Source organism: Tasmannia lanceolata, unplaced genomic scaffold (assembly GCF_043159265.1).
Source record: "Tasmannia lanceolata isolate RefF3 unplaced genomic scaffold, GAP_Taslan_0.1 ptg000003l, whole genome shotgun sequence".
Lineage (NCBI taxonomy): Eukaryota > Viridiplantae > Streptophyta > Magnoliopsida > Canellales > Winteraceae > Tasmannia > Tasmannia lanceolata.
In genome coordinates, this window is record NW_027518680.1 from 48,984,055 (window position 1) to 49,050,685 (window position 66,631).

The following is a 66,631-nucleotide window of genomic DNA, read 5'->3' on the forward strand; positions in this document are numbered from 1 at the left end:
CGCCTTTTAGGTGGCGTTATTAGAGAGTCTTTGATTCATTTGTCTTTCAGGTGTTGTTATTAAAGAGTTCTGACTCAATCTTTCTCTTTTAGAGAGTCTTTGACTCATTTATCCTTTAGTCGGTGTTTTTGGAGTCTTTGACTCGTGTTTCTATCTCTTAGAGAGTCTTTGACTCATTTATCCTTTAGTCGGTGTTTTTGGAGTCTTTGACTCGTGTTTCTATCTCTTAGAGAGTCTTTGACTCGTATATCCTTTAGTCGGTGTTTTTGGAGTCTTTGGCTCGTGTTTCCATCTTTTAGAGAGTCTTTGACTCGTATATCCTTTAGTTGTTGTCAGTGGAGTCTTTCACTCGTGTTTTCTCTCTTAGAGTGTCTTTGAATCGTGTTTCCGTTTCTTTTAGAGAGTCTTTGACTCATTCGTCCTTTGGTTGATTTTGCTGGAGAGTCTTTGACTCGCTCGTCCTTTAGATAGTGTTATTAGAGTCTTTGAACTAGTTGTCTTTATTGATCTTGTCGGGGAGTCTTTGACTCATTCGTCCTTTAGGTGATTTTATTAGAGAGTCTTTGACTCATTTGTCCTTTTAGGAGTGTTATTAGAGAATCTTTGATTCGTTTACCTTTGCTTTTGATAGTGTTATTTGTTTAGGGATTTCCCCTATTTGCCCTAAAGGTTTAGCCCTAGGGTTTTGCATTGTGTATTTCCCTTAAGTCTTTGACTCAAAGGGTGAAAACAATTAAAATCCAAAAAACATATTAAAGCATTTAAAAATCCCAAAACATTAAATATTTTAAAACTCAAAAACATTCGAAAAATCTTAAAAAAGCTTAAAGTGTTGAGTGTTTTAGAAGTATTAGTTAGGAGAGTTCGTTTCGAACTACGTTGGCTTGATCCTCTTCCGAGGTACGTAGTGCAGCTTGGGATTTACATCCCAAGTCCAGCCAAACTTTTTTGTAAATAAATGTTTTAAACCTTCTTCAAAAACCTTTAAAAATCTTGTTTTCAAAAGATCTTCCTCTAGAGTTAGGATTTTCCCTTAGATAGAGAGTTTTAGAGTTAGGGTTTTTCTTTGGATAGGTTGTTTGATTGTTTGTTTGCTGTGTGCTTGTTTTAGAGTTAGGGGTCTGTCCTAGAGTTATAGGAGTGCCTCCGTCCGGTCAGTCGGCGATCCACATCGCCGAGTGATGACTAGAGCAGGATACGCTAGTCCATCCTTGGTTTTCCTTAGGAAATACAGCCTAGTCACACATAGGTTGTAGGAATCACCTGCATTAGCCTAGGGCTAATCTGCATTTAGTTAGGGCATATAGGGTGTCCTAAAATCCACAATTCACTGAAATTTAAATAATCGTACGATAAACTTTAATAATTGGTCCGGTCTTTTAGATCGAGTTTAGGATAGAGGGCTAGGTGTCTTAGGCATCATAGCTTAGAATAGGCGCGAAGAACTACGTTGCCTTGATTCTCATGGAGGCGGGGATACGTAGGCTTCTTTGGATGAATACCAGACCATCCGAGGACTCGGGCTAATAATTTAGAGTCTTAGGATTTATTATGTTGTTATTATATGTTTTGATGTGTTTTCTTACTTTCTCGTACTGATCCTATATCTTTTGCTGTAGCTTGCATGTGTTTGCACATCAGAACTTAGACACCCATTAGGTTTGTCACTCATAACCTAGCTATGCTTAGGTGGCACATCTTTCATTTTATTTTATATGTGTTTATTATCTTTATCCTCAGGAAATGCATGCTTAGGTAGACGATTCTTGAGGATTGTTCCCATTTCAAATGATTTTTTTATCCAAACTTCTTTGGAGTTAATAATAAATGGCATAAGAGACCAAGTGCTTGCACTCGGACGAATCGGGGGTGCTCTCAGACCTTCCCCATTCGTAACCAGGCACGAACCCATATATATTTCTGGTTATCCATTGCACAGAGGATTTGATTTTAGGGTTCCATGGCATATCCATGGATGGCGACTCTGAGTTTATTTTAGGTATGTCTCGGTTTCGAACCTCGGTTCCGGATCGAGACATATCTCTTTCTTTTTATATCGCCACTCGTGCTATGCTATGAGGGTGGCATCCGTTTCGAGAGTTCCTTGGCAGAGCTCTCACACACGTGGATGATCCGGAGGGTGGTAGGGACCCGTTCCTTCGCAGCCTATCTCGGATCGGGGTCCACAGTAGCTGCTATCATGATATGAACCAGCCTTCGCCGAGCTTCCGAAGCTAGACAGTTGCGACAGTTAAAGTTTTAGTCGTTTACTATTTTATGTTGAGTCAGTCATCATGGTCAGTATAATTGTTGGGTCCTGTCTTACAGTTCAAGGTTAATGCCTAGCCCAGGCAAGTTGTCTTTTGCTTTTCTTTTTATTCAGAGTTGTGAATCCTGAGCATGTTCAGGATAGGTCGTCAGATGTAATAGCTTTTTCTTTAAATAAAATTTTAGTTCCAATGGTTCACTTGTGTCTATTTCTTAAGTGTGCTTCTGATCTTAAAATAAGACTCCCTCCTCAAATGAGGACAAAATTGACGAAACTCCACTTGAGTCATAGCAATTACTTGAACAAGAGGAGGAGCGCCAATCCCAGCCTTTCAAAGATGAAATTGAAGTGGTAAACATTTGCACTGAAACTTTGATTCAGTGAATGCCGATTAAAAGTACATTACCCTCTGAAGAGTGTAAAGAATTGATAAATTTATTTCAAGAATAAGAAGATTGTCTAGAAAAGCTACAACCGATACCAGGGGCAACACATAGATAGAAAGCTCAAGAGAATGAAGAAAGTGAGAGACATATGCTATACAAGGGGCATAGAGTGGAAACAACTTTCATATTTCCAATCAATGACCTTGGTTCTCAAATTCATAGCATGAAGCCAACAAATTCAAGATAAGAAGTTCAAGAGCAAGCAGGGAAAAGTGATCATCAGACATCAAGAGTTACAAATCCATAGATGGAGGATGTCAAAGAACAAGTTTCGCTCTATGAAAGTCGAAAGCACGTATTAGAATCTTGAAAGAAAAAGATCCATTATCTCTTACCTGGAAATGCCGTCAAACTTCGAAAAAAGAAAAAAAAAGAGAAAAAAATAATAAATAAATAATCAGTACCAGAAGGACTTTAGTAACCTAGATCGATTCCCAATCTGAACATCGGAAGGCCTCCTTCGGCCGAATAAATCCCAAAATCAAAAACCCAACGTCAAAAGAATACCGGTTTGCAAACCCTTTGAGCCTGAATGAAATTTTCTTGAAAACCCATCAAACTAGGGGCATTCCCCCGAACTACACGAGACTTGATCCCTACATTGGGGTACGTAAGCAGCTCGGTTAAACCGAGTTCGGTCAATTCAAAGGAAAAAGAAAAGAAATTCAATCCTTTCAGAAAAAGAAGAGATGGACAAGTTCCAAAAGAAGAAATCAATCATTTTAGAAAGAAAGAAGAAAAGAAAAATCAATTAACCTTCAAACAATTTATCTTCAAACTAGGGGCATCCGCCCTGAACTACACACGACCTGATTCCTACCTTGGGATATGTAGGCAACCTGTTCACAGGTTCGGTCGAAATCTTTGTTGAACCTTAAGCCATTCTTTGAAAAGCCCTATCCTACCTATAAAGTCTTTCCGGTGTTTAGAACTAATGAGCTAGGTCCCGAGACACAATAAGTAAAAAAAAAAATGATGATGAAGAAGAAAAGAACAGAGTTTGAAGATCTGCTAGACTGAAAACCTGAAAGGGCGGTCTAGACAAAAGTTAAGATCATTCCCCTGCTAAGTTGAAAACCCGAAAGGGCGGCTTAGGCAAAAGCTAAAGGGATAGCCTGCTGGATCAAAAACCTAGAAATGTGGTTTAGGCAAAAGTTAAGGCTAGCGCGGTCCGCCAAGTTAAAAACCCCAAAGAGGTGACTTGGTCACGGTAAGAGAATCATTATAAGAAGGCTACAGCCGGTATCAAGACTGAAGATCAACTGAAGTTCAAGCAAATTCAAGTGACATCCTCAAAACTGGGGGCATTGAAGCTAAGCAATCTTAGGAGTCGTAATTAAATCCTTGAGGCATTACTGTTTTAAGGAAGAAGTCCAGTGTTTACCAATTGAAAAAAACATTCCTTGAAAGGATAGACTTACCAATTAAAACGTTAACTAAGTCAGAAGCATTACTGTGTCTGTCAGTGTAGTTAGTCAATCTTTGTCATTCTATGTTCACTCCTTCAGAGATGCTCAATCCTTTGAGTAGTGCATTTTATCTAAGTTTTCTCTTTAGAAATAGTCAATCGTCGTTCTTATGTCCAAATGATGCAACGGTCTTGGTGAAGGAGGCCCGGCCTCGGCAGCTCCCTGCGATCGTATTAAAGAGCTCGGTAATCTAGTCAAGCAGCTTCATTTCAAAGAAGATCAGCTCAGAAAAATTCAGAAGTAGAAACATCAGAAAGCCCAGCTTCCGTAAAAGGCCGTACCCCAGGAAGGCACCTTAAGCTTGGAAGAGCCTCAGATGCAATGGTGGTTGAGCCAATTTCTCAAAAAGATGAACCATTAAAATTCAGAATCTCCTTCCAGTTAGTTAAATACTATCCTGGTCAAGAAATGTCTATCTAAATACCTGTCAAGAAGCAGATCCCGCTTTTCCATGATTATATCCAAGAGAGCCGTTCTTCTAGATTACCAATTTCAAGTATCTTGTTCAATGTTTCAGTCATCAAAATCCCCATAAGACAAGACCAGCAGTCTCTTTGAGAAAAATCTTGTTGAAGTTTCATAAAAGTGTTCCTAATCCATTCTTGTTAGTAATGGTTCTTCGTTCCTAAGGCTTGTCGTTTCATCATTCGTCAAGGTCTTAGTTTCCAATATCTTTATCGGGCACGATCTATAATATCCCCGATTTCATTGAGTGCAAAAAATCTAAAATTCATCAAATCCAATCTTACGTCCAATTCAAGTTCATGAAAAATCTCTAAATTCTTCGTTGTTGTAGTCATCAATCAGAGCTATCTCGTTTCTTTGAACCCGTTTGGGAGTGGTATCTCATTTTTTCGAGTCCATTTGGGAATGGTCTGTTATCTTCTACCCGCCCATTTGTGAGCGGTATCTCATTTTTCGAGTCCATTTGTGAATGGTCTCTTATCTTCTACCCGCCCGTTCGTGAACGGTATCTCATTTTCCGAGTCCATTTGTGAATGGTCTCTTATCTTCTACCCGACCGTTTGTGAACGGTATCTCCTTTTCCAAGTCCATTTGGGAATGATATACTATCTTCTTCTAACCCGTTTGTGAACGATATCTCATTCTACGAGTCCATTTGTGAATGGTCTCAGGTCCTCCTTGCGCCCGTTTGTGAACGGTGCCTCATTTCTCGAGTCCATTTGTGAATGGTTTCGTCTTCTCCTCGAACCCGTTTGTGAACGGTGTCTCATTCTCCGAGTCCATTTGTGAATGGTCTCGTGTTCCCCTTAAACCCGTTTGTGAACGGTGTCTCATTTTCTGAGTCCATTTGTGAATGGTCTCAGGTCCTCCTTGCGCCCGTTTGGGAACGGTGCCTCATTTTCTGAGTTCATTTGTGAATGGTCTCATGTCCTCCTTGAGCCCGTTTGTGAACGATGCCTCTTTTCTCGAGTCCATTTGTGAATGGTCTCGTCTTCTCCTTGAACCCGTTTGTGAACGGTGTCTCATTTTCTGAGTCCATTTGTGAATGGTCTCATGTTCTCTTTGAACCCGTTTGTGAACGGTGTCTCATTTTCTGAGTCCATTCGTGAATGGTCTCATGTCCTCCTTGAGCCCGCTTGTGAACGGTGCCTCATTTCTCAAAAATCAAAAATTCATCAAATCCAATCCCCGATTCAAAAAAATCCAATCCTACGTCAAATTCAAGTTCATGAAAAATCTCTAAATTCTTCGTTGTTGAATTCATCAATCAAAGCTATCTTGTTTCCTTGAGCCCGTTTGTGAACGGTGCCTCATTTCTCGAGTCCATTTGTGAATGGTCTCGTCTTCTCCTTGAGCCCGTTTGTGAACGGTGCCTCATTTCTCTAGTCCATTTGTGAATGGTCTTGTTCTCCTTGAGCCCGTTTGTGAACGGTGCCTCATTTCTCGAGTCCATTTGTGAATGGTCTCGTCTTCTCATTGAACCCGTTTGTGAACGGTGTCTCATTTTCTGAGTCCATTTGTGAATGGTCTCATGTCCTCCTTAAGCCCGTTTGTGAACGGTGCCTCATTTCTCGAGTCCATTTGTGAATGGTCTCATCTTCTCCTTGAACCCGTTTGTGAACGGTGTCTCATTTTCTGAGTCCATTTGTGAATGGTCTCATGTCCTCCTTAAGCCCGTTTGTGAACAGTGCCTCATTTCTCGAGTCCATTTGTGAATGGTCTCGTCTTCTCCTTGAACCCGTTTGTGAACGGTGTCTCATTTTCTGAGTCCATTTGTGAATGGTCTCATGTCCTCCTTGAGCCCGTTTGTGAACGGTGCCTCATTTCTCGAGTCCATTTGTGAATGGTCTCGTCTTCTCCTTAAACCCGTTTGTGAACGGTGTCTCATTTTCTGAGTCCATTTGTGAATGGTCTCCTATCCTCCTTGAGGCCGTTTGTGAACAGTGCCTCATTTTCTAAGTACATTTGGGAATATCTCTTATCTTCCTTGAACCGTTTGTGAACGGTGTCTCATTTTCTTCTAAAAACCGTTTGAGAACGATCTTTGTTCCTTCTCTTCAGAATCCATTCGAAAATGATATCTCATTCTCTCGTTGCCTGTTTGTGAACGGCGCCGCATCATAATCATTTTTGTTCTGGATTGCAAGATTTGTACACCCCGGGTAAATCTGATTCTCCATGTTTCTAAACTGCCATCTCATGGTGTTTAGAGTAAAAGATGTTTGATATATGTTCAAATTCTAGGATTTTATCTAGGGTCTTGCATTATAGTAGGTTGCATTGTGTCTATGGAGTCCTTTGTCGATTAAAGCTACGCAAAATGGCTCTGTCACTTTTACTTTGGTATTCGATGACTACGTCATCTCTACCAAAGAGGGGCATCTGTAGACACCCTTATTTTGCTACACTTTAACCAACAATAACCTAATATATTGATCCGTGGAATTTCATTGGTAAAGTATGCATCCACAAATTTTCTGAAAACCGAAATGATAAAGAGATGTACCTGGTGAGATGATTAGATCCGAAAAATTGAAAAATACCCTGATTGGTGAATTTAGTGTGTTAAATCCATGTGAGAGCCCCTCTATCATGGATTTATATGTTTTAGGTCATTAATATCTCGATCTGACTTTACGGATCATCAATCGGGACAAAATAAGTTAGGGTCACTTCACAGCCCGGGACCTGATTCCATTCGGAGACCCGATTTCCGTAAATCGTTAGATCAAGGGCAGATCTTAACCTGGGTGTCTTTCCTTACTAAGAAATTGTGATCATTTAGTCAAAATAGGATCGATCAAGGTTAATCTCAAATTCAGATTAAACATTGTGTCACTTAATTGAGCAAAAACCCAGTGAAAAATCACGGATCAATGTGGGTGAACGAGAGCCGTCGAAATAATTTAACCAAATTATCAACAACAGTGCTTTCAGTACTTTAATTGTTGTCAAAATTCATATTTCAAAGGTTAGGATCATTCATCAAAAATTGATTAAGTTGGTTGGATCAATCGAATCGTCAATTTGATCAACGGTTGGAAAAACGATTCGCTGTTAAAAACCGACGGCTCGCATTGGTCAAAAATTCTGAAAATAATATTTCTATGGCAACATTTGGCTTAAATGAAAGAGGAAAAATCAACGATTTTAATGGTGAAAGAATTATCGAAATCGGACTTCAAAATCTCCTGAAAACCGCGTTTTTCGATTTTTACATTTAAAATATTTGAAAAATCTTTTACAAGATTCTAGGAGATTTGGAGGCATCATCTCATCCATTCTTTCGATCGAAATTGACCTCAACCACCCAATCTTATTCCATATCATTGCAAAGATTTCAGGATATTTGGAGACCCGATCTCGCCCGTTCTTTCGATCACATGGAGATTGCAGTTAATCGCAACCATCCAAATCGTTGCCATTCTCTACAAAGGCAACCAAATTGGACATTTCCCTTGCCTTGAAATTTGCTTCCAAAAGCTACAAAGATTCCAAGGACAAATGGCATCATCTTGGACCTTGAATTGTTCCTAAATCTTTAGTACTTGATCCTGGCCGCATAAGTGCCTGCCATTTTTAACATAGCCATGGCTTAAATGGAAGATGCCAAAGAAGAGGGAGAATATTCTAGAAAAATCCGATCTTGGCCATTCTTTCCCCTTCCTATTTCCATCACTCAATCTCCACCCTACACCTCTAGGCCCTAAAGATGGCAACCTGGCACATCCCTCACCTATAAATACACATGCTCTCCTCTTTCAAAAAAAAAAAAGAGGAAGAAGACTCAAAGAAAACTACTAGAGAAATCCTCCATATCCCCGCCTTCAAATCTTGTCCTATTCAAAGGATACCCAAAATCTCCATCACAGGTAGGTGCACTATTCTCAGATTTTTCCAGGATTATTTGATATTTTTTTATGTATTTTTGCACGATTTTTAGCATTTAATTGAATTTAATTCAATATTATATGTGTGTGCTCAAAATCACGATCTACATGAGTGTTTCAATTCCGATTCGTCCCAAAATTTAATACACTGATCTATTTAAATAGACTAAAATAACCATCGGATTGGATCGGACATTGAATCAAAGGATTTCGAAAATTTGAGTGATGAGTGGAATTTTATTTAAAATAATGGCTGAGAAATTACAAAATTCGAAAAAATAGCCATCTCAGGATGATCTATTTTTTGGAATTTTAAATTTTTCTTGTGTTCATCATATCAGAACAAGATTAAAGGATGTTTTCTGGAGTCGTAATTTCCTCGAAAATCATGTTTTAAAAATGGAAAACTCTTCAAAAATATCTTTTTGACGAAGAAAATAAAATATATACTAAATGGATTCCAAACTTAATGAAATTTCCTGGGAAAATAATATGGTACTGATACATTCTACCATGAATTTTTAAGAATTTTTGGATTCTGTTTGATATATTATTTAATGCTTTCTTTGAAAATTATCAGATTTTATGAGAATTTTTACTGACATCAGATCACCATTAAAATTCACAAAAGTTTTACAGTAGTCTTATATTTCATATTTCTTGTTTTTGTAAAATTTTTAATTTATTTGGATCTTGTTTGATGTAGTGTTAATTCATAATCTGGTCTGAAAATTGAAAAATCCGAAATTGATAGTAAATAGTTTCTAAAATTTATGAAAATCTCACAGCATGCTATTTTTACTTATATCTTACTACTGTAGAAATTTCAATGAATTTAGATTTCTATTTCTAGTAGTTTTTGTGTTATTTTTGCAATCTGGTCTTGTTATTGTTAAATCAAAATTAAATATGAGCTGAATGTAAAAATATGCAAAAATCTTCCAATAAGCTACATCCCATCATGTCTTGCTGCTGTAGAAGTTTCAATTCATTTCAAATTCATTTGCAATAATTTCACTTGTAAAATCACTCATATGGTTTAAAATTGATAAAATCCATTGAAAATTCGAAATTAATTAAAAATCATCATAAAGTTTCTAAAGAACCTTGAATTTTTGTCACATATCAATTCCTAAATCCATTGAAACAAAAATTTTAGGATCTTTAGATTTCCCTGGAAAAATGGCCAGTGCATCAATAATCGTATCCCTATTGCACTCGATCTTTGACAATTTGAACATTTAAGCTATAGCATGTTGTTGGCTCCGAGGTTACTGTCCACGAAAATCCTGAGATATGCCAGGCAATAAGATGCTATAGCTTAAGTATTAAATTGCACAAGGAAAGAGCGCACGATTCCCTTCCTTGGATGTTATTCTAGGCCGAAATTGGTGAACCCTAGAGCCATTGGTAATCCTTAAATGTCCAGAAACTGAAAATCCTTGAAATCTGAAATTAACTAACTTCAAGAGCTTAAATCGATTTGTCTCGTGTCTTTCAGAACCATTAGATTATGGTTTCCGATATAAGAACCATTAGAGCCCAATTTAGGAACACTGGTGTCGTGTCTTGTCCTAAGTTTTAGGGAGTCTTAGGTTTTAGGGAGTCCTAGAGTTAGGAGTCCAGCCTCATCACGGACGCTTGCTATGGATAGCAACCGTGCCCTAGGTCTAGTTACACTAGTCACCCAATCTTTCCCTAGGACAAGCCTAGTAAACTAGGATGTAGGCAAACCTGCATTAGTCTAAGGAACAACTTGCATTTAGATAAGAATCATATAACATCTTAGATGAAATCCTAGGATAATAAAATCCTCAACTTGAATTAAATAACTCCTCTTAAAACTGTTGAAACAATCAAATCAGTCTAGATCGGTGTCTTAAGTGAGTTAGGCATAAGTAGCTTAGCTTAGGTGCACCGAACTACGTCGACTCTGATCCCAGTGAGGCTTGGGTACGTAGGCAGCTTGGATGTCTGATGGCATACCAACCGCGAGTCGGCTCCACAACAAATTGTGGGGTTTTGTATATTAATTTTCTTGTAAATGCTTAATTAAATCACTTAGGACTTTCCATGAAATTAGAATCTTAGGAGAACTTGCACCTAGATTGAATTCAAACAAATTAAGGAATCAAGATACACATTTAGGATCCATAATGAAATTAGATCATAGGATACATGTCACATAGATAGCACATTAACTAAGAGTTGAATGAGCCATTTAAAATAAATTTAAAAGAGTTAGCTTTTGGAATTGAAGACCGATTATCGGGCAGGAATGGTGCATGTGGTGGATAACTCCCCATACCTTCCATTCTTGTAACCAGGTAGCGAGTCTAGATTTCTGGTTAATTATGGGTCCTAGATCCCACATCTCGGTGGCGACTCTGTCAGTCTCTTTTGTGTGGAATTCGGATTGCCTTAGTGATCCCAAGTTCACATAAAAGACGAATTAAAATCAATACTAAAAGAGCACACGCCAATCGTGTGAGTACGAGAGACCAAGGGAGATCGTGGCGGCTCGCGCCCCACCCCTCTCGCGGGATTGGGTCCCACAGTTATCTATCAAATATTGCTGCTCAATTGACCAGCAGTGATGTAGCTCTGAACAATTTATTAAAATTTTGTATTCATTCCTTTTTAAACAATGATGTTAATGAAGGTAAGTAGGGAGTTTTGTCCGTGCAAGAAATTTGTGGTTAGAGATATGTTTGTTTCAGGGATTGTCTTCAGTTGATAGCTCATCACAGTTGCTTCAACTCAGAATAAAGATTTTTTAGAATTGGAGCTAAATGTAGTTCTTTTTCATGTAATATAATAGGTTATAAGAGCCATCAGAGCTTTTAAAAGAACCTGGAAGCAATGAAGATGCCCTATTAGTCAACACTATATGGGGATTCTTTTCCATTTCTTTGGGCAGAGAACTGATTTATTATTCATTTTCATTTGGCATTCTCTTATTTCCTTGTTAATATGTTAGTGTAGGCTGTTTGTGGTTGTACACCCACTTGACATTTTTGTTTGCTCACTTTTATTGAAAGATGACAATTTTCATTGATACTAGGATTACATTGGGACCAGGAGTCCCATCCTGTATTACAAAGTATCTGAAAGGCTGGTCAGGGCATACCCTCGACCAGAAAACTTAAAAGCAGAAATGAAATACAATACCCATAGCATGTTTTTCTCCATTATACCAAGAACGAAAGAATACCAGGTGCGACCCAGAGAATTTCCATGGTACATCCTCTTACACCACGCCTTCCTTTACTCATAATCTCTCCACCACAAAATACCAAAATTTCATCAACCGTATTGAGATACTCCTCCCGAGGCTAAATATAGCAAAGCGGAAAAATCGTGACAAAGAGACAATTCAAGGCGAAAGACCATGGCCTCTCCAGCCTTAATTGGTTATAATATAGCCCAACCGGATGCAAACCCACTGCCCAGATCATACTAAAATTTCCTTGTTAATTTTGAAATTAAATATCAGCAACTAGAAATCCTAATGGAACTTATACTCTATCCTAAAATTCACCTACCTTTCCTTTGATACCACGACCAAGCAATCGATTTCAAGTCACAACCTTTCTCAAGGGATTACAATCTACCTATGACTCAGCATCTAAGGTAGTCTTCACGACACCAGCCAATGCTCCTAGAACTCCAGAAATTCGAACACACAAAGATTTGGAGAAAGTTTTGCTGGAGAGGGATACAAAAACTGAAACTAAACTAAAGAGAGTAAAACGCCTAGACCAAAACAAAGCGGAGAACCCATTACTTACCAAGGTCCCCCTCTCCAGGCTTCTTTGCAGCCTCCTTCTCTTTTTTTTCCTTCCAAATCTCTTGTAGCAATTGCTAGAAACATATCTTTTGTGGCCCCCAAATTTTCTTCATATCCGATCCTGAACACATCCCCAATTGACAGCAAATCATCAAATTCTTCCAAAAAGTACCCCCGATCCTAAGATTTTCCTGAATTATCTTCCGTCATTTCTCCTTTTGCGGATCCACATCCGAACCCAAGCGCTCCCAAACTAGTGTGGGAGCCGGTTTTTTTCCGCCCTGATCGCTCATCTTGCGAGGCACGAGATCACCACGTCGGGTGTTCTTTTTGAAAGAGTACGAGTGTTTGTTTGTCTGTGTTTCTTGTGAACTTAGGATCGGGTCCGAATTTCACAAGAAAGAGAACTTCAGAGTCGCCACCTAGGTTAGGGCCTAAGAACCGTCTTTGCTTTTCTGATGAAACGTGGATAAAGATTCAACTTTCATTTAAAGAGCAGTAACTGCAGTTGTACTCTAGGTCGGGTTCCTAGAACCCATAATTTTGCTCTGTTTGTTAAGGCTTGGTCCTTCCAGAAATTTGAGTAAGGGTTATGGTTACATTCGGGGAAGGTGTTAGGCACCCCTCATGCCTAGGATAAACCTGGTCTCTTGACTTGATTTGGCATTTTTGGAGAGATTTATCAGAAATCTTTACTTTTTTACCCTTTATTACGGTTAGGCTTAATTCCTGTGCATAAAATAAAACGGTTTGGCATTTTCCGGATTGAAGTCGTATACTGCATGTTTCGAGTCCCTAGAGGATCTCTCAGTTGACTTCAATCAGGATAACTAAAACAAACGGAAAATGACAAGACATAAGAGAAAGAAAACACTGGGTTTATAGTTCCCTCCGTTTGTCCAACGCCTTGGAGCACCAGAGCTCTCATCTCTGTCTCTTTTGTCTATGGTGGGACCGGAGACAGAGTAGCGGGATAAGAAGAGGAAACGTAGCCCTATTTACAGGGAGAGGTAATGGGTTTACGTTACAGGACCCATGGCAAAAGGAGCCCTAGATCCCGTAACTATCCTGACCCGGTTTTATAACAGAAGTACTGAAAGTTGGAAAATAAATGTAATTTTACCAGAGGAGCAGAAATGCTTTCTGAAAATTCGGCGGCGTAACGACGTTAGTTAGAATGAAGGGGCTTCTTGTTCTCTTAAAATTCGGCAGAACAATAGCTCTATTCAGACGAAGGGGCTTTGGGTTCTCCCAGAATTCGGCAGAGCAACGATGCTATTTGGATGAAGGGAGTAGGGAGTTCCTTCATGGCCAGCTTTTCGTTATATTCCGGGTCCTTCAGAAGCTCTAAATCCTCAACTTCAAAATTAAATTCCTGAGCATTCTTTCTTTTCCTTTCCATGTTCCCTTCCTCTCCTGACATGGATGCATCAGAGAGACTATCAAAATATTGAAGAATATGCTGAGATTCTAATACAAGCTTCCTTTTTCTAAAATCCTCTTTCCCGAAAAGGCCTTGGAGTCTTCTTTTAAAAAATGAGAGCCCGCCTCTAGTGGCTAATTACTGAGCCTCCGACTTAGCATCTCGACGCAATGAAATTCCCTTCCCGATACATGATCGGTTGTGAGCCCTAGGTTGATTGTTACAAACCACCTCTTCTTGGATCTCATTGAATCTCGATTTTCTCAGCTTGTCTTTATTATGTTTGTTTACATTGTAAAATCTATTTTTTAATTTTTAGCACTCTTTTGTCTTTCGCCGACTTAAACGTAAACCTGTCAGCAAGATCTTTTTGATAAGCCTTCCCCCTTCTGCCACGTGCATCCACATTTAAGGATTTCTGAGTCGTTTCTTTTCCACGCCAACCCAACTTTCCACGCACAGAAGCATTCCTGATATCTGGCATTCCAGGTGACTTGTTACTTGGTGAGTCAAAAGGCGCGGTTATAGGGGATTCAAAAATCAAAGAGGGACCCACTAATGGCTCCCTGCCATTAGCAACATTTCCCTCGAGATTAGCAACTCCAACCTTTTCCGGTGGGGTGGCCATCACCGGTTACGCCTGGTCTGCGAACTGGATTTCGGGACCCTCAAAAGAAACAGAATTGTCTTTACTGCTTGATTCCCCCACCACCGACAAAGCCAAGCTATTAATACTATCCTTAGTTATTGCCTTAACTCCCACTGAATAAATGCTGGAATCTACTCTGAGATTGATAAATGAGGGAAGAGATTTCCAAAGAGGTGTAAGGACCAAGGCGGAAGCATAGGCCAAGCAATGGTCATGGTTATCATATAATTGGGTTTGGATCACCTGACCCAAATGCTGACCAAAGACCGTCACGGTTGACGTACACCACGCATGAAGAGGAATGTCATAAAATCTGATCCTTATAGATCTAGCATCTGTGTTAAACACAAGAAACCACGGCTAGAGGGAAGAGAGGTATCCTCCTAGGGCATCCCCACCACGCCTGAGAATGGAAGAGGCCTAGGAGTCAGATTCAAAGCAAAACAGGATAGCCATTGAGTCAATGGAGAAGGGTTTTTGCAATTCAGGAAGACCCCAGCATCGTTTGGCCCATTCCCAAATTTCTTTCAAGAGCCAAGAACCATTCTTCAGTGAGGCAATTTTTAAGAGACTTTTTTCTCTCCTCCACCAGGCCAGATGGGACATCAATCACCGGATGACCATCCAAAGCTATAGAGTCCTGAAGGGGTCCAGTCTTAGCCTATTAGGCCTCCAAACCTTGGCTGGAACTGTCTTAATCTTTGGTCCAGAGCATTTCCTGCACAGCGCGTGAACCAAAAATTTTGTAAAGCCATTTCGGACACATCCAGTCGCTGCCATTCATAGGCACACGGCGGTTAAGCTCAGTAGCTCTTCGACCAGGGAACTTTCTGGCTCCAAACTCCAATCTTCTCACTCTTGTATCCCTGTCCACAGTGCTCTCCAGAGATCCGGAGTGGGATCTGGGGGAGGGGGGGGGGCATTGGGATCTGATCAGGCTATCGCCTCGTCCAAGCAAGATTAAGGACCTCCGGCAACAAATATTGAAAACTCCAAGAGAATCGAACACTTCCAAAGAAGAGCATCCAGAGTCTCTAAAGTTGAGGGAATGCCCCGCCAGACGCTCAAGATTGAAACCACAATTACAAATGACCTAACCCGACGAGATGTCAAAGTCTAGGGCCACCGGAGGGATATCCCGACGGCGACTGAAATAATCCCTAATGGTCATCCTTCCTCACTTCACTTTACTGCTCACTTGTCCATTCAACCCCTTTCATAGCACAGCTTGTGTTTGGTTCTTAAACGGCTCATGTTGGAGTATAAATGGGTGTCAGAGGTTTTGGGATGTCATAATCAGTTTGACAAATGATTTCAGTAGGTTTAGGAGCCTCTCGTTATAACTCTTATCTTTGAGAGCCATGGCAATAACCGTTTCCCTTTATCTCATTAGGATCCTTTTTTCCTTTCCCATTAGGGCAGTTTTGTGGGGTGGTGGAGTGGAGATGGGATTCTCTTGCTCACATATGCTATTTTAATGCTTTGGAACTGTTAACGTTTAGGAGAATATTCTCCAATGGTGGTTATGGAACTAGATGGTTTGAGAGCTCCTCGTTAGCAACGGATTGGGTGCTTGTGCATGAGAATGTTGTTCTTGACCATCAATTAGGAATGCACCTATGAAAGAGATGGGTCAGGATTGGAGTTGTTTTCAATTAGGTTATCTATGTCCAACAACAAGTTTTGTATATCTTGATGTTTATTTTTGTGAAAAATATTATATTATTGGTTCTATTGTATTCTTTATAGGGGTGGCAATGGTTCGGTTTCGGTTTGACCCCCAAACAGAACCGAACCAAAATTTGAATCGGTTTGGTAAAACCAACCGAAACCGAATTTTCGGTTCGGTTCAGCCAATTTTGCCACCCATTACTCATAATTATTGGAAAAATTCGGTTTCGGTTCAGTTTGATCCCCAAACCGAACCAAACCGAAATTTGAATTGGTTTGGTTTGACCAAACCGAAACAGAATTTTCGGTTCGGTTTCAGCTCGGTTCTGGTTCGGTTCGGCCAATTTTGTCATCCCTAATTCTGTATGCTATTATTGTAAATACTATTTTTATTTTTTTTAGTCGTTTCTATTTTTTTGGATGGTAAAAAAACATTTTTAAAGATGGCAAAATGGCACACGCAACGGTTTAATTACTTAGGGTTTTTGAATCATCATTCACCACACTTGATCCCGCTAATAAATTATTAGGATCATCTAATGTTAATCTTTAGGGATATGCCAGAGACCATCGCAGAATAGCATTTCTCAGCTGGCTGTTGCATGTGACAGCAGCCACCTCAGATGAATTAAAAGAATAAAACAAAATCTGCTGAAAAGTGAGCCTGTGTGGTTCCTCTCACATGCAATAGCCAGATGTGAAATGCCTTCCTGCAATGATCCATAGCAAATTCCTAATCTTTATTAATTAAATATTAGGCCAATTTTTTTTTTTGGAACTTTTAACAGAAACATTTATTCCAAACCAAAGTCAGTTACAGAAGGGGGACTAGTAGTCCCCCAGTAGAGATTTTAGATCCCGATACAAAAGGGCATTTGTCAAGAAGACACAAAATTGATCATTCCCTTTTGATTACCTGGGACACCAAGCAGCAGTGTACTTGGCAATCAGCCCCATTGATTCCTTCTTACGTGAAGTACATCAGCCCCTCTGCAGTTATTGATACATTGCTGCTGGGTGTCCCAAGTAATCAAAAGAGGTGGATATATCACCCCCCTAAGCCTGATAATACGTGCCTTTTGAAGATTAACACCCTCTCTTGCCAACGCATCTGCCGCAGAGTTCGCAGATCTCCATCTATGATTGATCTGAGCATGCAAGAGACGGGTCAATGTGTGATAGAGCCTCCATGGACCGCAGCTTCATGACGATGCCGAAGCAATTGTATTGGCGGTATCATCTTAGACAATTAGTGGCTCCAAGTTGTTTTTTTCGAACCATTGTAAACCAAAAAATAGTGCCTCCGCCTCCTTGGTGTCACACACACCCGCGGGTCCAGAATAAGTCATTATTGTTCATCTGCTGGAGTCATGAATGATTCCACCGAAACCCGCATTACCAGGGTTACCAAGAGAACTTCCTTCGAAATTTAACTTCACCCAACCATCCGGTGGTGGGCACCATGCCGGGGATATATGGTCAGTTTTTTTTTTTCTTTCCGTGATCAGCTGATTCCAATTCCTTATTATAGTTCTCACCGAATATGGAATGCCTTTTTTTACCTGGTTCCAAGCAATGATGGAAATTTTGATGTCCAAATCATTGTGTTGCCACGTCCTCGATTTATTCTGGAAGATACGATTACTACGTTCCAGCCAAAGATGCCAGATTATAGCATAGCATACTGGATCATCATCAACATAGATTGACCCAAACATCCAGCATATGCACTCCCCCAACAGGTAATCGTTTCTGAAATCCACGCTGGAGGACCCATGACATTCCAAATGCTTTGAGTATAGACATCCATATGTTGTGAGCATAAGCACAATGTATGAACAGATGGTCGAGATTCTCCTCAGCATTCCTGCACAATACACACCAATTTACAAGCTGAAACCCCTTCTCTTGAGTGGATCGCCAGTATGGATTCAACTGTGTGTGACCGTCCAAGCAAATGCAGTGATACGAGGTAGGATGATGGGTCGCCAGGCACGGGCTCTCCAGGATAACCGTCCATCACCATTGTTCATCTTTTTGAAGAAGGATCGAATAGAGAATCCACCTTCAACATCTGGAGACCAAATCCATTCATCCTGATTATGCGGTGATAAATAGCATTCATTTAACTTTTCAATAAGGGCCCCAAAGTTAACAATTTCATCGTCCTTTAGATCGCGGCGCATTCGAATGTCCCAAAATACATTGGCAAAACCATTTCCACGCAATAGATGATCCACGATTTTGGCCTTTGGGTTGCGAGAAATTCGGAAAAGATCAGGCTTCTTTTAAGCTACAGTCACCCACCCATAGATCCTTCCAAAATCTGACCTGATTTTCCAGACCCACCTTAAATCATATGTGAGACAGAAATGCTTGCCGCGCCGTGTTGATGGATTTCCATGGTCCGGAACCTAGGCCGGAGGATGGACCGTTGCATTCCCATTCGCTTCAGCCGCATCCATATTGGTCCCTTATCAACTAGTGCCATAATGCCTCCTTCTCCATCCCGAATCGCCGAAACCCCCTTCTCCGTCTCTATAGCGAATTCTTATCTGGCCAAATCCTAATCCCCCAAGTGTTTATCTTTTCATACTTTCTCCCATTTGGGCAGTTGTTTCAGTTTTTGACGTTGTTCCTTGCGATCCCATAAAAAGTCCCTTTGAATTTTTTCGATTCTTCTCGCTACCTTAACCGGTATTTTAAAGAGTGACATGAAATATACCGGCGTGTTAAAGAGGGCAGCTTTGATCAATGTGATACGTCCACCGAAAGATAAATATGATTTCTTCTTCCCAATCTGTGTTCAATTCGTTCCACCACCGGATCCCACATTGATGCTTCAGGAATACCATGTCGAGTGGTAATCCAACTTAACCTTCATACATCCCATGGTCCTCCACTCGTGATTTATCCATGTTAATTCCTGCCACAACATTTTTTGCAAAGTTAATCTTCATGCTGAATACAATTTCAAACCACTAGAATACTCTCCTTATATTTCGTATACAATCCAAACTATCTTCTAATAATAGAATAGCATCGTCCGCGAACTGTAGGTGTGATATGCTAATTGAATTCCGGCATGGTTTGAGGCCCCTGATATATAATGCGAGAAGACGGATGAACTTTATAAATTGTCTCAAGGTGAATGAGGTATTGATTGAAGACAAAGCACGTATCAAGGAGATGATTGGGGAATATTATCAGAAGCTGTATTCGCAATCCCACACATGGAGATCGAAGGTTGATGGACTACAATTGAAGAAATCTAAGAAGCGCTACAATCTATGAAGAAGGACAAGGCTCCGAGTCCGTATGGATTCCCATTTGTATTCTACCAACAATATCGGTACATGATGAAACTCGAAGTCATGGAATTCATGAATTCATGCATGAATTTCATGAGAAAGGGATCCTTAACAAAGAAGCAAATACAACCTTCATAACTCTCATTCCGAAAATCGATGGTGATGTTGAGCTGAAGGATTTCCGGCCGATTAGCCTCATTCACAGCTTGTACAAACTGTTGGAGAAGGTGTTGGTGTGCCGACTTGAGGTTCTTATGAGAGATCTCATTTCAAAATAACAGGGTGCGTTCGTTTACAAACATCAAATACTCGACAAGATCCTAATAACCAATGAAGTTGTGGATACTATAAAAAGGGAACGAAATAGTGGGATCATTGTTCAGGTGGACCTGTAGAAAGCTTACGATCATGTCGATTGGCGATTTCTTGATTATACCATGATGCAGATGGGCTTTGGGGATCGCTGGAGAGGATTGATGAGGGTGTGTTCTACATCTGCGACATTTTCTATACTGGTTAACGGCACTCCGACTGGATACTTTCAGAGCTCACGTGGATTGAGATAGGGGGATCCATTATCCCATTGTGGAGGAATTTGATGTTGTTATCCCCTTCTTTTAACCACACCACTAGTGATTTTTCTCTCCAGCTAATCTCTTCCCTTATGATTATTTTCCTTCTGATAATATTAAGGCCAAATTGGACGTTCGATATGTTTAAAAAATGATAATCGATAAATAAGAGTAGAAATACTTGGACCCATTTCGGTGGGGCCCACAATATTTTTATTTAGCCTCCAAATTGGGGCCCACAAACTCCCTATGGTATTGGTGAAAAAGTAGAATGTAAAACTTTTTTGGGACTTAAAAATCCTCATTTTTGCATGACTAACGCAAAACTTGAAAGCCTTGATTACTCTGAAATCTCTGCTTTGGAGAGTCCCAGGCATTACTAGAGTGATAACCATCCGCTGGACTTCCCTAGAGTGACCCGTAGTCTAGGAATTCTCCAGGCAATTTAAATCCTGAGCGACTTACTCCCCCTACGGTTCCGCTCCTAGAAATCTATAGGCCCTCTGATAAGCACACACACACACCCACCACGACCAAGAAAAAAAAAATCAAAAAGTTCGTCCTCCATTTGCTTGCACCACTTTCCAAAGAAAGGAAATGGAAAGTGCTAAAAAAAATTCTAATCAAACAGCTTAATTCATAAAAAAGTTAGACCACTCTTGATGGATCAAGCAATTTGACAAGTAAGGGTCCAAACCATTTATTTCCCGGGCCTTACAATGATGTTCAGTAGGGCAAAATCCACCGCATTGGATGATTCTAACCCTCTTAACTTGAGGATTTCTTGATGGATGTATCACCGTGGAGCACAATTTACCCCATCCGACGATTTAACTCACCAGTTTGTAAAGGATTTCATGATGAAAGCTACAGTTACTTTTTTAATTTTTAATTTTTAATTTTATTTCATTTCTCACCGTGAATTTGGTGGCCACAAATTGGAAGCTTAGAATTGTCCAATGGGTTGCAAGCCCAGCGCATATGGGCAGTGTAATTCGGACCCTTAGAATCTTGTTGTATGTCATGTGATCATATATGTGTGTGTATTTGGGACCGTTGGATCTTGTCGGCCGCCATGAGATCATAGTGGAAATAATGGGTGTTTTTTGTGCTCAATCGTCTGAAAAATATCAACGGCTAATTTTAATTTTTTAATTTTTTTAATTTTAATTTTTTTGCGAATTGCCTGAAAATCACTAGTATTTGAGGGGTTTAGGTGGTGGGAGACAAATTAACACACCCTTGTCCAATGTGTACTCTATTCCGCCAAGATTTCTTCCTCAGTTGACAAAAGAATCAATACGAATCAGATTTTTCAGAAAGGCACCTAGAGAGAATTTGATTGACAGTGTGTATAGACTCCATAGGTAGAAAAAGTAAGACAAGTCATGAAATAGAGTTACAATCCCTCACTCAAGGCTCACTTATATTTCTCTCTCATTTGATTTCATCTCATTTTTATTATTCTGTTATCTACCAGGCTTTTCTGCTCAAAAGCCTGGTAGATCATCCCACTTGTGCATGTTCAGTTTGTTATCCATATTTTCCAGTCAGTGAGAAATACAGAGAATTGGTCTGTTTAGGTTCATGAAAGTTTAAAAAAAAAAAAGGAGGCACTAGTGTTTTCTTTTTTTTTTTTGGGGGGGGGGGGGGGGGGGGGGGGGGCGGATTTTGAGACCAATTTAAAAGGAAGAATGTGAAATCCACAGGGCACCAAGAATGATGAACCAAAGAATACATGTGGGCACTTTTTTCTTTTAATTATTCAACATTATTAATGCAAATGATTGTCAAAAGAATGCAGCTGCAAGAGAAACCTACATCTTTCATTAACCTAAATGGAGACTCAATTTTTTTTTCTTTATACCTGATACACATTTTTCTTTTCTATTCCTTTAAAAAGTGAAAAAAAAGTGTGGGTTTTACGAATTTTCGTGATCATTCTTCGACAGACGCCTCCGCGCTTTCAATCTGTGAGGTGTCTGATGCAGAGTCATCTATGGTTACATTTGACAATTCAGTGGCAACACTTCCATTGTCTCCACTGTCACCATTCAAAGAGGGTTCTTTTGGTGTTGCTGCCTCGGCAGAGGACTCTGACTCTTCCACAGGTTGCTGCAGGCTCCAGTACATGATGCTGGCTGTTAGAGTAAGGATCATCTTCTGGTTTACCTGCCATAGGAACAGAATTAATGCAAATAATCAGTGCAGAATAATGAAAAATGTATGGAGATAAATAATCAAAACACCATTTTCTGCATTTGTTCATGTTCGAAAGAACTCAGATTCTATATGAAAGCTTCTTTCTCTGCAATTTGATCAAAGCCGTGGACTGAAAATGGAAAAGAACGTTTAACAAAAGATAATGAAACAGATAACCATGCTTTGAGAAAGTTCGAAGAGTCAGCAATAGCTTTTGTAATTGCCCATTTATGACAGAGATGACAATTGGGTCCTTTTATTAAGATTTTTCCATAAAAATGTAAGTAGTATTTTGGTACTTTTCTGGGAGTTGCATTGTAGATTCTAAGAAAAATCATGGCCCCTAACAGAAATTTTTAAAAAAGACAAAGGGATATATCCATCAAATGTTTGTTTTCTTTTGTGCAGTTAGTAGTTTTCATGACTGTTTCTGAATTTAAAGCAAGAAAACTAGAAAAGTTGATATTACCTCCATGATGTCTTCGGGTAACAAGAAAATGGAACACCCGATCTTTCGTGCAACACTGATTATATATGTAGCATTCAACTTCTTTTCCTCATCTGCATTGCCACATCGAGAAAAGAAAGATGGGTATTAGGCTGATTATTTGAATTGTCCATATAAAATAACCCTCAGAAGGCCAATATGTGTGGATGTTGGTTCATTTCTTTTACATTTTCTTCAAATTCAATTTACAGTAGCAAGAAAATGATTCAAAATTTTCGAACAAATGAACCATCCCATTAGAACAGATAGCAAAATAAAATGCATAGTTGCAACCTGCAAGAAACCATACCACTTTCACCCTTTGTAACAAGGTTCCAGTTGACAACCCTTGGTTCCACAGCACTAAGAAGCTCAAGGAAAAATATCCCATTGGATAGTTTCTTATCCTGAAGAAAAAATGCAAGACTCAGAAAAACATAGTTAAGCACATTTGTCATGTAATGGAGAAGGATATGGGCTTACCCTAAAACTTTCCATTTGAGAAGCTCTGCCTGTGCTCTTCACTTTGGTATTAGCCCAAGTTAGGATATCAGCATCTGTGAGTTCTTTTCCATGGGAGAAGAATCTCAAGTTCTTGAGGAGTTGAAGTATATTAAACCTCATCAATTGCCATAGATAAGCTGAAATACAGTTGAATGGTTTAGTGTAAATTAAAGAAAAATATAGGGAAATGATATCCCCCTCCCTCGATGGTTTTTGTGAGAATGGTTCACTGCTGGAGGATAAATTCACTCCTTCAACGTTTTTCATTACCTTTAAAACTTAACGAATAACGTTTAAGAGAGAGAGAGAGAGAGAGAGAGAGAGAGGACATCATTTCCCAAAATATCTAAATAAATCAACAATGAAAGTTAAATACCTATTTGAGCTGAAATGGGAAAATAGGAATACAGATATATTACGAGGTTAATTTATAATCAAATTTTGATCATCTAGTACAGAAACCAGTTTGGTTACGGCGGAGGTAAAAGAGAAGAAAATAATATGCAATGATGGCTGCTATATTAGCTTGTTGGTGAGCACGGTTGGTGGTTTGAATACGAGCTTCATAGGTTTGAATGGGAGCTTCAGATATATGCTCGGGGACATCTTGTCCTACTTGTAAACTGATCTTAAACTCCACTTTTTGTTAATAATTTTGCTATTGTTACAGTTAAAAAAAAATCAAATTCAGCTTGAAAATCTGAAAAATCATAGTTCCTAGAGAAGCAACCGAAATAAACATTGATTCATTTGTGAAATTCAGTACTTGTTGAATTACAGTTTAAATGGAATAAACCACACTCCTTTCCATAATGAAAAGAAGGAACGCCCCATTAAAAGAATATATGCAATGAAAATGGATACTTAAAATAGATCAGGTATGCTACCATTCAAAAAAAAAACATATATCAGGTAAGCTACCAATACCAACTACATATTTTTGGACGATTTATTGATGATGGAAAAGATGGAAGCACGTACAAGTGTTATGGGTAACTTTTCTAATTGAACCAGGATTTTCAGATACAAAATGAAGAAGCTTAAAGAACAAAATAAGACTGAAGGTGCAATTTGGGTAAAGTTTTGGGAATTCAGGTTGAGCTTTTACCAAAAAATCAGGGTCGGGTTTGGGTTGATTCTAATTCATTTTTTAGAAAAAGCTCAACCCAACCTGACGCAAGTTGCACCCCTAAATAGGACATGAAATGATTTTTTAATCAATTTTCTATTTGAAGGAAATCTATAAAAAGGGAGAAATGTAGCGAACTTCCTCCTCATCAGAGCTTCAGAGTTCAAGGGTGTTGATGATGGGAATAGAGGCAGATCTAGGTTGCAATGGTTGGGGGGGGCTTCCTATAGCCTGAAGCCAATAGCTCTCGATGATAATAAGGATCAATTTGATTCATTTAACAAGGAGGGATGGGGGTTTTCAGAGGGCAACAGGCCCCTGTATCAGCCTACTACTAGGGTTTATTGGGAAATGATGGTGCAGGGTTTAGGTGCTGAAGAGGCCAAATTCTCAGACCTGTTTGATGAAAGTGATGCCCACAAATGAAAACTGAATGATCGTACTACCCCTCCTCATTGGGAAAGAGATCGAGGTCTCTAAGTAGGTCTCACCATCTATTTTAACTAAGTGGGTTCTGACTCCAAGGGCCGCTCCCAAGGGCCTCTTTATCAATTTCAGGACACTGAAGGGGGTTCATCTGCTTAGGCAAGGAATTTGATACTTCGATGGGCAGGATGTCTCACATCTGTACAGATATGATCTAGAAACCAGTTACTAGACCTAAAAAGAGGCTGAATTCACTCATTGGAAAGCAACTCTGGACTTGGAGAATGTTCCTGTTTCTTTGGACCCTATTGGGAAGATCATTCCATATGAGTATGAATATTTGGTGGTTTGAGCTTTTCTAGAGAGGCTTGTAGTGGAGCTAGGAGTGAAGATCAAGAGTGGTGGGGATTGCAAGGAGACTTGATCTCAGCTTCTTGCCCTGGAGAGTTCCGACCTACTGTAACAGTGACGACGGTAGGTTTGGGAGGAGGGAGCTAAAAATTGTAGCTCACACTGGGAAGAAGCTAGGTTCTACTGGAATTTCTGGGGATCTTTTCTTTTTCTTTTGATGTGAGGGAACGAGTGCACGGTTGGTTGATTAAGAAAGAATAGCGTTGCGTAGAATGAACTAATGAGATTAATCTCACGGAATATAAGAGGGCCCAATGGCACCGAGAGCGCAATTAGAAGATGGAGCTTTATGGAGGTTCTCTTCTAAGGAACAAAAACTGAAGCTCCATTCACAGAGTTGGTTAACTACCGGAGTTATAGTATTTCCAGATATTGACTTGGTAGGATGAGTGAATAATGTGGATCTTGCAGTGGTTTCTCGTTCTTTGGATTTTGTGGAGAACAACTCTATTTCAGCCTTCCCATCTTTGGGCAGGTTAATGTGGATTATCTTGGGTATGGTATAAGCCATGTTCCAAGCGTGACAGGGAGCCCCTTTTGTCGGAGCAAGATAAGGCTAGGATGGAGTTTATAACACATTACTGAATACACATACACATACACAGATGCATATACATACATAAAACATATGCATGTATGCATACTCAACTCAACTCAACAAAGCCTTTGTCCCAAACTAGTTGGGGTCGGCTAATATGCATGTATGCTTAAATAATAAAAATTTATTCTTGTATAGATAAGGTTTTGAGCCATGCGTCTAACTTTAGGATCTGTCAAAATAAAACATAATCCGTAACATGTATCATTTTAATTGATGTTTGAATACAAATAGCAGGTCTTTGGTTCAGTTCACCATAACAGTTTGTGATTCACTTATGCACCCAATATAATAACAGGACAAATACTCTGTCAGCAATAATCCAAGTTATTTAAGATAGACTACGCTTACCAAATATAATCTGTCATTTACAATAAGAGTACACTTACCAAGTATGAGCTTCTTGTTTCCTTGGACAATATCATTCCCAGCCACATTAACTAGGGAAAATTTCAACTGTTTTCCAATCCTTACAACTTGATTACAGTTTTCTACTTTTCTAAATGGCATCTTTATGGGAGGTTTTGTTGCTTGCTTCCAGTTAACTGATCCCGGAGAGATTTTGTCTAGCACTTCCAAAAGAACCCATCTGCACACATTGTAATATACCATTTAGCATCAATAGAGAAGCCACCCTGATTTTTTTTTTGGATGGCATGGAGAAGCCGCCCTGATAATGCATGAAATTTGCAAGATTACCCATTTCTGACATCTTCAAATACATTATTAACATATGTAGCAGTTCCAAGACTGTTGATCCACAATCTGAAGGCTCTCTCCTCTCTAGATACGAGCACATCATCAGGCATCATCTCTGCGAAGGAGATTTTCTTGCTATCCATCGACAAACCATTCCTGCAAAGAAGATAAAAGCTCAATTGCCATAAGTATTCACACTTTTTAATCACCAAACAAGCGATAATTAGCATATGAATATCATAAAAACACAGAGGAACCTGATAAAAGTCATGAAACTAAAAAAAAAAATTGTGCAACCGAAGCCTATTCATCTAAAAAGTTACAAATATTATGCATTCATTGTTGATTGACACCAGTTTATAAAAATTCAAGAGTTAGATTTATGTCATACTGACCTACTGAAAAAAAATTGTTTTCCGTATTTGATGGGAAATAAAATGAGCCCATGGAGAAATATTAATAACCTAGGCTAGCTAGTTCAGATGAACGTTGTAACTACCCATCACTCAGAACTAAGATACCGTGCAATGCTGAATGGACATATTTGTAAACAAAGCATTCAAGAAGTCAAGGTTCATAGAAATATAACCAACATGAAAAACTCCAAGTGCATTTCTCAGTTTTATGTATCCAGCTTTTATTATATTCACAATGAAATAAAGGAAGAGTTCATTGTCATCCCTCGGACCAAATCTCAAAAGAATAGTGCAAAGAATACCATTTTCCAAATCTTGTTCAATGGCACTTTATTGAATTCTTACTGTACCTCAGTTCAAAAAACTAATTTTAGTAGAACAATCCTTATATTATACTTAAAGATTCAAGTTCCACTCTTTTGGTAGGATAACCTTGATTAAAGCTGCTCTATCTAATATGCCTGTGCATTTTATGTCGCTTTATAAAATACCTGCTAAAGTGGTTGACTGAATAGAGAAAATTCAAAGGGATTTCCTATGGGAAGGCATGGAGGGAAATAAGAAAAAATTGAAGCATTTGTTGAAGTGGGACAAAGTGGGCAGATCCAAGAGGATGGGTTGAATTGGCATTGGGAGAGTTCGATTACGAAATAAGCTATGATCTGTGGACACGGACACTAGTGTCGTGTGTCGACACGGATACGGAGTGTCAGACACGGCAAACTCCCAAAATTTAGAAACGGGGACACGACTAAAATAGAAAGTACATATAATCATGTTTTGTGGATATAGATTTGTGTGCCGGGTTTCGATAAGGATATGAGGTATCTGACATGGAATCCCCTAAAAATCTAGAAATAGTGGCACACTCATACACGTACATACATACAAAGTTACTAACACTTCTAGCAGTACACTTAGAAGTGTCTAAAGGAGTGTCGACACGTGTGGACACGGGTGTCGTGTAGGACACGACACGACACGTGTGTCGGCAATAAATTCAAAGTGTCCACCAAATCATAGGAAATATGGCTCTCCTCGGAAAATGGCATTGGCGTTTCGGGGTAGAAAAGGAGGTCTTATGGCATCAGATTATTGGGGAAAAGTATGGGAGGGGATGGGGGATTGGGTTTCCAATCGACCGGCAGTGGGAAAGGGTTCGGGTGTATGGAAATCTGTTAACTATGCACGCGTTGATTTCCAACCGCTGGTTCGGTTCAAGGCTGGGAGGGGGATTTTTGTGCGATTCTGGGAAGACATATGGTTGGGGTCTACAATATTGAAGAATTGGTTTCCGGGTTTGTTCCTTCTGGCCTGCAATCAGCCATCCTTGGGGTCGGATTATATCCAGCGCAGTAAGGGTGGCGCTATTATGTCCTGGGATATTAGACTACGGAGAAATCTTAAGGACTGAAATTGTGGATTTTATTACTTCTCTTCTTTGATTACTTGCTACCACGTATTTTTTGCCATTTCGAGAGGATGAGTGGATTTGGATCCCGGATTCGGAAGGTTTTTTTGGTGCGTTTTTTTTTAACCGAATGAATGACGGACTCTTGACTCCCTCCCAATGTGGTAGGATTTGGAAATCTTTCATTCCGCCCCGTATTAATGCTTTTGCTTGGACAGTTTCTCATAGATGTATAAAAACTTGCGATCGCCTGAAAAGACATTGTATCCGAATGGCATCGTGGTTTGTTCTTTGTCGGGGGGCAGAGGAGACTCTTGATCATTTTCTCATTCTATGCCCGTATTCTTATTCGATTTGGATGAATTTGTTCTGCTTTTTCGGTGTGTGAGTGTGTGTGTGGGGGGGGTGGCGGCTTTTGCGGGCTGTTTTGGCAGTACCAGGTGGTCTTCTATTCCATCTGCGGTAATATGTCATCTATGGAATGAGAGGAACAAGAGGATTTTTCAGGATAAGGCTCGTTCATGGACTCATATCGCTCTAGACATCAAGATTTGCATTGCCACCTGGTCTAAAGTTAAGGCTGGAATTTCTTATTCGATTGGCCATATTATTCGTCATTGGCAAACGGTTTCTTCTGAGAGAAGGCTTCGTACCATCATTGCTCCCTCGTGCGTTCCTCCGGAGGATGGGTGGGTGAAACTGAACATTGATGGCTGCTCCTTGGGTAACCCGGGGGTGGCGGGTATTGGTGGTATCATATGGGATAAGGGGGGAAGTTTACTTGTGTCGTATTCCGTTCCTGTTGACATTTGTGATGCTAATGAGGCGGAAGCCAGAGCTCTTCTCTTTGGTCTACGTTGGTATGGCAATCACAATTTGGGTCCACTGGCGATTCCGCAAATGTTATCGCTTGGGCATCGAGTCAATGTCCAAGTCCGTGGCGGCTTTCGAATATCATCGGTGAGATTCGGGATCTTGTTTGCATGATCGGACCAAAACTTTCGCATAGACATCGTACTGCTAACACTGCTGCGGATGTGGTTGCTAAAGAGGGGGCTCGTCTGGAGGATACACGTATAATTCTGTCGATCCTGGTGGACGATCCTTAGTTTTAATTTGGGTTTGGTTATTGTTGTAATGGTGGCATTATAAGATCCTATAATCATGGTGTGGGGACACCTTGTTCCCCCCTGTTTGTACCATCTTTTTTAATGGAATGGATTAACTTTCAAAAAAAAAAAAAAGTTAGACACTCTTTTAACACAGAAAACAAGTGTGCAAATGTCTAATGCATTATTAGAAAAGTCAAGTAGGAGATCAAATGGGCAGCTAGGCAGCTTTTAATGCTAGATAATTTTGAAGAAGACTAAGTGGTGTCATAGATCAAAATACAAGTGGTTAAAAGGAGGACAAGAACATCACATCCTTTCACTGCATTGCCAGCGCTAGGAAGATGAATTGCATCCATGCCTTGACAATTGAGGGAGTTCTCTGTGATGAGATCATTTACTTCTATAAGGCTCTATACCCGTCGGAGGCTATACTCATTGGAGGGGTCCCTTCTCCTCATGCCTGAGGGGATCATGTTTGATTCCTTGGATCTGATTGATTAGGTGAAGATTGAGTCGTCTTTTAGGGAAGATGAGCCGAGAAAGTCAAGCTTTCTATGAAAGGGGATCCGGCCCTAGGTTAGAGCACATATTCTTGATACAGCGTTAATCACAAATGAGCGTGTGGACTTCTACCAAAAAAGTGGAATCATTGGTGTTCTGTGCAAGTTAGATATGGAAAGGCCTATGAGACAATCAAGTTGAGCTGTTTTGATTACTTGATGGGGCGCATGGTTTTTGGTATGTGATGGAGGGCTTGGGTGTAGAGTTGTGTTTCCTCTACTTGGTTTTCAGTTTTAGTAAACGAGTCTTCTGGAGGCATTGTTTAAAAGCAGTACAAGGTTGTGACAGAACAATGTCAACAATCCCTTGTCCCCTTTTCTCTTCCCCAATGTAGCCGAGCCTTTGAGATGTTTGACTAGGCAAAATTGAGAGGTCCCATTGTAGGTTTTGGGCATGGTTCCCAGGAGGGGAAATTACTCACTGCATGAGGGCTGTTAAGAGAAAGAGAGAAGAGGAAAATTAGTGAGTTGGACATCTCTCCCCCTCACTTATGTATTTATATATAAAGAGAGAATGTTACACATGACCATTATGCCCTTAGGCATATACATACATCTAACACTCCCTCTCAAGTTGGAATGTAAATGTCAAACATTCCTAGCTTGCTACAATTGTCACTTAACTTGGCTTTGTTCAATGGCTTAGTTAACATATCATCTAATTGGTCCACTGATCTAGTGAACACCGTGCATATCTTCCCTTTATGAATCTTATGCCTGCTAAAGTGGCAATCGACCTCAATATGTTTGGTCCTCTCATGGAAGACCAGATTTGTGGCAATGTGAATCGTACATTTGGGTCCATGGGAACTGAGGTAGGTTACACTCCAAGATAATTTGTCTCCTCAAGTAAGTCCAAGACGTATTTCCTCTGTGAAAGGGAGATCCCCCTGGTGGAATACGTACCTCAATGCCAAGAAAGTATTTAAGACAGCCCAAATCTTTGGTAGAGAATTTTTTTTTTGCAAGGTCTTCAATTTCTGGATCCTCACTGAATCATTGTCGGTAACGATGATGTCATCAACATAGACTATCAATAGCACACAACCAACTGCAGACTGATGGCTGATGACAGAGTGATCAACTGGACAGTGCTTCATCCCAAACACATGATAGCATCACTAAACCTCCCAAACCATGCTCTAGGGGACTGCTTGAGGCCCTAGATGGATTTCTTCAATCGACATACGTAGGAGGACATCTCCCCCTGAGAAACATACCCAGGAGGTTGCTCCATGAATACCTCCTCCGTGAGCTTACCATGAAGGAATGCATTTTTGACATCTAACTGATGTAAAGGTCATCCATGGTTGACAGCAAGAGACAGGAGAACACGAACAGAGGGTATCTTCGCAACCGAAGAAAAAGCCTCACCATAATCCACGCCAAATGTTTGAGTATAGCCTTTGGAAACCAAGCGTGCCTTAAGGCGCTCAAGAGACCCATCAGACAAATATTTAACTGTGTAAACCCAAAGATAGCCAAATTTGACGAGCACCAGGTGGAAGAGGTACCAAATCCCATGTCTGATTGGCTTGAAGGACCTCCATCTCAAGATCCATAATTGCCTGCCACCCCGGGTGATTAAGTGCCGCAGGCAAGGACTATGGCAAAGAAACATAAGACAATGAAGACACAAAACAGCGAAAAACAGGAGTGGGAGAATCATAGGAAAGAACAAAAGAGATAGGATGGGCCCTACTATAAGAACGAGTACGAGAAGTAGTAAGAAAGTCGACAGGTACCTCTGAAGTAGAAGGAGGAAGAACTAATTACAGAAAAACGGGGGATGAGCATTCGAAGACTCAAGCAGATGAGCAAAGCACCATTAATTGGTTAGAGAGATTTGGAGAGGAGCGTGAGCAACTTTGGGGTAGGTGAATGTGGTGAAATGGGGTGCAAGCTTTGGGGATTGGGAGTCCGCAGATGATTTTAGGTATCAGAGTGTGACAACTTGACATCATGTGGGCAAGCGTAGTTTGCTCGTGTGATTCAAACACGAACTTTGGCGTGGGGATAACCCTTTAGAGTTTAACTTCCTTGGTATCTTTGGAGTGGAAGTGAATCTTGAGGTGAGTGTAGGGGCCTCTTTCATCAATAAAGAGGGTACATTGGAATATAAGGATTTTGACTATGTGGTAGCATTCATGGATTGATTGGACTCGGTGTCCATCAATAGGATGGGAGTCTGCCAACGAGTTTTGATGTATAAAGAGGCCAAGAGCAGAGGAAAACTGAAGGATTGATCGTGAGACCCCCTTCCCTACTTTTTTCTTCCTCCCTTGTATCTTCCTCCTCCCTCCTATCTTCTTCCCCCTTCCCTCCTCTCTGTTCTTTTCCTTCTCCCTTCTCTTTTTCTCCTTTTTTCTTTCTTCTTTTCCCCTTCTTTTCTTCCTCTTTCGTATTCTTCTTCCTTCTCTTTTCTATTCTTCTTTTCCTCCTCCCCTGTCCACGGTTTTCTATCTCTGGACTGTTGCACGACTGGACAGCAGTCCTTACTGCCCAGTCATGTCTCCCCCATCTCTCTACTTGTTCTCCCTTCACCTCCTCCTTATCTCCCCTTCCCTTTTCGCTATCCATACCACTAGCTTGTTCTCCCTTCACCTCCTCCCTATCTTCCCTTCCTTTTCGTTAACCATAACCCTACTACCCCCTTACATTTCAGATATAACTTCCAGAAGTCTGATACGAACATATCTTTAGCCTTCTATAATTATCTTAGTATTTTTAGTAGTTTTCTTATTATATTACAGCAAGAATGTTTTTAGTTTCCTTCGTCTATATTGAGTAGATTTTATAGTAGTTGTCTTATTCTATTTTTAGGAGGAGATCTATATTATGTAGGAAAGTCTTTATGATACAATCTTCAATTTGGGCATCAATGAAAAATAGTCTTCTTCTTCCCCTATTCTTTTGTTGTTCTTGAGGATATCTCCCCGGACGTGAGATTAATTAAGTCTCTCTTCCAAGCGCCGTATTAAGTGGTATCAGAGCCAACGATCTTCGGGTGGCATATCGATAATCATGGCAGATGGAACCAGACTTAAGCAAATCGAAACAGAATCGCGACTTCATTCTGCTGCAATTTCTAAACTACACGAATCCGCCTCTCATCATCCGGAAGAGCTCACAAAGTTGCAAGATGCTTTTGCACGACTAGAGGCCTCGACTACAACACAGTGTACCGAAATTCTACGGCGCTTAGGAGCGATAACTATTCGTAATGTGCCCGCAGGTTCGGAAACTGAAGGTAATACTGTAGATCGGAGTGAGATTGTCGTTCCACGAATCTCAGCCCCTCCTTCGGGTACTTTCCAGCCCCGTTATGCAAAGATCGATTTTCCTAAATTTGCAGGCGATGATCCAAAGGGTTGGGTTTATCGTTGTGATAAATTTTTTGGGGTTAATGGAATTGATACGGAGTAGAGGGTGGCTCTAGCCTCGATTCACTTAGAAAGAAAAGCTGTTCAATGGCTTCAATGGTTTGAGCACACTCATGGAATTGTTTCTTGGCCGGTCTTCAAAAGGGCTATTTGTCAGCGTTTTGGGCCAAGAGTGAGCGAAGATCCCATTGCGGATAATATAAGGCTTCGACAGTCTAGGACGGATTGCAGCATATCGAGAGCGTTTTGAAAAAAATTTCAGTAAAACTGAAGATCTTCCTGATCAATTTTTTATAAGTGCGTTCCTTGCGGGACTTAAAGATGAGATTCGACCAGGTGTACAAAAGCTCAAGCCTACAACTCTTGATCAAGCTATTGAGTTGGCTGGGTTAGAGGAGGAATCGATTGATGCTATTAACCGTCGTCCACGACCCCCTCCTAAACCTGCTCTATTGCCTTCATGGCCAGGTTCGAAACCTCAATTTGATGGTAACAATGGCTTTCCTCCCATCAAACACCTCACCGAAAAACAAATGATGGAACACCGAGAAAAAGGCCTTTGCTACAACTGTGATGAGAAGTTTGTACCGGGACATCGTTATAAGCGACCCCAACTATTTCTATTAGAAGGTTGTGATAACGACGAGGTTGAGGCAGAAATGGAAGATACTGATATTTCTCCTGAAGAAGTTCCACCAGCGGATTTATAGATATCTGTGTTCGAACTCACAGGCTCGCCGTCATTCCCAACTATGCGTATTAAGGGGTTTGTAAAAAAATGCGGATTATGATCCTTGTGGATTCCGGGAGCACACATAACTTTCTGGACCCACAAGTGGTGAAATGATCCGGTTGTGTCACGCAGAAAACAAATCCCTTGCCGGTGACTGTTGCGGATGGTACTCGACTTTTTAATACAGGGATCTGTCGTGAATTTCAGTGGACAATGCGTGGAAATAATTTTTGTGTTGAGGCACGTTTATTGCCATTAGGCGGCTACGACATGGTTCTAAGGGTACAATGGTTGACAACGTTAGGCCCAAAACGTGGGATTTTGCAAATTTACGTATGGAGTTTTCTCGTGATGGGAAGAAACTTGTTTTACGGGGTTCCACTTCGGGTGATGTTCAAACAATGGACTCTCAACAGATGAGCAAAGGAATGCTAGCACAATCATGCTCCTTACAGGCAGCAAATATCACTACGAATCTTATCCAGATGATGCCACATGATGACACTAGCGTGACTTTCAGCAAAAATTGCAAAATTTTAGACCTTGAGGACAAGGTCATTTTGAAGGAGAAGGGAAATTGATACGAACATATCTTTAGCCTTCTATAATTATCTTAGTATTTTTAGTAGTTTTCTTATTATATTTACAGCAAGAATGTTTTTAGTTTCCTTCTTCTATATTCAGTAGAATTTATAGTAGTTGTCTTATTCTATTTTCAATAGGAGATCTATATTATGTAGGAAAAGTCTTTATGATAAAAACGAGCTGTAATCTTCAATTTGGGCATCAATGAAAAATAGTCTTCTTCTTCCCCTATTCTTCTGTTGTTCTTGAGGATATCTCCCCGGACGTGAGATTAATTAAGTCTCTCTTCCAAGCGCCGTATTAAAGACACTGTCCAGGGACTGTCGGCCAGCCTATTCTTAGCCTTGACTGCACCCAACAGTCCCCTATCATCATTCCTTGGGTCCTTGCATACCCCTTGACTTTATCTCCCTTATTCAGGCTGAAACTTCACTGTTTACAGCCCCCTCATCCTTCCTCTCTACTCTCTTTTCTTGATTCTTGCTACTTTACTCCTTTCTTGATTCTCCTCTATACCTTGCTGTTTGCGTGATTATCTGTACATCATATTCTCCCCTCCTTGGCTCTATTCATTGGTGGCGGCTGCTGTCTACTTCAGCTGATTGACTTCCCGGCTGCTCTGCAACTTCTCTTGGACCCCTTTACACAGGGTTTGAGGTCGATGTGCCTATCTACCGATGAGATTTGATTTTTTGCGATTTTAAGCCCATTTGGACTTATATTTTGATTAACCGACACCCTTTGGGCTTATACCTTTGCCCTTTATTCCGGGCATTGTTTATCCTATGTAGGAGGTTAGTTTAGGCTCTAAACTAAATATGTTCTTTATTTTCAGATTGTGTGCAGACCATATTCATGTTGCTGTCCCGCTTATATATATTGTTATCTTTGATGTTGACCTTATTTTCAATGCATTTTTTAGGAGAATTTTAGACTTACTGTTGAATTATCTCAGAGGTTAAATCAAAGAAAATTTCTTAGCAAGAATTGATGAATTTCTTGAATGCCTAATTTGAAAGTGGGACTGGTTTTTGTTCAACTTACCTGGTGACTAACCCATTAAGCTCCAAAAGGTTCTGCGGTATAATGGTGAACCCTTTGGGTTTGCACTGTGTCAAATGACTTACGACAACTCCTACTGACTGGAAGACTCTCATTAATGGACTCTAACTAATCCTACTACAAATAAACTAGGACTCTTTAAACCCATCATGGTAACTAACTCACTTCAAGTCTCACAAATCCAATGGCTCCCTTATGTGGCGATGTGGGCCCTTATGGTTACTTAAGTGATTAAGCACAAATGACTTAAATTTGCCTATCACGGGTCTGTTTGGTTGCGCAGCATAGACTCGGAGAGTAGTGGAATAAGTATAGGGAGGAGACAAGCATTGGATTTGGCTAAAACTTACCTCAGAGAAAAGTGGTGAGTAGCGTTTGGTTGTAAACCTTGTATAGTAGTGGTACGGGTGCCAATAAAGAGAAGAGAGAAGAGAGGTAAGGAAGAGACAGAAAAAAGCATCATTCCCACCCACGCTAAATTTTACATTTTTCATGGATTTTGGCTTGGATATCATAGGGAGGGGACAAGGGTGACACATCACTAGACATGTAATTATTATCCGGGAGACATACCTAGGAGTCTCCAAGATGTCAAAGCTATATTGGCAACCAAACAAGGGGTTTTGCTGATGTGGTGTCCAAATGCCAAGCAAAACCCCTAAGCCATCCCGACTTTTGCGCAACCAAACACCCTTAAGATTTTTCATATAAACATGTGAGCCCTATTTTAAGCACCTATAACTTAAAGAAACCAAGTGATATTGACAGAAAAAGACTGTGATACCCCCTCCTATAACTTAAGGAACGTAAAAAAAAAAAAAAAATCAAGGACACTTAAAAATTAGAATATGGTTTGTATGATGGTCCCATGATACTCTTTGAGAAAATTTAGTTTATCTTATGCTTAGCATTTCTTAGAAAAAACTTGTTTGTTGATTAGTTAAGATCCGTTTATGCTGACTTGGGATTTCATATTGTTATTCTGTTGAGTTAAAACCCATATATTGCTCCTAAATTATAGGAATGTAAAATCCATAGTACGAAATGTAAAACCTATATTGCTCCTAAATTATAAACATGCAATTATTAAAACCTCTGCATCGTCCCCTGTTACAACCTCTAAATTTTCACAGGTTTTTCTACTCAATTTGATTCATTATATTACTCAATATTTTGACAACAGATAGGTAACTTGGGATTGGACCTGTGACCTCAAGTTGTAGCACACAACACATTCCATTTACGATTTAGTTGTGGGGCTCAACCCCCAAAGTTGAGTTTGATAGGGTTAGAATGGTGAACAACCATTACACTACACCACAAACACCAACTTTAGGGTACCAAGTATATAAAAACTATCTTTGAGTTTCCCACCTTTCATTTTCAGGAAACAAATCTGGTTACTTACCTAGATAGCCAGCAACAATTGAGTTACATGTCTAATGCAATTGGATATTACACATGAACTTATTTGCTACTTCCACTATACCCAAAAAATTATGGAAAAATGACCTATAATCAGGTATACCTAATAATCAAAAGTCTCCCTAATTTTCTTGGAAATTGTGAAAGGGTTAGTTAGAGGTTTCAACAGGGAAATCATGTGGGGAATAGAAATATCAAGATTTTTTTTTGAAAAATGACAAATTTTATTGTTATTATAGTAGTTACAAAGGGGACCAGGGGTCCCACTTACATTACGTAGTATCAAAGAGGCCTGACCAGGATAACCTTAAGTCAAGATTAAGGTTATACCTTCCAAAAGGGACAGGAGCTTATCTGATCCATACCCAGAGCCTTATAGTGGACATTCCACCCACATTTTCCTACGATCAGGGAATTTCAGGGAATCAGCCCATCTTTCCAAACAGAACCAAAACACGATGAATACATATCTCGTACCCATCTCAATAAGGCCCCCAGCCTGATATCACCTCCAAATTGAAAAGCAGTGTCAACTAATGGGAACATTTACCAAGATCATCAAGGAGACTTTGTAAAAAAGACGTCAATAAAGTGCTGGGTTCCTATGAAGAAGCCCCAGGCTTCTTCGAAGTTCGATTTCCACCTCCAAATAGGATATAACCATCGCCTTCGAGACAACCCAAGTTCGCTGTTGATTCCTACTATTCTCTAGAAATTTGTTAGCAGAGGCTAATTTTTCATCAGAAACCATCCTTCTTGTCTTGTCTTATGGAGGATGTTTTCCAGAACCATGATTTCCATAAACAGGTTTCTCCGACGCCCCCCTGGACAAGATGAGGATTCCTGCTGGCCGGGCACCTGACCATCCATCCTCACTTGCAAGATACAATATCCACTCTTTTGTCATCACATCCAATAAACTAACTAAGAAACTACACCTGCCAAGAATATTAATTTCCTTTGGGCAATTCGTCCCTTGCGCATCTTCCCAAGACAGACTCCACCTACTGCCATCATTGGAAAACGACAGAGACGATTTTCCCTTTTAAAGTATAGATGACTATGGCATCGTAGGAACCCACGCAAACTAGGAAATAAGAGCAAACCTTTTCTACTTCCCAGACTTCACATTGATAGTCCTTTTATTAATAGGCTAATTACTTCACTACCCAGCACCTCACCATCGTTTCAATCCCCAAGGCCAGAGACTTGAATATACAAACACCCTTTCCGCAAGCGATTCTCATCTGGCCCAGCCTAAGAATTATGGGGCACCTCATCCACATAAGGTGCCAGCCAGGGTGGCCCTACCTGAGCTGTCATTCTTTTTCAAGGATACCACTTCTCGTTCTGAAATCGGGTCCAGGGTAGGACCTACTTTTTCATATAAAAAATTCTTGGATAGGAGCCTGCCCTGAAACCCCATGACTACGCCTCTAGGTCTGACATTCCTTACAAGACCATCTTTTGAGCTGCACCTGTCCAATGAGTAGTTATGACTCCCAGATCTAATGGCTCTCCAAGATTTTCTTACATCCACAAATCTTCCTTTCTTAGACCAGGAGCGAAAAGAACTGACACGGCCAGGGAGGCGCTTATGATGGGTCCCCTTTAACTTTAACCCTTTGCTGAAGGAAGGGTAAACCAAGCCACTGGCGACGGCTGACGCTTCTGACAGGGGTTTGAAATTTGAATTTGATGGGACAGGCTCTGACGGTTCAACGGCCCCTCAACCTTCCGACGAAGAAGGCTGGAGCTTTTTCTGAGAGGGGCCAAAGTCCGGTGGGGATGGGGACTTGCTCAATTGAGGATGAGGATGAGGAGCCTCAGTCTCAGTCTCAGGAACCAACAAACGCCTGTAACTCTGAGATTCAATACCAATTGTATAACATTGACCAGTGATTTCGACTTGAATCGAAGACGGCGAAATTCTCCACCAAGGGGTGAGAATTTTAGTGGACACAAAAGTCATACATTGATTGTGACTCCCTTCCATGTTCACTTCTAACACTTGACCAAAAAGATTACCTACAGCTTCAACTGTTGATGTGGCCCATACATGAAGGGGAATGCCATAGAAATTGACCCAAATTTCCTCTAGGGGTGAAATCTTTATTCCAAGAGGAGAGAATGAAATTGATCCTCCCACATCTCCTTACCTTTGTCCAGGATCACTACAGCCTCCTCCTCCGATTCAAGAATAAATAATACTTCATCCTTAAATAAAATACATGGGCGTTCCAACAGCGGGAGGTTCCAAACTCTCTTAAGCCCAAACCCAGAGATCATAAAGAGTCCCAGAGATATCCTTTCTTTTCCCGATTAAGCAACTTTTAAGAGAGTTTAACCTTGAGACTACGTCCTTTCCTGAGATAGATAGGACCGGGGTATTTCTCCCAGGAGATTCAAAGATGACCCTAGAATCGGAACATCGATCACCTACACTATTAACCGAACCGATTTTCGGGTTGATTTTCTCGCCTAGAGGCGAGATATCGTCCTTTGTCTTCGTTCGACATCTCCGGCATCTGACTCGCCATCTAAAGTTGAGATAATTATAGGAAGGACAATTCCAATCACCCAGTTGCCATTTTAGATCCCTCACGCTTTTTTTCTCTACGCACCTCCAAGTTTTTCGAGTGTTAGCTCCATTCACGGGATCCCGGGTATGTTGTTTATCCCAACGACAAGATCGCCTCCACTTAAAATTCCAATAAGAGCAAATATCGCAGAACCAATCCCTCCCCCCGCTTCCTTCTTCTTTGACTCTCTTAAAAAATTCTAAGCACTGACTACGACGAGCAGTTTTAGAAATATCAAGATTTGATTACCATTAAATCCTCTTGGCGAGATTTCTAGGGTGAGATGCTTGCCTTGTTGTGCTAATAAATGAAGCTATTCTTTGGGCAATGCCCTCCTCAGAGGCCTAGATGTGGTCCTTTCATGAGGACCACATTGTCTACATATTGCAGAGGTATTGCACATGTCTTGTTTGTGAGAACCATTAACAAATTTAAATTCTTTAAAGTTATAATTTATTGGATACACGGTGATGGCTTCCCATTCCCAATTGTTTCAGCAATGCCAATTGAGAATAAGAGAAGAGACAATGCAACACAGCTGAAAAGCAACAAGTTCGTTCATTTTTTCATCCTGGAACTAATTCTAGGATAGGAGTACTATCCACTTTGTATTCCATATTTTGTTTTCATGGTTCTGTCTCAAATAGAAGCCATTACATCATCAGGACCAAACAAGCCGCCTAAATTTTAGGCATGTGGCGGTTGCATACTCGAGCACCATGTCAAATCGCAACGTGCAAGAGTGGCTAAATTTCTCATTCTAGGATTCATGCTTCAGCAATTAATACTGAAAACGCCAACATTTCCTATAAAAGTCTTAAATGGATTTGAACGGATATTCATCAATACATGTGGTGGCCTGGCAACTGAAACACTAGAATCCAGCACATGCATTTGATGCTATAGATGTAAGGACTTGTGATCGACAAATAATAAGAATCAGCCTAAGGCCTAAGCACATTTCCAAATGTCTATGGATTCTCGACTCACCAATAAACTCAAAACACACCTGGAACATTATACGAAATTATTGGGATAAAAGTATTCATCAAAGGATGAACTGAAGTTCTTAAAACTTCACCAGGCAGTTAGTCAAACACAGGCCATATAACCGTGGCAAATTTAGGAGCAAGCAAAGGCAGACTCATAAAGTGGACTCTTTAGAATGATAAATGTATATTAGGGGTAGCATCCAACTTTGAAAGAATCTGAAGTAGAAGTGAGATAATGTAGCCTTACCTGTGATGGAATATATGAGCAACAAATGCAAGATTCAGATTTGTCGAGCCTTCAACAATGTCCTTTGGAGTTAGGTATCTTTTGCAATTCATTTTCTCTGTATGTTCAATTATCAGTTTTGCCCTTTCAGTGGGATCCTTAGTATCCAATGTGGCTGGGCTACAATGCTCTGGTGCAAGAACATTAAGAAGGAATGCATAAGCTTCCCCATCCTGCAAGTGAACAGGCTTGTGAGCTATTGAAATCTGAAGAAAATAAGCACATACGCCCTAGTGAAACATATGAGACAAGCCGAATGAGATACGAAAAAGTAGAGCTGCAGCTGAAAATAATATCATTTATGCTAACGTTCAAAGATCCATCATCAAGGTACCTTTTTCCCTCTGATGGAATAAAGGAATCCATTAATCAAAAGCTTAAGTGAAAAAGATACTCTTAAGGACAGTATTTCACGTAAGACAACAAAAACATGCAACAAGCCAATAGTAGTAAGTATATAACAGCAGTTCAAAGATCCATCATCACGGTACTTCTTTCCTTCTGATGGAATAAAGGAATCCATTAATCAAAAGCTAAAGTGAAAAAGATACTCTTAAGGACAGTATTTTACGTAAGACAACAAAAACATGCAACAAGCAAGTAGTAGTAAGTATATAACAGCAGTGGTCATTGAATCTGCAGCCTAAACCTTTATCAAGGAAAAATAAAATCCAAATTTTCGCGATTAAGCTAGTTGCTTCAATCATTACATTTTTACCACGCCAAAATTGCATCTAGAAATTGATCTGACCTTTAAAATTCTTGCTACTTCTTTCTTCACAAAGAACATCACTCTACCTTTCCGTTGAATCTCCAACATAACATGACAGTGTCACTATTTAGGCCACCCAGGTCACTATCCATAAATACATGTCTCCCAAAAAATTTCATTACTAGACTAACAAGAAAGACAAACACTTGAGAATCATTAAAAAAAGGAGAAACACTTTGAGATACAACCTTAGAAACAGAGAGCTCGGTTTTTCTTCTCGAAACAATCGCTTAATTGTTCTTTATGCCCCAGAATTAATATCTGGCATAGAAACACTTCACCTGTAGCACATAATCTCACATTCCTCACCCTGAAAGAATCCATTCAAGCAACATTATGATTGGAAGAATGAGCTACTGTAGTCACTAGATATTGGTTTGGTCTTGTAGCTTTTCTTCTTATTCCCACCTATTTTATGTAGATGCTCGTGGTGACACGTTTTGATCAAGTAATGGATATAAATGCTATTGTGCTGGCTGCACATTTACTATTAGTTTCATGCTTATGAGGATGGATTTTTAACTACTAGGATGATTAGTATTAATTGATGATCATTGACAGGTAGGACCGTTACATAGTGTAGCAGACACCAATGTGAGAAGGTGTATGTAATAAGGTTGTACACGTGGAGGTGATAGGCCACTGATTCTTCACGAGATCCACATGTAGCAAGAAAGGCCTTGTGGGTTTGCAGAAAAAGCCATTGGATTTTTTATTTTATGCATTGGAAGAAGTCGCAGTATTATTAATAAACTAGGGGAGGGGAAAAGATTGACTGAAAGAGAAGAAATCAATTAGTTATTCATCAAAGTTTAATTTGATTCAATGACCAGAGTTAGGCAATAATATATAGCTCCGAGATGTTAAAACAAAAAAAAATCATTAACTTGCATCAACCTTTCGCGAGGCTCATCCAAGACTTACTCGAAGATGATCTTACAACCTTCATTTCTGATAACCAAGCATAAACTAGAAGGCCTCGTAAGTTTCTCTCTCCAGATGGGGATCCAAACTTAGGATTCTGAGTGTACAAGCGACGGAGGAGACACAGACACATGACATCGATCAAGATGGATGACTAGATTCTTTAATCCAGACTTCCCAGATCGTCGATCTGACGACACATATGATCCATATATGTTCCAAACATATTCCAGATACGTATGTGTTATGCATCCCAATTTAAAAAAGAAAAATGACTATGGGGGACGTGTTTAGAAGTCGCCGGAACATCCCACCGGGAGGTTCTCAATCGTCGGATTTTCTCTGCGTTTGCGGTACAAACCTTGAGCGACTTTCAGATCCTTATCTGTCTTGCTTAGATGGAGGCTACTTCACCATGGAAGTTTTTGAATCCCTCAGGATTTCTAACCTCTGTTGCAGAAGAGCTCTCTATTCTCTTGGGCAAGGATCCATGGCAGAAAGACCTCTTTGGTCTCATTGGCCCCCACCGCATTCGCATGCTGGCTCTCTGGGGAGTTTGAAGATTGGGACACAAGGGGGAGAAGGTTGGATTTCGAAGCTAGGAAAACTCCTGGTCGTAGAGCAGTGGAATCAAATCGAAGACCATTATTGAATTGAAGTGATTGGATGTGCTTAAAATGCAATTACAGAAACCTTGGTTCTCGTACCTTGTACAGGAAGTGCTCCGAATCTCGACATCGAGAGAACACTAATTTAGTTTGGAGACATAAAAGTTCCCAGCTGCAGCTTGCGATGGTGATCGATGTTTGGATGTACCAGGTTCTGTAGTGCAAGATAGAAAGAAAAACCTTAAGAGCTGCCTTATTGGATCTTTAAAATCTGGTTCTTAGGCTTTTGGAAGATTTTTGGGGCTTGGGCTAAACATTTCTGGGGCCTGCCAGAGATGGAAAAGCCTTTTGCCATTAGTACCGTGGATATGTTGTTCCGGTTTGACTCTGAATTTCAGGCCACCTCTATCCTTCGTCGTGGAGGTGAGGCTTTTGGGGGTTATCTTTCTTCCCTCCAGCCCTGTTCCCTGTTTACAATACGGGTGCTAGATCGGTTCGGTTGAGGTTTTATGATATTCCTCTTCATGCCTGGTCTGCTACCACGGTGGAGATTCTGGGATCACACCTGGGCCAGGTCCTAGAATCCCAGCTTTTTGGGAATCATTCACACTGTTTGGCTTTTGCTTCCGCCTTGGTAATATCCCCTTTGTGGAAATCTATTCCTTAGTCCATTAACTTAAGGGTAGATTCTAACATTTATTCGGTGGGAGTTAAGGTGGTTTCTGAGGACAGTATGAATTCTCTGGCATTGTCGGTGGTGGGAGAGGCCAGTAGTAAAGACAATTTGCCACTTTTTTAGGGATCCGTTCAGATTCCTGATGATATAGGCTCATTGGCGGCGATCTCTCCACCAGCAAAGGTGGCAGAGGCCACTGAATGTGGATCGGAGCAGGCGGTGGTCCCCAGTTCAAATTTTGAATTCCCAGTTCAAATGAAGTAAGAAATAAAAGAAAAGAAAAGAAAGGAAATGGAAAGAAATAAAGAGAACCTTGAGGTTGAACTTGAGTTGAAGAGAAGAAGAAAAAATTAGCCTTCACTCACTTGAAATAAGCCTTTGGAAATAGTTCTTGACTTCTTGACCTTGTAGTGGTAAGTTGAATGTATGCCTTCCCTTTGCTCCAAAATAGACTTGGATTGAGTTGAAGAAGAGGGTAAACTTGTAGGAAATTTAGTAGAATAGATAATGTAAGTGAAAGTAGAGAAAGAAGGAGAATCACTTATGTGAAGGTGGATGATAAGAAGGTAGGGAAAAGACTATTTATAGAGTTTTTAATTGATTGTGCATTTAAAAATGACTAAATTACCCTTCCCAACAGCTATAAACGGTCACCTTTTGAGGTTAAAATGGTCAAAAACCAAAAAGAGCTGTTGCAGGGGCATTGTCGTAAATTCTGCAAAATCCAGTCAAACTAGCCGTTATGCACAATTCCGGCCGGAATGCAGAATTTCGTCCATTCCGGACGAAATTCCGGATTTCGGAAAATTTCGTCCGGAATGGAACGGAATTTTGACCGGAACGAAATTTTTGGAATTTCGTTCCGGAATTTAAACGAAACCGGTTCGTTTCGTCCATTCTGGACGAAACGAAACGGAATTTACAACTATGACTCTAACCCTTGTTCAATAAACCATAAATGCAATTAAAGGGTAGAGATTACCAATCACCAAGTGCAAAGAAAGGGAGAAGAGAAAGCATCCACAAGGCACAAAATTTATAGTGGTTCGGTCACAACTTGACCTACTCCAATCTTCCGAGTTTACCTCATTGGGTGCTCCACTAAATATGAGATTCTTCAACGGGCGAATCTACAAGCTGTACACCAACTTCTCCTTCAAAGGGATCACACCCTTTCTGCACGAAACCTTGCGATGGCACATTCCCTCTTACAATGATTCACCTTTCTTAGCGGGCCGAATCGGAGACCCTCAAATACAATGAAGAAATAAAATGAAAAACTCCCAATGCCTCTTGAATAGGCGGATGACAAACCTTGTATAGCTCACAAGCACTCCAAGGAAGATAAAATATAAAGCCTATGGACCAGAGGGGTGATTTAGGGTGAGAATAGGGCCAGGGGTAGCTCCAGAATCATATGTAGCAGAATTGAGGATATGAATGATTGGGTCATGTATCTTATTTTCCACTTTATCCTGGGTCTAGGTATGCCCAGCCCAATACAAACTAATATTTTGTATCGCAGGATGGGACTACTGGTCCCGAATGCTTTATGGATATTAATGAAATTTGACATCTTTCAAAAAAAACAAATTCCAGATATCTACTTACCTACATGTAAGCCCAATGGTTCTAACCTTGGCATTACCTTCTTATTTTGATGATTCCATACACAAGTGATTTTATATCACTAATGTGTTTTTTATTGTCTAAGTTGTAGATCTCATTAATGTGCAATCAAAGAAGCTTGGATCAAGGCATTGAAGCTAAATTGGAATGCATTTGGAGTGCCAAAGCTAGGATGATCCAAGAAGCATGGTGGACTTGAAGCCTTGAAGATCAAGAGAAGATTGTAGTGCTTTTCAAGTCAATAGAGTTTGTACTCATCTCTTTGTTGTTTAGAGATGTCAAAGGCACTACACATAGGTTAAAATGTATTTGAAAATAGATTTGAAAATGTAGGAATAAATCACAAAGACCATGGCCCAAAAGTCCTAAAGTTTTTAAAGTAAAAAGGAATTTCATACAAGGCCGGTAGACCGGGCTATGCCGGGCGACCGCGAGATGGAGCCTGGAATTCCACGCATCTCGAAACTTATCAGGCAGGTCGACCGGGGTAGTCCTGGGCGACCGCGGATGTGTTGCTGTTTCATACAGAAACAATCCAGCATGGTTGGGGCGGACGACCGCCAAGGGTCGGTCGACCGCGTAAAGGTTTTGAGCCAAATCTTTTGAGCGAACAGTTAGCCCTCGTCGGGCGACCGTCATCTTCCTGTCGACCACAACGGTAGAGATTTTGAAAATTAAAAAGGCCCGATAAGGGAGGGCGACCGCTGTGGCCCGGTCGACCGCCGCGGCCTGCCAAAAGAGTCGTTGGGGCTTTTTCTCGTTGACTTTTTCAACTCCGTTTTTTACAGTTTTACCCCCAAACGGTCATATTTTCAAATGGGCTATATATACACTATCTAAACCTTTCTTAAACATCTTTGAACATTATTTTGAACATTCTAAAAGATCAAACCAAAGTGTTTTAGTGCCTCTCTCATCTCTAAGCAAGGAAGTGGATTAGGTTTATATTTGTACATCTTTATCCATTCTTTGTAACCCTTGTAAAGGGATTTTTAGTTTTCTTTCTTTGAAGAACATTGTATCTTGGCGAGTGCGAAGAGACACGTAGCCATCTCAAGAGCGAGTGTTGGAGACGCGGAGCTTTATCCGGTTCGTGGCGAGTCTTGCGACGCGGAGCCGAACCTTTGTAATTGGGTTGATTCCCAGCCATTAAGGGAATCCGTAGTGAAATCACCAAGAGGTCTTGGTGGAGTGGAGTAGGTCCTTGAGTGACCGAACCACTATAAATCTAGGGTGCACTCTCTCTATTTCTCTCAATCTCTTTATTTTGTGATTGTGCATTTGTGGTTTATTTTCATTTGTCTTTAAAGTTTTAATTTGCTATTTAGTTTTTCATTTCCGCAATATTTTTAGCAAAGTTTTTAAAACCCAATTCACCCCCCCTCTTGGGTTGCCATCTACCCTGGGATTTCACTTGGTATCAAAGCACAAGGCTCTTATATAGATTTTTGAAAAATTTTCAAAAATAGAAGAGAAAAAGATAATGGCAACCCCATCAGGATATGTTGAAGGACAATCCATTTCTAGACCCCCATATTTTAATGGTTCAAATTATTGGTATTGGAAAACCAGGATGGATTTCTTTTTATAATCTTTAGATTTTGAAATGTGGGAGTTAATTGAAGATGGATACATTCCTCCCACAAGTGATAGAAGTGAGTGGTCAGCCGCTCAAAAGAAGAGAGCCGCATTGAATGCTAAAGGAGTGAACACAATCTTTTGTGCTCTATCTCCCGACGAATTCAATCGGGTGTCTACTTGTAAAACGGCTAAGGATATATGGACAATCCTTGAAACCACTCATGAGGAGACTTCACAAGTCAAAAAGTCTAAAGTTAGTCTTCTTGTTAGTGATCTAGAAGCTTTTAAAATGAACGAAAATGAATCCATTTCCGAAATGTATTCTCGTTTTACTAATATTGTTAATGAGCTTCAAGGTTTAGGTAAAACCTATGCAAATTTGGAATTGGTGACGAGGCTTCTCCGGTGTCTTTCATTTAGTTGGGACCCCAAGGTCACGGCGATCGAAGAATCTAAAGATCTTGACAATGTGAAGTTAGATGAGTTAGTTGGATCCCTCATTACACATGAAATGAAGATGAAGAGAAGGGAAAACCAACAAGCTGAGGCTTCAAAACTCAAGGAGAAAGACAGAGGAAAATCCATTGCCTTCACCGCCAAATCATCATCTTCTTCCTCAAGTTCCAATAGGGATGAATTAGAAGCTTTCAAGAAGTTTAAGAAGATGTGGAAGAGGAAAAGAAGAAAAAGTAAGAAAAGAAAAAGAAAGAAAAGAAGAAGGAGGACCCAATAAAATGCTATGAATGTGGCAAACCCGGACACATAAAGCCGGAATGCCCTCTCCTCAAAAACAAGAAGAAGAAATATGGGAAGAAGTTTAAAGCACACTTGGCAAATTGGGATGGGCTTAGTGATAGCACTAGTTCATCTTCAAGTAAGACCTCCAAGGAAGAAAAATCAAACTTTTGTATCTTGGCCCATGTTGAACCTACCATATGTCTTATGGCCAACATCGAAGAGGATAAAAATTAGGTATGCTCCCATCCATCTTCTAGTTCAAGTTCTAATGATAATGAAATGTCTTATAATGAAGTTTGTGAAACCTTGGATTTGCAAATGTCAAAAAATAAAGCTTTAAAGAAAAATATTTCTCATATTAAAAAAGAACTAGAATCTTTAAATCAAAATTTTTCTTCTAAATGTCAAGCTCAAGCAAAAATGGAAGAAGATTTAAAGCTTGAAAATGAGACCCTTACGGGTCGCTTGAGTGAACTTGAGACTCATGTTTTGAGCTTTCAAAACATGGTAAGTTCATCCAAGTCTTTTGAATATGAAAGATTTGAGTTTTCAAACCATTTAAATCATCTTCAAAATGAAAATGAGAGGCTAAGGATATGTCTCTATGACTTTATGAATGGAGATAAGATCATAAACATAATCCTTAAAAAGGCTAGTGTAAGATCTAGAAGTGCATATCATAATGTAACTAGCCTAGCTAAACCCTCAATTCGATGCCATTATTGCGGCCTTCATAGGCATTATCAATTCCAATGTGCATCAAAATTGAGTAGGGATAGCATTGGGACCAAAAGATCTTGGGTTCCCAAAGCCCCAACTTAATTTCATTTTGAAATTGGTTTAGTATTAGGGGCTTGTGCTTAAATCTTAAATATCCATTGCATTTGATGAATTAAAGCCCAAGGTTCAAATGTATTCTTGGCTACTTGCCTTCCTTGGCATGTTTTGTCTTTAAAATTATTAAAATATATATATATATATATATATATATATATATATATATATATATCCCTCTTGTTTTTAGTTTTTACCTTTGATAGGGGAAGTTATTTTTATGAAAGGGGAGAGCTTTAACTTTATTATATATTTTTTATATTCCCTCATCTATTATATTTGTCAATAAAATAGAGGGAGTTATATATGTGCATGTTTTTCCTTGATTTAGGGGGAGTTTATATATTGAATATCTTTTCCCTTGTTCTTGTCTCTTGCCCCATCTTTTTATTGATGCCATAGGGGGAGAGAAATGTATGCGCCTATTGGCAAATCTCTTGTGAATGTCATCATAAAAAAGGGGGAGAATGTAAGCCCAATGGTTCCAACCTTGGCATTACCTTCTTGTTTTAATGATTCCATACACAAGCGATTTTATATCACTAATGTGTTTTTTATTGTCTAAGTTGTAGATCTCATTAATGTGCAATCAAGGAAGCTTGGATCAAGGCATTGAAGCTAAATTGGAATGCATTTGGAGTGCCAAAGCTAGGATGATCCAAGAAGCATGGTGGACTTGGAGCCTTGAAGATCAAGAGAAGATTGTAGTGTTTTTCAAGTCAATAGAGTTTGTACTCCTCTCCTTGTTGTTTAGAGATGTCAAAGGAACTAAACATAGGTTAAAATGTATTTGAAAATAGAATTGAAAATGTAGGAATAAATCCCAAAGACCATGGCCCAAAAGTCCCTAAAGTTTTTAAAGTAAAAAGGAATTTCATACAGGGCCAGTCGACCGCGAGATGGAACCTGGAATTCCAGGCATCTCGAAGCTTATCGGGCCGGTCGACCGGGGTAGTCCCGGGCGACCGCGGATGTGTTGTTGTTTCATACAGAAACAATCCAGCATGGTTGGGGCGGACGACAGCCAAGGGTCGGTCGACCGCGTAAAGGTATTGAGCCAAATTTTTTTAGAGAACAGTTAGCCCTCGCCGGGCGACCGCCATGTTCCGGTCGACTGCGACGGTAGAGATTTTGAAAGTTAAAAAGGCGTCTGATAAAAGGGCGGGCGACCGCTGTGGGACCGCGGCCTGCCAAAAGAGTCGTTGGGGCTTTTTCTCGTTGACTTTTTCAACTCCGTTTTTTACAGTTTTACCCCCAAACGGTCATATTTTCAAATGGGCTATATATATACTATCTAAACCTTTCTTAAACATCTTTGAACATTATTTTGAACATTCTAAAAGATCAAACCAAAGTGTTTTAGTGCCTCTCTCATCTTTAAGCAAGGAAGTGGATTAGGCTTATATTTGTACATCTTTTTCCATTCTTTGTAACCCTTGTAAAGGGATTTTTAGTTTTCTTTCTTTGAAGAACATTATATCTTGGTGAGTGCGAAGAGACGAATAGCCATCTCAAGAGCGAGTGTTGGAGACGCAGAGCTTTCTCCGGTTCGTGGCGAGTCTTGCGAGGCGGAGCCGAACCTTTATTTGGGTTGATTCCCTTCCATTAAGGAAATCCGTAGTGAAATCACCAAGAGGTCTTGGTGGAATGGAATAGGTCCTTGAGTGACCGAACCACTATAAATCTCGGGTGCACTCTCTCTATTTCTCCTAATCTCTTTATTTTGTGATTGTGCATTTGTGGTTTAGTTTGATTTGTGTTTAAAGTTTTAATTTGCCATTTAGTTTTTCATTTCCGCAATATTTTTGGCAAAGTTTTAAAACCCAATTCACCCCCCCTCTTGGGTTGCCATCTACCTTGGAATTTCACTACATATATTTTTCAGACATCATGCGAGCCCTTTTGGTTATGGAATTTTTCTTTTTAGTTATGGAGTTTTAAAATAGTCTTTTATGAATCTTTTTAAGTTATAGGGGAATAAGGTTTATTTTACATCATGATAGCTTAAGTTATTTGAGTTGAATGTTTTAAATAGGCGCTACACATGTATTAAGAAAGTTTAAGCGGGAGAAAGTCTTTAAGTCCTTATAAAGAGTAGTTTAGTCCTTAGGCTTTCTTTTTTTATTAATGGACCTTAGGCTTTTTTATATGCTTGATATAAGTACTTTATATTGGCTTTGTGAGGAAGAACACCACATTGATTTGCTATTTGATATTGAAAGCTTCTTGTAGAAAAGGATTCGTCATCATCTTCTTCTTTGGTGAGATCTTGGTTTTAAATTTTGGTTTCGGCTAAAATTTCGAACTTATCCGTAACCGAAATTTTAGCCGAATCCCAAAATTTCTTGTGAAATTCGGTATTCGCTAACTAAAAGCCGGATTTTTAGGATGAAATTTCAATCAAAATTACCGAAATTTCAGGCGAAATTTAAGTAATTTCAATCGAAATTCTTTAACGGAATTAAAAATTATTATTTCATTATAGATTTCGACGAAATTCCTGAAATTTACGAAATTTCCGAAATTTACCAAATTTCGGGAATTTCGGTTTCGGTACCATTTCGTTTCGGTCGACACCGAAATCGGTCGAAATTTAAAACCATGGGTGAGATGCAAAAGAAACTCATGGCGTGAAATCTTGAGGTAAATAGATTACTTCTTGTTATTTTTCATTTATTGTTTCTACTAATCTTCTCCATTCTTTTTGGTTTTTATCCCATAAAACTCTTAACCGGGAACCCCAAACCCCATTACTCTCATCCAAAACCTCACTTGCATTGTTTATCACCAATCTACCACCCAAAATCCCTAAAATACCCAATAAAAAAAGTTTCCTACTGTTAAAGTATATAAGATAAATAACGCCTTTCTCCAACAGCTTAAGCTTTTGGAGAAGTTGGTAAGTTAACTTGGTATCATAGCCAAAGGTCTCGAGTTCAAACCTCCCGGATAGCAAAAATCTACATGTGATGGTCGGCCCAAAGTGGGACCACATACGTGTTTGCCAAGTGGGCCACACGTGCGGGGGAGTGTTAAAGTATAAAAGATAAATAACGCCTTACTCAAACAGCTTAAGCTTTTGGAGAAGTTGGTAAGTTAACACCTACCTTAGAAACATCACTCAAATCCATCCATACCATGTGTCTCTTTTGTTTTGTCCTAAAACTAATTTTTCCCCTCCCGGCATATATCTGCAGCTTCCAGGGATACGTCCGCACCCCTCCAAACAAATCATAAACCTAGTAGAAATATTTTTCCATTCTAATCAGGACTCAAACCCGTAATTTCCACCTATCCTTTTCACTCATATTCCCTACCACAACAATCTACAAGATCCTGGCATAAATCTGCAACTTCACAGCTTGCGTCTGCGCACCTCTAAACCTAACCAAAAGCCCTTGTTGAAGTCCAAAATCTTCTTCATAGGCATATTGCTATTACTTTGAGACTTGTGAGATTTTTGTATGTGGGATTGAAATACATTCTTTGTGGGGTTGCTGAAATTTCCCGATTGTCAGAATTGTGACTTGTTATTCTTGCTGCTTGCATGCTAATGTGTAGATCGATTATATAATTAAATTTACTCATGGATAATCTTAAAATCTCTATTTTTACTCATATTTCGTGGTTGAATCACAAGAGTTACATGCTGTCCAGATTTACACCACTTTTGTTACTATCCTTCTCATAATCCTGGACGTCCAAAACTTGATAGTTTGTCACCCTCATTCTAGTTTCTAGATAATCCCATACAAGAGTGATCTGTCCTACGACATTTCCCATACTGAACTTAACTTTGACCTCTTAAGAAAATAAATGCAACAATTGGTAGCCTTATTGAGGAAATATTCGAGTCACTCACATGGTTCCATCACACACATGATTCCTATATGTATAAGCAATTATTAAACGACTTGAGCATGATTGGGACATCAATCCAAAATGATTAGGTAAAACTAGGAACTCATTTGCAGAAATTCCTTTAGTAGTTGGCAGTCCTAGAATGAAGAGTTTTGTCAGTCAGATCATGTAAATCAGATCCATACACAGTTACCAATTCATGCTAACTAAAAATTGTTCTTGCTCTTTGTTAACAGGAAAATGGGATTATTGGAAGCTTTGAACTTGTTAGCTTACCTTTACATCAGAAGAAAAATTTGTTACAGGTTTCTTGTAGCCTGCTTTTTGGAGATGAAAATTCATCCATTTTAGCAAGATCTTTTCTGGTGCCAAACTCATGAGCTCCTCCACATCCTGTCAATTTCAACGCCATCATATGAAAAAATTCGAAAGTTTTCTTGCTATTAAAATTATAAAAAATGGAGGGTGTGAAGTAGCCAATTAACATATCTTGACCTTGCTATCATCCACCAACTCGACCAATTGAGGCATCTTCTTTAAGTTGAGGTCAGCTAACAATTGTATCTGATAATAGAACCAACAAGTGAAAATCAAGAAGGCAGCTGATTTGTCACCATAAATAAGTGTAATAATGAAGAATAAAGACTTTCTATAAGTAGAAAAGTTATATACACTGCGCCTACTTTAATTCAGCACTACGACCTGAGTTATTATGTTTCATAAATGGATATCATTCAATCTCTAATGATAGCAATTTTAAATTTATATCTTGAAGTTCCAGGCAAATTGCTAATGAAGAAACAAGTCCTTGCACATACCTTTATAATTTGAGATATCAACCCAAGTAAGAGATGAGGCTGCATAGGGACAATTAAATAAATCAGTCCAATAATTTGAAGTTCATGAGTTTTGGTTAAAAAAAAATACTAAGAAGCACAGCTGAAATTCATGAGAATATTCAATTATAGAGAGCAAAAAATTTTGTGATGTCGACAATCCCTATAGCAGTGATTTGTTTTCAAAGTCGCAAGACGGTAGAATACATTAAATACAAATCATCAGTCATGTTATCAGCACAAGCTGTTTTCACAAAATATGTGATGTGAACAATCCCTATATCTTGACAATCCATCATTTTTTGAATTACTATTTTTGATATCCATCGCTAAAACCATCGAGCTTAACAAAGCTGTCAAGCGGAAGAGTGACAAGAAAACTGATTCTAGCGTGCCCAGTTTGCGTTGTGGGACCTACTACCAAAAAGGACCCATTGCTCCAATTCTCCGCTCGTTTTGCTCAGTGTGATGGGATGTATTGGTGTTGCATCCGTTTCGGTATTTCATTTTGGAAAAGGTGCTACAGCCAGCGATATTTTTAAATAGTTGAAACTTTGTAAAAGGAGAAATTATATGATGAAGGGCCGTATAAACACTTATTCATGGTACGATAGAAGTACCATCCTTGATATTTGATCCAACAGAAGCTCCTCAAAAAGTGAGCTGCTGTTGGATCAAATATCAAGGATGGGATGATGAATAACTGTTTATACGGACTGTCATCATATAAATTCTCTTAAAAAAAATCAAACAATGAGAAACTTGAGAATAATATAAGAAATCAATCTACCAACAAAATTTAACAATGAGGAATTGGGGGTGGGAGACATTAGCAGGTTACAAATCCAGCAAAGAGGAAAAACATGGTTGCAGGGGAGGTTCAAAGCAAAACTTTCAACAATTGAGATTGCCTACTGGAATCAATAGTACACGTACCCCTAATAAAAGTAAAAGAAGTTCAGCTGAATTTCCTTAGCACCAGTTGAACAAGTTCAACTTACCTTCCCTTCATCCAAGTCCTTTCAACCAAGGCAATTCAGCAGAATTTACTTGGCATCAGTAAATGCACAAATAGATGATATTCAAGCATATAAACTACTTTTGACTCTAACCCACATTTTCCTTGAAATAAAAGATAACAAAAGCATTTAGAAATGAAAAATTAGTGAAATCTTTAAGTTGAACACATCAGCAAGTTACAAATCCAACAATGAGGAATAAAATCATTGCAGTGGATGTCCAAAAGTAGAGTCAAGCAAAACTTTCAACAACTGAGATTCTCTTCTGAAATCAGTAGTAAATGCACACCTAATAAAAGTAAAGGACGTTCAGCTAAATTGCCTTGGCACCAGTAGAACTGGTTCAACTTACCCTCCCTTCAATCAAGTCCTGTGTTCCGATATTAACTACGGTGCACCCAATAGCCTTTGCAGAGTTAAGGCAGAGAGTATGGTTCTCATTCCTTTCCCATGGGTTGAGTATGCGTTTAGTGTTAATTGCTCGTTCATCTATAGTCCCAGGAACAGCAACATTAATCAGCTTACTGCATCAACCCAGCAAATGCATCAGTACAAGAATATCCTCATTCAAAAACCAAAAGAATACCATATATAATGTTATCATCCATCAGTACCATAGAAGAACTCCATCTTTTGCAAGTTCAAAAAGATCATTCGTCATTGGATCTAAAGGAAGATATTTCTTCAGAAAAGGGTCATCTCCAAGATAGCTATTGATATGGGCGACGTAAGACGCTTGCTCTGATTCACTGATTGTATGCAGAAGGGTGGTTGTGGTGGCCTTCAAGAATGAGGATGCATTTTTTGTGTTGCCCAATTTGGCAGTTGCCCGGCCTTGCAAAGTCAAATATGCCTGCCCATTCAACCATTCAATCTAGTTTATTGACACATTCTACTCATCTTTGTTTTGAATTGATATGGACATTCTACTCATCTTTGCCTTGAATTGATATGCACATTCTACTTTGAAACAACCAATTACTCCAAAAGCTTAAGCTGTTAGAGATGGCGTTATTTAATCATTTATACTTCCACACTCCCCCTCGTGTGTGGCCCCTCTCTTTTTGGTTGGCTACACGTGGACTTTTAAACCCAGGACCTGTCTTGAGGCAATAACTGATACAATGTGAAACAATCAATTACTCAAAAAGCTTAGGCCCTGTTTGTTTAAGATTATGCCAACCAATTGTGAGCCCAAAAACAATTATTGGACTCAAATTTACGTATAATTTTGAGTACAATAATTGGTTTCGGGCTCACAATCGGTTGGAGTAATCTTAGACCCTGTTTGTTAAAGATTATGACAACTGATTGTGAATGCTAAGCCGATTACTGGACTCAAATTTAAACGTAACTTTGAACTAACAATTGGTTGTAATAATCTTAAACAAACAGGGCCTTAAATGAACAGGGTGACAAGCAGTTAGAGTTGATGTTATTTAATCATTTATACTTCTACAGAATTGATATGCACATTCTACTCATCTTTGTCTTGAATTGAAGACTAAAAGTGTATAGATACAAATCGACTCACTCGAAGGAAGGCTTCGAAATCAATTTCATCTGTGGTATTGGAATATGATTCACCTAAGATCTCCCTGATCTCCTCCTCAGTAAGCTTCTCTTTCAAAGACTTCAATTTCGCCATTACAGGCGGCAAATCGCCCACCGTCACAAGGCCTGATTCCCTCTTCATAGAAAGAAACTACACATACCGAAAATTTTCACAAATTTCACACAATTGGGACAATAAAACCATACCATAAGGTGTGACCAAATTTAACAAGAGGTGACTAATTTGATAATGGGCTATTTAAGATAATCTCAAACAGATAATTCAACATGAAAGAGAAGAGATTCAAATTACTTACATTGGATTTGAGGCCGCGAAGCTCGACCTGTGTAAACTGGCTCTGAAGCCATGGATCAGAAACAATAACACCCACGAAACTAGACATTGAATAAAAATTCTCCTCCAAATTCTCAGAATAAAAGGAAATCCTCAAGCTCAGAATTAGAAAAATTCAAAAAGCCAGATCAAAATTCGAAGACAAATCACGTGCATGAATCTGCAATTTCGTTCTATGTATTCTTGATAATCACCGAATGAAGAAAAACAAAACAAATGACCCACAAATCTAAGCATAAAAAAGAAAAAACAAAACCACACAAAAAATTCTATTTTCTTAGAATCTACTTAATGATATGCAAAAATAATCAAAACCCATATAGGAAATTAAAAATTGGAGAGAACCCAACTGTTTGAATCGACGATTTTCACATGGTTTATATGTATATTTTTTTTTTCTTTCATTTCGGGTCGTGACTCTCGTTTGTATTATTGTATTGAGAGAGAGAGAGAGAGAGAGAGAGAGAACGGTTTTCCCCAAGGACCCGCGAAGAGAGAAAGGCCAGCAAAGAGAGTGCTGTAAGGTTCCTTACTTCCTTATTGCAATTTTCAAGACCTTTTTTTGATATTCACACACTTCTCTTTCTCTCTCTCTTTCAATGTCATGTGCCTTGCGTGATTATCTGGAGCCTGCTGAGATAATACACGTGGGCTCAATAGTTTTGTGTAGACCATCCACTTGGCAAAGCCACCTTAGATTTTCCACCGTCCAAACATGGTTCTCACCAAACAATCCTAACCACGAATTGAATGGAGTTTTCGGCCACCAAACATAGTTTTCGGCCATCCCTTTCGGCCATCCAAAAGGATCTGATGGTTGGGGTTGCTCTACTTGAATGATCTGAAGTGGGTCCCACCTATTTATTTTGAGATTGATCAAGGTGGGGCCCAATTACTTCTTACAAGCATAGTGATTTCGGGGGTTCTGTTCATCCAAACAGTGTGACCAATCCCAAGAACATCTTATTCGAGAATTTCTAAACCCCCATTCTAGGTTTAACCCTAACAGTCGCCATATTTAGGATCTATAGTTTAGGGTTTAGAATAGGATATATGGATTAGGGTTTAGGGTTTAGAGGTTAGGATTTTAGATTTGGGGTTCAATTTAAACAAATGATTGTTCCTCTCGTACATGTTGATCGAAAAGATAAGGTGTCAAACATCTAAAATTCTCCATGATTGATGTTCTCATCTTGAGATCAAGATCGGACGGAGAAAGTAAGGCCCCACTTACCACAATTTCTCAATCTTAATTCGGAAATCATAAGTAGACCTTGCAAACGGGTGGGTTGGGTTGGGTTACTGCGGTTCATGCGGGTGAGGGTCAAACTGGTTGGGTAAACAATGACCCGCATCCCTACAGGTCTACACTTAAGTGACCCGCACCCATTGTGCGTGGGTTGGGTCAACCTGTGGGTAACCTACAATTTTTTGCCAAAGATTTTTTTTTTTTTTGGGTCAATAAGGAAATTATAACAACAAAGAGAGAAGAAAAGACTTAGAAAAAAATGCGTGGAGTACCCCCACTGCAAACGAACTGTTGTCCCTTTTATACTAGATTGCATTTCCTCTTAATCTAGACCGTCCATTTCTCTTTTTCTTTGATCTCACGGTTCGTATGGATTGCTTCTCATTGAAGTAACATAAAATGCCTGGAGTACCCTCCAAAAGAGAGAAATCCCCTCTTTTATCTGAGAGCTGCCCTTTGTTGTGAGTTAAGAAATACGGCCGGTAGCTACTCGAACCTGAAAAAAAGAAGGAAATGTGGGTACCCGCGGGTTCACCCGACCCAAACCCGTGCTTTGGCGGGTTGGGTGACCCACGGGTCAAATTTGACGGGTCACTCAACTGCCAACCCATATTATTTGCGGGTGGGTTGGGTCGATGATGCATGTGCATCTCGCACTATCACGAGATCAACGGTCAAGATCGTCAAAAACTTGATCGGACCGTCAAAATCCCTCATATTAGAAGATATTATACGGCGCTCAAATCAATGGCCCACATTGATTACTATGAATCCTATTTAGTTTGTTTTTAATTATAATTTACTTTAATTCTTTTTAGAAATTTCTCTTTAGTTGAGTCCAAAAGGAGATTGAGTTAAGAGAATTTAGGAGTTTTACTTTTGGTAGGATTTTCTTGAGCAAAATTAGGAAGTAGTGGAGAAACTTTAGGATTTTAAAATTAGGTTTTCATTGTTGAACGGGGAGATATTTTAGGAATTTCTTTTATTTGTTAATTCTAGTTGGATTAGGATAGAAGTTAGAGCTTATTTAGGATTCTTTTTTGCTTTGGCCATAGAAACTCTATAAAAGGCCACCCATTGTAAACCTTTGAGAAGTTTTGATGAATAAAAAAATTATTTTGTTGCCTCGTCCCGTTTTCGAAAATAAGCCATCCGCTGCTTGTTTATAGTCCTGTTGGAATACAAGCCATTGCTGCTTGTAGTTCTCATTGCCGCCATTACGAAGAAACCAATCAACCATTATTACAGTTTCCGCTATACAGCTATACGCCCATGCATCAGTCGACCAGCGGGCATGGGTCAATTTTGCCAGGTCTAATCATAACATTCACCTACAACAAAATTCCTACGCCCCCACCTGTTTTAGTAATGGCACTCCTCTCATCGTTTATGAACTTTAAGGCTGCCTTTGACTTGTCCAGAATCAGGAATCACAATAGGAATCTTATCGCCATTATTATTCTAATTCTACTAGAAACGGAATGGAAAAACTAAAATTAAATTAAATTCAAAAAAATTCTAATAAATTTTTTATTGGTATAGAATCACAACACAACATCTCTGAGTAGAAAACAACATAGATTTTATCAACTAAAACCTGGATTTTATAAGCTAAAACTTGAATTGTACATTTTTATAATTGTAAAATCCATATTATAGCTTGTAAAGTTCAGAATTTTAAAACGAACAATGAAGTATGTGATGTTAAATTAGAATGCCAATTTGTACATATACTAGTATTCTTGGTCCATTCTATGAATGGGTGTAAAATCGTAGGCCACACCTCATATAAACATGAGGTGTAAAATCGTGGGCCACACCCGGTGCATGGGCTTGGGGGTTGCTCGTGAGACTTGCTCCATGATGAGGTAAAATGGTGTGCCCCACATGATGCACTAGCTTGAGTTGAGTTGGCGGAACCAACATTATCAAAACAGAGAAATTATATGGTGTAAGGCCAATAAGGCCTTTGTACGGTGGAAGTACCACCCTTGACATTTGATCCAATAGTAGCTCCTAAAAAACTCAAAAAGTTAGCTGCTGTTGGACTTGGATCAAATATCAAGGGCGGTACAAAGGCCTTATTATTGTAAGGCCTTACACCATATAAAATCTCATCAAAACATATCATTAACGCATCATGGGTATTTGTTCGGTCTGGAATTTCCTTTCACGGGATAGGAAGCTTGTTAGTGAAACAGACGTGAAATCTTCGAAAAAAAGCGTCAACCCTGGTTCAAGCTCGCCTTCCCTCTGCTAGTAGTGACTTGACTTCAAGTACTACTTCGAATTCACATAAATAGTCACTCATCTGGCATGGCTTCCTTGTAAACCGAGCTTCTTTGCAGCTGAAATATCATAAAACTGTGATTTATTATTAATCAAAGGGTATTTAAATCTTTTCCCTTAAAAGTTGCAGTTAAGGTTTTAAATGGTCTATAAATACTCATTATTGGACATGTTCTCTCATTAGAAAGCCTAAACAAGGGAGAAAAGTTGGAGGAAGAGATACAACGCCGGAGTATTCAGATCTGAGGTAAGATCAAAAGTTATTGTGTGGTTCTTCCTTAGGGTTTAACAAAAGACTTGTTTTTGACATGATTAAAGCTAGTTGGATTCGATCTTCCTTCTGTTTTAATTTTCCTGGCAGATCTCCTGCGAGATTCCATTGTATTTGATGGATTCTTTAGGAGTCTCGTTCCATGATATTTTCAACAAACCCAACCATGCCTCGATCCGATGAGAAACGAAAAAGTTATGATCGATTGAAGTTCTTGGGGAAATCTCGGATTAACATCGGATTTAGTGGAAAAACCCAACAACGCTTCCATGGTTGACCTATAGGTCGACCGTGAGGTGCACTAGAGCGAACAACGAGGTCCACGGTCCACCTATAGGAGTATAGGTCGATCGTGAGCTGGTTCGAACAACAACTGTAGAGTTAGTGTGCTAAAAACCAGTGTACTTTGCTAAATAGTTAAATAAAAGTTTCATTTCATGACATTTATTGGTGTTGTTTATAAATATGTGAGACGTGCTTATCATTGTTTTACAGAAATTTGTCATTAGGGAGCTATAGAAACCCAATTTTGTCAAGGTAGTACTAATGATAGGTGTCGTGAGGAAGAACCTTATGACAAGTCCCAGAGCACTAGTTCGGTGTCTCTCAATCTCTCTTTAGGGTATTTCCGAAAAGAAACGATTTCCGAAAGCCATTTTTTACAACTGGAAAGCCTGTTTTTACACAGCACTCGCCTTGTACGGCATAAACTGGGGGGGTAAGTGTTTTTTTATCTTCGATCTCTCTCTCTCTCTCTCTTCCCTTTTTGTGATATATTCACCACCCTTCTGTGTATTTCCAACCCAAACCCCCCTCTGAAATCCAAAATCCTAGTTTATTTGCTTTCTAGAAGAGAAAATGTAGAGAAACTCTAGGTAGCTCACATCGGGCGTCGGCATTCTGCCAAAATTTCGAAGGTTAGGAGTAACATCCTCCAAATAGTGCCGTTGTTCTGCTGAAATCTCGGCAAACCCGAAGCCCCTTCATCAACACAGCGTCGTTGCGCTGCCGAAGTTCAGAGAACTCTAGGCCCTATTACCAACATAGCGCCGTTGTTCTGCCGAAATCTCGATAAAATCCGAAGGCTTTTTATCAATACAGTACCGTTACACAGCCGAAATCTCAGCGATTTCGGATTCTCCTTTTTAGAATAGTACAGTTACTCTGCCTATTTCTCTTCTAATTCTGGTAAATTTATATTTATTTATCAGCTTTATGTAATTTCCCTTACAAAGTAAGGTACGAGGTGGTGATATCATAAGATCTCCGACTCACATTACCCTCAGAACTTATGATATAAATCCCTCTACCTTTCTTTTACTTTTCGCACTGTCTTTTCCGTTAGATTTGTTAACCTGATTGGGATCAGTTGTGAGATCTTTCGGGACTCATTCCACAACATACGATCTCAATCAGGATAACTACCACTTATTTTTTGTCTTTTTTGTAAATGCACTTTATTTACATCCTGGAATTAAGCGTAACCTAAACAAAGGATAAAAAGATAAGTTTATCCTGGTTAAACTCTTCGAAAAATGCCAATTTAAGTTAAGAGACCGGATTCGTCCGGGCAAGAGGGGTGTCTAACACCTTCCCCGATTCTAACCATAACCCTTACCCAGATATCTGTAAGGACCATGCCTTAAACAAACAGAGTAAAAATATAAGGTTCTAGACCCGGAGCAAAAGAACCCCTTTAGTTTCTTCCAATAAAAGTCGAGTACCACTACGCATTTCATTGGAAGAACAGCCACGGGTCCTTGGCCCTAACCTAGGTGGCGACTCTGAGTTTCTCTTCCTTGTGAAGTTAGGATTTCGGTCCCGAGTCTGCAAGAAATGCAGATCAAATAAACACTCACTGAAAACCCGATGTAGTGATCCTCTGTCGTCCTACGTGCGCCGGAAAAAACAGGCTCCCACAGACTGGCAACTCTGCTGGGAAAATACTAATTGATTTTCCTTTCAGCAGTCTTGTTATCTAAATAAAAAAGGTTATAACTCTATATTAACCTAACTTGGTATTTCGAAGAATTCAACAACATAACTTGGCTTTTTCTCCTTTATTAGGGTTATCCTTAACCCGATGTAGACTTTAGAGGGATCCGCAAGTTGCGGACACTTCACAATTTGTGGATGATCCTAAACATTCGAAATAAAACAAGTGTTAGATTTACTTTCCAGCACCATACGCTTGTTCTTCAGGGATTGTAAGAGCCAATGCTAAGAATTGCCGCCAATTGCGCGAAAATGGCTCGGGAGGCACCTAGGCTGACCTATTTACTTTATGCAAAACACATGCACACACCATATTTTGCATATCTATTACCCTCGGGAGTGACAAGCACTTGGAACAGATTCGGTAACATTTGGGATTTCATCACCCGGATGTCGCTGGTCTCGCCTCCATTTGATGTGAATGCATCACCTCTTTGCACCTCGCCCTTATAGTGGCATTAGAATGATGATGTATTGAACTTTCCACTGTGCTAGAAGTCACCTGGTGCAGACACCCCCATTTTGCTACGCTTTGAAAAGCAAGAGATTCGGAAGTTTCATCGAGTCTTGAGTCGGTCTTCCGCATTAGATTAGGTATTCTTGCATTTTTAAGGAGTTTTGAAGTTGATTCGCAATCCTAAAAGTCTCTAAGGGTCTCCATTTGCCTCCGGAAAATAAAAAGTCAAGTTTCCGATCAAGTAGGAAAACCTGCTATATTTGGAATTTCTCAGAGTTTTTCCTATTTTCATCAATTTTTGCACTACATGGGTATTTTGGTCATTTCCAGTATCTCCCATTTGACCCCTAAGTTGTGTCTGAGAAATCTAGAGTGATTCCATGAATTTTTTTTAAAATCTTCTAAATTTAGAACTTCTCAGGGGTTTCACTTGATTTGGAAATTTTATGAGACGAGGGCATTTGGGCATTTTCAGGAGATTCCAAGTGATCCTATTTGATATCACCCACTAAGAGGAGCTAACTTAAATACTTTCTATTTTAGAAGTTTGACCATGAAGACTTTTCATTTTTAATTTTCTCCTTCAAGGGCAATTCGGTTTGAGGGTATTTTGGTCACTTTTTGATATGTGTTGATCAAACAAGGTTATTTGGGCAAAAATGATTTTTTCAAGGGGTGAATGAGGTTAGGCCATGTGTGTAGGACCCACCATGTGCATCACATGATGTGGGCCCACCATTATAAATTTTGAATTATTCTTTGAAATGGGTTAGATTTCATAAAAGATGAGAAAGAGAAAATGGCTAATATGGTCAGGTTACTAAAACATCATAACTTTTTAACCACCAATCCGAAAAAAATTTAGTTGTACTTGTTGGAAACGTCTCGAGAAGTGTTATAACTTTCTAGTTTACAACTTCTTGTAATTCTTCCACGAAACAAGTCAAAAACGAGCTTTAAAATCAGGCAGTGTCATTTGGATGGGAATTCCAACCCACTAAGACTGTCATAACTCTTCAACCGATTGGGCAGATTTAAAGTGTAAATATGCGTTGGAAAGGTATTTCAAAGGACTACAACTTTGTAATTTAAGACTTTTCCTAATTCTGTATCTAAATAGGTCAAAAATGACCCCAACGTTGGACAATCCTTTTTGGATGGGAATATTTCATAAAAGGGTGTGTTTCCCATATGTGAAAACTTCTAGAATAATTTTGAAAGATCTCTTTTGGTATAATTAGAATGAAATTCTTACTTAGCAAGGAATCCTAATTAGGAAACAACTCTATTTTAGAAAGTAAATGAGAGAAAGAAAGAGGAAAATATTGGAAACTTAGTAAATATGGAGTCCTCACAAAGGAAACTTCTTATTCAATTCAAACTCTTGATTTTCTATATAAACAACACACCAAACCCTAGATGGAGACTTTGCAAAAACATCGAACTTGGCCCCCTTCTTGGAAAAACGTCCCTTCTTGATTGGGGTGTGGAGATCATCTTCCACACTTCCTCCTCTTCAAAGTTCCATATTATTTCTTTCATCCTTCTTTTAAATTCAATATATTTTTTATTATTGGATTGCTCTTCGGAGTTTTTCCAGCATTTATAAGGGTGTGACAAAGCGAATATCCCGGATATACACATCATAGAGACAAGAAAAGCGATCAACGGTTAGTATTCGTCTCTCATGTAAATTAGGAACTAGAAAAGCATGTTAGATTAGATTTTTCGTTTTCTTTGGTTTCGTGATGCATATGGATGTGTTTCTAATTGAATTTTTGATATGATCTAATATGAATCATATTATTTTTAAATTCAAATTATTGCTGAAAATTTAGTTTTTATTGATTTAATATCAATTTTCTTTCAAATCTCTTTCGATATGGGTTTAAACTCGATTTTTAAAGCAAGTGGTTTGAATCAATGGTTTTCTTCAAACCCGATTTTTTCTGAGATTAAAAAATAATTAAAATTTTTTGAAAACCTAAATTTTCAGCTAAGTTTGATTCGTTTTGACGCCGATTTCGCTCTTCGAGCAATTGCCTAGAAAATGAGGATTTTCGAAGAGAAAAACCAAATATATAGTAAAAGAAGTTGGAATTGGTTGAAATTTTGACTCCAGTAGTTTTTTTATTATTTCTAGATCACTCAAGATTTTTTGAGATTTTTTGATTTTATTTAATACCTTTAAATTTTATTTTAAAATTGAGTAAATTATTAAAAATACCAAACGAATTCGAAAAGCGACGAAATTTTCAAATCAATATCTTAAATATATTTTGACCTTTTTATGAAATTAGTTTTTGAAAAATCACTTTTCTTCATGGTTTCTATTTGAAGCATCGTTATACGTGCGATTAGGGTTTTTCATGTAAAACAGAGATTTTTCAAAAATTTTAGTTTCAAACCAGTTACTTATGTTACTCGGATGATTTAGAAAAAATTAAATCAATTTTCACAAAGTTTTGATTTAAATTTCAAATTTTTATGGTGTTTTGAGTTTAAAGTTTTTAGGAAATCATTGATTTTTCATTGAAAATTGAGTTTTCAAAAATCTACTTATCATCAAAGGTTGAAATTTGAAGAAAAAATAATATAATTTATATTTAATCATATATGAATTTTTTATTATTTTAGGATTACAGTATTATTTGGTTTTTATTTTTATTTCAAAACAACCAGATTTTGTTAGATTTTAAATTGGTAGGAAATCATAGTAAAATTTGATGCAAATTTTACAGTATATTGTTAATATTATTATTAAGTTACTGTAAAATTTTGAACTAATTTTGTGCACGTCTGCCATGTGATGTTTTGTAATGTTAACAACTTGGCCTAATTTTGATTAAGTCATTACAAATTGAATTTAATTCAAAAAATCATAAAATAATTATAGAATATCTTAACTTTCCAGTATGTATGTAATCCTTAAGCCACTTAAATAGAAACCTTAAAAATCAATAACTTCGTTCACAAAGTGCTAATCTGGCCTAAATTTTGAGAAAATCATTAAAAATTGAATTTAATGCTAAATACCTTGAAAATTTTCAGAATATCATAATTTTCTAGAAAGAATGAAATTCTTAAGCATCTGAAACAGAAAACTTAAGAATCATTAATCTCCTTTGTAAACTTTCTATTCTAGATGCAAAGATTGTATTCATAATTGTATCCTAATTGCGATCATTCTTTAACAGTTTAAGTATTTAAATTATAATATGTTGTTGGTTCTGAGGTCGTTGTCCACGAAAATCCTGAGAATATGTCAGGCAATAATATATTATAACTTATGTGCCAAATTGTATAAGGATGGAAAGCATAATTCCTTTCTATGAATGCAACCCAAGCATGAGACTTGTCAACCTTTAGAGCCTTAGATTCTTCCTGAATTTTAGGTGTTAGGAACCCTTAAAAAACAGAAAAATCATTAACTTAATAATAAATTTAGGTTGGGCAAACCCAAGTTCAAGTTAATCTTGGAACCGTTGGATTGCGGTCCCACCTCGTAAGAACCCTCAGAGCCCCTTTAGGAACACTTACATCACATTGTGTTCTGGGTCTTAGGGTATCCTAGAGTTAGGAGTCCAGCCTCATCACGACCGGTTGCTATTGATAGCAACTGAGCCTTAGATTATGTTTCACTAATTAATCTCTTTTTTCCTATAGGACATGCCTAGTTAACCTAGGATGTAGAGCCCACTTACATTAGTCTAGGAGATATTTTGTACTTAGATAGGACCATATAGCATCTTAGATGGAGTCGTAGGATAAGAAAACCTATCCAATTTGAATTAAATAATTTCTCTAAAACTGTTAAAACAGTCTATCAAGTCTAGATCGGTGTCCTAGATGTCTTAGGCATGTAGCTTAGTTTAGGCCACCGAACTACGTCGACTCTGATCCTAGTGAGGCTTGGGTACGTAGGCAACTTGGATGTTTGGATGGCATACCAAGCACGAGTCGACCCTACACACACTCTAGTAGTGTTTTAGGATTTTTATTTTGTTTATTTCTTTATCATTTTT

At 39.1% G+C, this 66,631-nt stretch overlaps 1 protein-coding gene across 1 annotated transcript; it reads right to left on the reverse strand.

Annotated features, from left to right (window-relative positions):
• Positions 1-21,690: 21,690 nt before the first annotated feature.
• Positions 21,691-56,886, reverse strand: LOC143855492 (fimbrin-5-like). The gene is made up of 14 exons (XM_077365614.1): positions 56,308-56,886; positions 55,971-56,141; positions 55,051-55,289; positions 54,789-54,960; positions 53,400-53,438; positions 53,077-53,145; positions 52,858-52,974; positions 40,920-41,131; positions 26,412-26,567; positions 26,102-26,301; positions 23,128-23,285; positions 22,955-23,051; positions 22,627-22,718; positions 21,691-22,127 (listed from the first exon to the last, which is right to left on the reverse strand). The coding sequence occupies exons 1-14, from the start codon at positions 56,392-56,394 to the stop codon at positions 21,894-21,896; spliced, it is 2,043 nt and encodes a 680-aa protein (XP_077221729.1). The 5' UTR covers positions 56,395-56,886; the 3' UTR covers positions 21,691-21,893.
• Positions 56,887-66,631: the final 9,745 nt, after the last annotated feature.

What these genes read in the sequence shown, in the direction of transcription:
- LOC143855492 (XM_077365614.1), bottom strand. Translation starts at nt 56,394, where the DNA reads ATGTCTAGTTTCGTGGGTGTTATTGTTTCTGATCCATGGCTTCAGAGC. An exon ending in AAAGATGGAGTTCTTCTATG is followed by an intron (nt 54,961 to 55,050) that starts GTACTGATGGAT and finishes GGGTTGATGCAG; the next exon opens with TAAGCTGATTAATGTTGCTG. An exon ending in ATTTTTCTTCTGATGTAAAG is followed by an intron (nt 41,132 to 52,857) that starts GTAAGCTAACAA and finishes GTTCACTTGCAG; the next exon opens with GATGGGGAAGCTTATGCATT.